At 42.1% G+C, this 72,089-nt stretch overlaps 1 protein-coding gene and 1 long non-coding RNA gene across 3 annotated transcripts; one reads left to right on the forward strand and one right to left on the reverse strand.

Moving 5' to 3' along the window:
• Positions 1 to 15,902: 15,902 nt before the first annotated feature.
• Positions 15,903 to 48,900, reverse strand: LOC110536959 (trimeric intracellular cation channel type B). Of its 2 annotated transcripts, none has more exons than XM_021622642.2 (6): positions 48,454 to 48,900; positions 33,001 to 33,157; positions 24,703 to 24,908; positions 20,938 to 21,025; positions 17,706 to 17,823; positions 15,903 to 16,991 (listed from the first exon to the last, which is right to left on the reverse strand). In XM_021622642.2, the coding sequence occupies exons 1-6, from the start codon at positions 48,575 to 48,577 to the stop codon at positions 16,701 to 16,703; spliced, it is 984 nt and encodes a 327-aa protein (XP_021478317.2). In that variant the 5' UTR covers positions 48,578 to 48,900; the 3' UTR covers positions 15,903 to 16,700. The 2 variants fall into 2 exon arrangements, with proteins under 2 accessions (XP_021478317.2, XP_021478318.2); XM_021622643.2 differs by having other exon boundaries at positions 24,703 to 24,887; positions 48,454 to 48,898.
• LOC118937623 lies at positions 33,045 to 48,458 on the forward strand. Its single transcript, XR_005034859.1, has 3 exons — positions 33,045 to 33,180; positions 47,506 to 47,606; positions 47,695 to 48,458. It is a non-coding gene; the product is annotated as an uncharacterized LOC118937623 (long non-coding RNA).
• Positions 48,901 to 72,089: the final 23,189 nt, after the last annotated feature.

A 72,089-nucleotide genomic window follows, 5' to 3' on the forward strand; every position in this document is an offset into this window, starting at 1 on the left:
AATGTTCAAATTGTTCTATCTCATCTTGTTCCCATTGTTCTATCTCATCTCGTTCCCATTGATCTATCTCATCTTGTTCCCATTGTTCCCATTGTTCTATCTCATCTTGTTCAAATTGTTCTATCTCATCTTGTTCCCATTGTTCTATCTCATCTCGTTCCCATTGATCTATCTGATCTTGTTCCCATTGTTCCCATTGTTGTATCTCTTAATGTTCAAATTGTTCTATCTCATCTTGTTCCCATTGTTCTATCTCATCTCGTTCCCATTGTTCTATCTCATCTTGTTCCCATTGTTCTATCTCATCTTGTTGCCATTGTTCTATCTCATCTTGTTCCCATTGTTGTATCTCTTAATGTTCAAATAGTTCTATCTCATCTTGTTCCCATTGTTCTATCTCATCTTCTTCCCATTGTTGTATCTCTTAATGTTCAAATTGTTCTATCTCATCTTGTTCCCATTGTTCTATCTCTTAATGTTTAAATTGTTCTATCTCATCTTGTTCCCATTGTTCTATCTCTTAATGTTCAAATTGTTCTATCTCATCTTGTTCCCATTGTTCTATCTCATCTCGTTCCCATTGATCTATCTCATCTTGTTCCCATTGTTCTATCTCATCTCGTTCCCATTGATCTATCTGATCTTGTTCCCATTGTTCCCATTGTTGTATCTCTTAATGTTCAAATTGTTCTATCTCATCTTGTTCCCATTGTTCTATCTCATCTCGTTCCCATTGTTCTATCTCATCTTGTTCCCATTGTTCTATCTCATCTTGTTGCCATTGTTCTATCTCATCTTGTTCCCATTGTTGTATCTCTTAATGTTCAAATAGTTCTATCTCATCTTGTTCCCATTGTTCTAGCTCATCTTGTTCCCATTGTTCTATCTCATCTTGTTCCCGTTGTTCTATCTCACCTTGTTCCCATTGTTCCCATTGTTCTATCTCATCTTGTTCCTATTGTTCTATCTCATCTTCTTCCCATTGTTGTATCTCTTAATGTTCAAATTGTTCTATCTCATCTTGTTCCCATTGTTGTATCTCTTAATGTTCAAATTGTTCTATCTCATCTCGTTCCCATTGTTCTAGCTCATCTTGTTCCCATTGTTCTATATCATCGTGTTCCCATTATTCTATCTCATCTTGTTCCCATTGTTGTATCTCTTAATGTTCAAATTGTTCCATCTCATCTTGTTCCCATTGTTGTATCTCTTAATGTTCAAATTGTTCTATCTCATCTTGTTCCCATTGTTCTATCTCATCTTGTTCCCATTGTTCTATCTCATCTTGTTCCCATTGTTCTATCTCTTAATGTTCAAATTGTTCTATCTCATCTTGTTCCCATTGTTCTATCTCATCTTGTTCCCATTGTTCTATCTCATCTTGTTCCCATTGTTCTATCTCATCTTGTTCCCATTGTTGTATCTCTTAATGTTCAAATTGTTCTATCTCATCTTGTTCCCATTGTTCTAGCTCATCTTGTTCCCATTGTTGTATCTCTTAATGTTCAAATTGTTCTATCTCATCTTGTTCCCATTGTTCTATCTCTTAATGTTCAAATTGTTATATCTCATCTTGTTCCCATTGTTGTATCTTTTAATGTTCAAATTGTTCTATCTCATCTTGTTCCCATTGTTCTATCTCATCTCGTTCCCATTGATCTATCTCATCTTGTTCCCATTGTTCCCATTGTTCTATCTCATCTTGTTCAAATTGTTCTATCTCATCTTGTTCCCATTGTTCTATCTCATCTCGTTCCCATTGATCTATCTGATCTTGTTCCCATTGTTCCCATTGTTGTATCTCTTAATGTTCAAATTGTTCTATCTCATCTTGTTCCCATTGTTCTATCTCATCTCGTTCCCATTGTTCTATCTCATCTTGTTCCCATTGTTCTATCTCATCTTGTTGCCATTGTTCTATCTCATCTTGTTCCCATTGTTGTATCTCTTAATGTTCAAATAGTTCTATCTCATCTTGTTCCCATTGTTCTATCTCATCTTCTTCCCATTGTTGTATCTCTTAATGTTCAAATTGTTCTATCTCATCTTGTTCCCATTGTTCTATCTCTTAATGTTTAAATTGTTCTATCTCATCTTGTTCCCATTGTTCTATCTCTTAATGTTCAAAATGTTCTATCTCATCTTGTTCCCATTGTTCTAGCTCATCTTGTTCCCATTGTTCTATATCATCGTGTTCCCATTATTCTATCTCATCTTGTTCCCATTGTTGTATCTCTTAATGTTCAAATTGTTCTATCTCATCTTGTTCCCATTGTTCTATCTCATCTTGTTCCCATTGTTCTATCTCATCTTGTTCCCATTGTTCTATCTCATCTTGTTCCCATTGTTGTATCTCTTAATGTTCAAATTGTTCTATCTCATCTTGTTCCCATTGTTCTATCTCATCTTGTTCCCATTGTTCTATCTCATCTTGTTCCCGTTGTTCCATCTCACCTTGTTCCCATTGTTCCCATTGTTCTATCTCATCTTGTTCCCATTGATCTATCTCATCTTGTTCCCATTGTTGTATCTCTTAATGTTCAAATTGTTCTATCTCATCTTGTTCCCATTGTTGTATCTTTTAATGTTCAAATTGTTCTATCTCATCTTGTTCCCATTGTTCTATCTCATCTTGTTCCCATTGTTCTATCTCTACTTGTTCCCATTGTTCTATCTCATCTTGTTCCCATTGTTCTATCTCATCTTGTTCCCATTGTTGTATCTCTTAATGTTGAAATTGTTCTATCTCATCTTGTTCCCATTGTTCTATCTCTTAATGTTCAAATTGTTCTATCTCATCTTGTTCCCATTGTTCCCATTGTTCTGTCTCATCTTATTCCCATTGTTGTGTCTCTTAATGTTCAAATTGTTCTATCTCATCTTGTTCCTATTGTTGTATATCTTAATGTTCAAATAGTTTTATCTCATCTTGTTCCCGTTGTTCTATCTCATCTTGTTCCCATTGTTCCATCTCATCTTGTTCCCATTGTTCTATCTCATATTGTTCCCATGGTTCCCATTGTTATATCTCATCTTGTTCCCATTGTTGTTTTTCGTATTGTTCCCATTGTTGTTTAACTCATTGTTCCTATTTTTGTATATCGTATTGTTCCCATTGTTCCCAGTGTTCTATATACTTGTGTTTCCATTTTTCTATCTCCTCTATTGATCCCATTGTTCCCATTGTTGTATATCTCAGTGTTCCCATTGTTGTTTAACTCATTGTTCCCAGTGTTGTATATTTTAGTGTTCCCCTTGTTCTATCTCATATTGTTCCTGGTGTTCTATATCATTTTGTTTCCATTGTTATATCTCCCATTGTTGTATATCACAGTGTTCCCATTGTTCCCATTGTTCTATCTCCCATTGTTCCCATTGTTCTATCTCATCTTGTTCCCATTGTTCTAGCTCATCTTGTTCCCATTGTTCTATCTCATCTTGTTCCCGTTGTTCCCATTGTTCTATCTCATCTTGTTCCCATTGTTCTAGCTCATCTTGTTCCCATTCTTCTATCTCTCATCATTCCCATAGTTGCTTCAGAAGCTCATTTGACTCACTATATCATGGTCCCATAGCCAAATTGAGTTGTCTCATCATATATTACATTGATAGTTTCAAAATCAAGTACAATGTCACTGTGGAGATATCTAGCACTGATAATAAAACCACTGAGGATCGAGCCTGATTATTCTCAATAGGTTGGTTTTCTATGAGCAGCAAAATTGTGTGTGAGGCTCTTTTCTCAACATTAGACAAAGGCAGTGTATTACACATGTAAGATAATAGACTAGAAGACGCACAGCATGGTGCATCAAAACCAGCCAGCTGCTGTCCGTTGTGCTGCAGACAGACACATTGTGATTGTCCAAACATGGAGTGGACATCTGTGGCTCTTCCAGTGGTAGGAGGAGACTCTTCCAGAATATTGATCTACATTTAAACACCACAAACACACTCACTCACTCACACACACACACACACACACACACACACACACACACACACACACACACACACACACACACACACACACACACACACACACACACACACACACACACACAAACAAACATGCACTCACACACACACTCACACATACACACAAACTGTCCTGCCCCTGCCAGTCAAAGGAAGTTCAAATGAGCTTTCTAATTTCTGGGTGTTAGTAGTCTGTCTCCAGCTCCAGCCTCAGCCTTGTATCTGGGTGTTAGTAGTCTGTCTCCAGCTCCAGCCTCAGCCTTGTTTCACTGTGTATAGTGAAGGTGAGCTCTTTCACCTTTCCCTCTCCGTCACTTTTCATGTAAAGGCATTGTTTTAAATTGAATTAGTCTGGATGTATTGCTGTAATACTGATAAGATATCCGTGCTGGTAATCTCCTCTTGGATTAATGTCTTCTTCTCTTCATCATCTGCTGCGACTGCTCCTTCTGCACATACGTCTGGAATACTAATGACACACTCCTGTCCCTCCATCAGAGAGAGAGAGAGAGAGAGAATTAGGCCAATATCCACTAATAATAAAAACTAAAAAAATAGCAATTAAGTTTTGGAAACGTTTGAAACCTCTCATATCATTACCAAGTCCTGCAATGCCAAGAGCTGAGCAAAGAAAAGAGTCCCCTCATCCAGCTGGTCCTGGGGCTGAGTTCACAAACCTGTTCTACTGAAGCTTCAGGACCAGAACATCCAATCAATCAGAATAAAACAAATTACAACACAATCAAAACAAAACTACAGTCGTGGCCAAAAGTTTGGAGAATGACACAAATATTAATTTTCACAAAGTCTGCTGCCTCAGTTTGTATGATGGCAATTTGCATAAACTCCAAAATGTTATGAAGAGTGATCAGATGAATTGCAATTAATTGCAAAGTCCCTCTTTGCCATGCAAATTAATTGAATCCCAAAAAACATTTCCACTGCATTTCAGCCCTGCCACAAAAGGACTAGCTGACATCATGTCAGTGATTCTCTCATTAGCACAGGTGTGAGTGTTGACGAGGACAAGGCTGGAGATCACTCTGTCATGCTGATTGAGTTTGAATAACAGACTGGAAGCTTCAAAAGGAGGGTGGTGCTTGGAATCATTGTTCTTTCTGTCAACCATGGTTACCTGCAAGGAAACACGTGCTGTCATCATTGCTTTGCACAAAAAGGGCTTCACAGGCAAGGATATTGCTGCCAGTAAGATTGCACCTATCGGATCATCAAGAACTTCAAGGAGAGCGGTTCAATTGTTGTGAAGAAGGCTTCAGGGCACCCAAGAAAGTCCAGCAAGCGCCAGGACCGTCTCCTAAAGTTGATTCAGCTGCGGGATCGGGGCACCACCAGTGCAGAGCTTGCTCAGGAATGGCAGCAGGCAGGTGTGACTGCATCTGCACGCACAGTGAAGCGAAGACTTTTGGAGGATGACCTGGTGTCAAGAAGGGCAGCAAAGAAGACACTTCTCTCCAGAAAAAACATCAGGGACAGACTGATATTCTGAAAAAGGTACAGCGATTGGACTGCTGAGGACTGGGGTAAAGTCATTTTCTCTGATGAATCTCCTTTCTGATTGTTTGGGGCATCCGGGCAAAAAGCTTATCCGGAGAAGTCAAGGTGAGCGTTACCATTAGTCCTGTGTCATGCCAACGGTAAAGCATCCTGAGACCATTCATGTGTGGGGTTGCTTCTCTGCCAGTGGGCTGCTTCTCTCAGAGTGGGCTCACTCACAATTTTGCCTGAGAACACAGCCATGAATAAAGAATGGTACCAACACATCCTCCGAGAGCAACTTCTCCCAACCATCCAGGAAAAGTTTGGTGAAGAACAAATCCTTTTCCAGCATGATGGAGCAATTCTGACAAACTCCAAGCATTGATTATGCAAGACCATATTAGAGAAACATATTTCCTTCAAATTACTCAGATCCACAAATAATTTGAAAACAAACCCAATTTTGATAAACTCCCATATCTATTGGGTGAAATTCCACAGTGTGCCATCACAGCAGCAAGATTTATGACCTGTTGCCACGAGAAAAAAGGGCAACCGTTGAAGAGCAAACACCATTGTAGATAAAAACCCATATTCATGTTAATTTATTTGAAATGTCTTTATTCTTTTTAAACTTTGGTGAGTGTAATGTTTACTGTTCATTTTTATTGTTTATTTTACTTTTGTTTATTATCTTGTTCACTTGCTTTGGAATTGTCAACATATGTTTCCCATGCCAATAAAGTCCTTTGAATTGAATTGAATTGAATTGAGAGAGAGAGAGAGAGAGAGAGAGCGAGAGAGAGAGAGAGAGAGAGAGACGGGTGGGACACGCCCACCTCCTGGACCCTGTCACCTGCTTTGCATACAGGAGGGGCACAGAGGAGGGAGGGGGAGGGTCGAAGGGATGGAGGGGACACTGTGATATATGGGTCCCCCAGGGGGAGAAAGAAGGGGAGAAAGAAAGCAAGAGAAATAGAGAGAGAGAAGAGTGATAGGAGGGACAGACAGACAGACAGACCGGCAGACAGACAGACAGACAGACAGACAGACAGACCATAATCCTACTGTAATTTCGGAGGAGCAGCATAGAGCCACAGACAGACAGACAGACAGACAGACAGACAGACAGACAGACCATAATCCCACTGTAATTTTGGAGGAGCAGCATAGAGCCACAGACAGACAGACAGACCATAATCCCACTGTAATTTCGGGGAGCAGCATAGAGCCACAGACAGCATCTACATACTGTAGGCAATACTGCACTGTGCTATGAACAAAGTGTCCTTATGACATTATGTTGAATGTTTCCTTCATGATTCTGCTGCTCACATAAGGTACAGTCTGTCTACTATAATGGCTTTGTAAGACTTGATGAAAAGGACCCAGAATGAGAGGAGTGTCACACTAGAGAAGAACAGCCATCTGCTCACCTCAAATAAAAGAGGGGGGGGTCAGAGGCACATGATCATGATCCTTCCGTTCCATGTGTGTGCTCTTTTATCATAGTATAAAGGAGACCTTATTAAAAGAGACTGATACCTTCAACTGACAAAATAAACCAAGCTGAGAGGAACTAGTCTACAGACTACAAGAAGGTCCAAAACATTGAGTTAGTTCATGGATGTTTGGTCCATGGATACTGCTGCTCCAGTGAACCTCAATCTAAACTATGTATCTGTCTGATCATAACAAAAAGAGATGATAGATTGTTTCATCACATCAAGGAAGCCTTCACCTGACTAGATAAACCAAGATGAGAGGAACTACAGATTCTTCTTCCATCGCCAAGATGAGAGGAACTACAGATTCACCTTCCATCGCCAAGATGAGAGGAACTACAGATTCTTCTTCCATCGCCAAGATGAGAGGAACTACAGATTCACCTTCCATCGCCAAGATGAGAGGAACTACAGATTCACCTTCCATCACCAAGATGAGAGGAACTACAGATTCTTCTTCCATCGCCAAGATGAGAGGAACTACAGATTCTTCTTCCATCGCCAAGATGAGAGGAACTACAGATTCTTCTTCCATCACCAAGATGAGAGGAACTACAGATTCACCTTCCATCACCAAGATGAGAGGAACTACAGATTCACCTTCCAACACCAAGATAAGAGGAACTACAGATTCACCTTCCATCACCAAGATGAGAGGAACTACAGATTCACCTTCCATCACCAAGATGAGAGGAACTACAGATTCACCTTCCATAGCCAAGATGAGAGGAACTACAGATTCTTCTTCCATCACCAAGATAAGAGGAACTACAGATTCACCTTCCAACACCAAGATGAGAGGAACTACAGATTCACCTTCCATCACCAAGATGAGAGGAACTACAGATTCACCTTCCAACACCAAGATGAGAGGAACTACAGATTCACCTTCCAACACCAAGATGAGAGGAACTACAGATTCACCTTCCAACACCAAGATGAGAGGAACTACAGATTCACCTTCCAACACCAAGATGAGAGGAACTACAGATTCACCTTCCATAGCCAAGATGAGAGGAACTACAGATTCTTCTTCCATCACCAAGATAAGAGGAACTACAGATTCACCTTCCATAGCCAAGATGAGAGGAACTACAGATTCTTCTTCCATCGCCAAGATGAGAGGAACTACAGATTCTTCTTCCATCACCAAGATAAGAGGAACTACAGATTCACCTTCCATAGCCAAGATGAGAGGAACTACAGATTCTTCTTCCATAGCCAAGATGAGAGGAACTACAGATTCTTCTTCCATCACCAAGATAAGAGGAACTACAGATTCACCTTCCAACACCAAGATGAGAGGAACTACAGATTCACCTTCCATAGCCAAGATGAGAGGAACTACAGATTCACCTTCCAACACCAAGATAAGAGGAACTACAGATTCACCTTCCAACACCAAGATGAGAGGAACTACAGATTCACCTTCCAACACCAAGATGAGAGGAACTACGTATAGAACCACAGTTTAAAAGAAGCTCCAAAACACCTGTTAGAAACAGTTGGGAACATTAGTGAGTTAGGTTCATGGATACTGCTACTCCTTTGACCCTCAAATTGAATTGCAGAACAAGAGAACATTTTGTATTTGGTTCAGTTGGTACTTGCTTTCTCCTCAGTCTAAAGAGCGAGTACCAAGCCAGCTCCATTTTTGACATTCTCTTTGCAGCTGTTCCTACTATACAAGTCAGATCTTGAATAGCCTGGGCTCAGAGCTCAGACAGCGGGTTGCTTTGGCATTCAGTTCAGGTCGCTCTATCTCGCTCTCTCTCTATATATCTCTCCCTTTCTCTATCACGCTTCCTTTCTCTATCTCTCTCCCTTTCTTTCTCTCTCTCCCTATCTGAAAAGAGGCAGTGTGCATCACTGCTGCTCTGTCATGATGGCCTGACGTGACACCATTGCGCTGAAAGCCTTGAACCCCCCCCCCCCCTCTCTCTCTCCCCCCCCCCCTCTCCCCCCCCCCCCCCCCCCCCCCCCCTCTCTCTCTCTCTCTCTCTCTCTCCCCCCCCCTCTCTCTCTCTCTCTGTCTGGCTCATGGTCACGCTCTCTCGTTAGTACAAATCTGACTAGAGCTTGGCAACATCAACCATGTTGGTGCTTTCTGCTCCTTTCGAGCCAAACAGAAGATGTATTAAAAGATGGAAATATCTCTCTCTTCCCAGCTAACAATTCTAGGGAGAGAGAACGTTTTAGTAATGTTCCCCTAGTGTTTCAGTGTCCAGTTTTTCATTAGTTAGGGGAACATTCTATGTCAGCAAAAACCTTCTTTGCAGGTTTTGGTGTTAAAGTTAGGAGAACATTCCCTTCATGTCAAGCAGAACTTATCTAGATCGTGGTTACAATGTTCTCAGAATATACAACATTAATGTTCTAGATGCGTTTTATGGGATGTTGCAAGAACGTTCATGTGTCCAGATTTCTGAGGGTTAGGAGAATATTCCATCAACGTCCCACCAAGCATACACAGGACATGGTTGCCATGTTCTCAGAACAGAAGATACAGTGAGCTCCAAAAGTATTGGGGGCAGTGACACATTTGTTGTTTTGGTTCTGGACTCCAGCACTTTGGATTTGAAGTGATGACAGCTTTAATTTGAGGGTATTTTCATCCATAACCGGTGAACAGTTTAGAAATTACAGAACTTTTTGTGCATACTGTAGTCCCCCCCATTTTAGGGAGCAAAAGTATTGGAACAAATTTTATTTTATTTTAATTTCATCTTTATTTAACTAGGCAAGTCAGTTAAGAACAAATTCTTATTTTCAATGACGGCCTAGGAACAGTATGTTTATTCAAGTTGTCAAAAGCTTAATATTTGGTCCCATATTCTTAGCACGTAATGACTACATCAGGCGTGCGACTTTACAAACTTGTTGGATGCATTTGCTGTTTGTTTCAGATTATTTTGTGCCCAACAGAAATGAATGGGTGTTCATTTATTGTGTCATTTTGAAGTCACTTTTTTAAATTTCAAATAAGAACACTTCTACATTAATGTGCATGCTACCATGAATACAGATAGTCCTGAATAAATCGTGAATAATGATGAGTTACAGACGCATAAATATCATACCTCCCCAAAAATGCTAACCTCCTGTTACCTGTTATTGTATTATTGAAAGGTTAGCATGTCTTATTAAGGGTATGATATTTGTGTTACATCTGTAACTTTCTCACTCATCATTATTCACGATTCATTCAGGATTATCCATAATCATGGTAGCATCCACATTGATGTAGAAATGTTTAGAAACATATTCTATTCTTATTTACAATTAAAAAATTATTGCAAAATGACACAATGCATGTTTACTTTTGGAGCTCACCGTATTAATGTTCTAGACAGGTTTCATGAGAACGTTGGAAGAACAGTCCTGTGTATCAGTCGTCAGCCTGATGGTCCCAAAGAAGCATTCTCCCCCAAAAAACAACGATTGTTTCATCATTACCCTTTGTTACTGTGGCCAATCCCATCAAGGATCTGATTGGTCAATCACTGATCCATTCAAAGCTCTTTGTTTGTTGGCAAGATTAGGGACACTCACACCCAAACAAACAATGCTTTTAAACATACAGGGTTTCCAATTTATTTGACACGCAATTACATTACACGTGTTCTTTAATACAGTCATTATTATTCAACATGTCCTCACCTGGGATTTGAACTCCCAATTTCTTGGTTCTCAGCATTCTGATCCTTTTGCTACAACACCATGTCTGTGCCAGTTAGCAGTTAATTTGACTATTCTCTCATCATTGATTTGATTGACTTATTTCAACGATTTAAGGGCTTTCTGTACAGTTGTCTAATGTTGATGGGGCATATGAACCTGTTTTAATGTTACTCCTGAATCACTATGACCAGTAATGGTTGTTCTTGAGCGTACCTTTTAACAGAGCTGAAGTTACTGCAAAGTGCATTCCCCTTATTGTTTACACCTATCCAGTTGTTTCAGATCTACACAAGTGCTTATGGAGGGGGGGTTAGGGTTCACGTCTGGACACTGGCCTAATAAGCACATGCCCTAGGGATATCTCTTATTGCAACAGTGGTTTTTGGGTGTTCGTCGCTGGTGACCTGAGTTTGAGTCACGTTATTTTCTCACATTCTTAGCAAAACATGTTAATGTCATTATTTGGCAACAGTTACAACACCCCTAAATTATATTTTAAAGGGGAGCTGCACCCGCTGATTTAGCCTCATTTTTTGGGCTTGCTCCTGAAGAAATTCTGGTGGCCATGACAGAAGCCAAACCTGAGTTGGGTTGGGGGTGTGGTTTGATGTGGGTGTTTCTTAGGTGTGTCCTTGCCACCACCAAGACACACTCATCTGTCAGAAACTTGCTCCCCCCCCCCTCCCCCTCTTACAGGGTAATAGAAGAATGCAATTGCTGAATTTATGTAGATATTCTAAACTGCACTTTGAAGTAGATTTCAGATCTGTTGAAAGGCACACTCAAGAACAACTATTTTACTGATCATAGTGATTCAGTAACATTAAAACAAGGTAAAATGCCCCACCAACATTAGATCACTAAAATTGCTTGAATAAGTCAATGAAATCAATGATGAGAAAATAGTCATACTAATTGTTAATTGACACAGACATGGTGATGTAGCAAAAAACATTAGAATGCCATGAACCAAGAGGTTGTGAGTTCAAATCCAAGGTGAGGACATGCTGAATCGTAAGTACTTTTTTAAAACGAACATGCATAATGTAATCATGTATGTCAAAGTGTGTCAAATGTGTAAGTTGAAAACAGCGTATGTTAAAAACACTGCGTATGTGTGTCTTTAAACTTGACAACAGACAAAGAGCTGTGAATGGATCAGATCAGTAGTTCACCAATCAGTGCCTTGATGGGCTCGGCAACAGTAGCAAGGCAGGATTTGTAATGAAACCATTTTGGGGGGGGGGGGGGTACAATGATTTCTGATACACATAAATGTTCCTGCAACGTCCCCATGGAACGTGTCTAGAACATGAATATTTTACATTCTGAGAACATGACAACCATGTTCTGTGTGTGATTGGTGGGAAGTTGATGCAATATTCTCCTAACCCTCAGAAAACTGGACAAAGAAATGTTATTTTCAGTGTTCCAATGAAACGTGTCTAGAACATAAATATTGGATATTCTGTCAACCACGTTCTCTGTAAGTTCTGTCTGACATTGAGGGAATGTTCTACTATCTTTAACAACATACTAAATAGGTTCTCAGGATGTTTTTTTTGTTAACATACATAGAATGTTCCCCTAACTAACGGAAAACTGAACACTCAAACATCCGGGAAACATTATAAAAACGTTCTCTCTCCCTAGAATTGTTAGCTGGGAAGCCTGTCACTTTCCACTGTAAGGCCAGAGGATAGTCAGACGACTATCAATCACACAACTGAAGGAACACACCACCAACACCATACAAGAGTGTTTGCTTGCAGGGGCAGTGAGAAACACAAGATGGACCATACATTTGTAATCCAAATCTTGGATGTCATATGTTGTAGTGTAGCTAATGTCCTTTACTTTTGAAAAAAAAGCAACCACCTTAGATCAAGGTTGAATAAAGACATGGAGGATGTGTGTTCTGTATTGGTGTGTGTTCGGTATTGGTGTGTGTTCGGTATTGGTGTGTGTTCGGTATTGGTGTGTGTTCGGTATTGGTGTGTGTTCGGTATTGGTGTGAGTGTTCAGTATTGGTGTGTGTTCGGTATTGGTGTGTGTTCGGTGTGTGTTCGGTATTGGTGTGTGTTCGGTATTGGTGTGTGTTCGGTATTGGTGTGGGTGAGGTATTGGTGTGTGTGAGGTATTGGTGTTGGTGTGTGTGAGGTATTGGTGTGTGTTCGGTATTGGTTTGGGTGAGGTATTGGTGTGTGTGAGGTACTTTAAAAAAACATTTATTTTTATTTTTGTTGTGGGTGAGGTATTGGTGTTTGTTCGGTATTGGTGTGTGTTCGGTATTGGTGTGTGTTCGGTATTGGTGTGGGTGAGGTATTTGTGTGTGTTCGGTATTGGTGTGAGTGTTCGGTATTAGTGTGGGTGAGGTATTGGTGTGTGTTCGGTACTTTAAAAAAACATGTATTTTTATTTTTGTTGTGGGTGATGTATTGGTGTGTGTGAGGTATTGGTGTGGGTGAGGTATTGGTGTGTATTCGGTATTGGTGTGTGTTCGGTATTGGTGTGGGTGAGTTATTGGTGTGTGTTCGGTATTGGTGTGTGTTCGGTATTGGTGTGTGTTCGGTATTGGTGTGTGTTAGGTATTGGTGTGAGTGTTCGGTATTGGTGTGTGTTCGGTATCGGTGTGTGTTCGGTATTGGTGTGTGTTCGGTATTGGTGTGTGTTCGGTATTGGTTTGTGTTCGGTATTGGTGTGTGTTCGGTATTGGTGTGTGTTCGGTATTGGTGTGAGTGTTCAGTATTGGTGTGTGTTCGGTATCGGTGTGTGTTCGGTATTGGTGTGTGTTCGGTATTGGTGTGTGTTCGGTATTGGTGTGTGTTCGGTATTGGTTTGAGTGTTCGGTATTGGTGTGTGTTCGGTATCGGTGTGTGTTCGGTATTGGTGTGTGTGGAGAAGGATGAACACAGGGTCTTTATCTGCGTCTGGCTGCACGGCTGGTCGCTGGTCGTTGGTGGGAAGTGTGTGTGTGTAAGTGTGTGTGTGTGTGTGTGTGTGTGTGTGTGTGTGTGTGTGTGTGTGTGAGGAGGAAGTGTGTGTGTGTGTAAGTGTGTGTGCACGTCCATACATGTGTGTCCGTGTATGTGCACTTTCATGCGTGTGTGTGTCTGCCTGCCGTGTGTGTGTGTGTGTGACTGAGGTCTCTTTGTTTGGTTTTGATGGACTCTGCTCGCCTTTGTTAGGGACGTGCCACTCTGTGGCTGTGCTGTGGACAGCTACCATTCCCTCTGAGGGAGAGGAGCCCCCAGCTGGCCAGCCCACCAGCACCGTCCTCTCCTCCCGTCCCGGCCAATAGCTGCCTCTCTCCTCTCCTCCTCCAGCCAGACAAGGAGGGACGCCCCATGCCCCCCGGTGGAAGACACCTGTACATGCACCCCTTTCTACCGTGATGATGAAATACCAAGTGGTGGGGGTGATAGTGTGCCTCTCCAGTCTGAGGGTGCATCTCAAGCACTTTATTCCCTAAATAGTGCACTGCTTTTGACCAGAGCTCCAGGGAATGCACTCTGCTGACTGTCTGTTACAGTTGGTTGGGATTTAAATGAGAATCATTCCGTGTGGATTTCCAACTGACATCAGAGGGCAAATCGGTCCAGGTGGAAGGGATTAAAACACATTAGAATCTCCCTGCAACCAGCATTCTGTTGGTATGGTAACTAGCGTGCCCATTTGTCAAGCAACAGCGCTGTTGTGTATGCCTGGTGCTTTGGGATGTGATGTCATCATGGGTGGTGATATTGTCTTAAATGGAATTTCCAGCATTTGAATAATAGAGTGTTCATGGTTGACTTTAACTGGTTAAAGTCAGAGTCCTCTGGGCACTGGTCAAAAGCAGGGGCCATTTGGAACACAGACCCACTATTTAACTGAGCAGCCATTCCAGCCTAATCTCCTCTCTCCTTTCCATTTGACACAGAGAGACAACCAGACAGTCCCAATGCATAGCATGCCATGCCCTTGGCTTATTCTGGGACCCCTGCCCAGGCCTGTCGGGCCATGCCACGGTCGTTGTGTACCGGGGGGGGGGGGGGGGGGGGGGGGGGGGCTAGGCTGGGAGCAGAGCTGTTCCTCACCTGCATTATTCTATAGTGTAGAGAGAGAGAGAGAGAGAGAGAGAGAGAGAGAGATAGAGAGAAAGAGAGAGAGAGAATCCCTGCCTGTAAATGTTACTTTAAACTTCCCAGGGCTCAGAGTTCACCCTGAGACTCAGTACACACACAATAGGTAGATGGTACTCTAATTAACATGCGGAGGTGGTGGCACCTCTGTGGACTTTGATCATTACAGATGGACAGATATCTTCTACAACACTCATTTACTTCTAGTCTTTGAGCACTACCTCTGTTCTTAATTTGTATTCCTGTGGGACTCTTTTCCAAACTCTCTAAGGGTAATCTTGTGAATTTGAAGGGATTTCAGGATTTTATTTTCCTACGCTGCTTAAAGTGGATGAAGTATCAATCACATTCTGATGCTACAATGATGCAATGTTTCACTCTTTTTTCATCTTAAAGGAAGAAAGGTTACGTCTGTGAGCTCCCGTTGGTTTCTGTTCTAAATCAGAGACAACATTAGGGCAATTACAAGCCATAGATAGAGACACAGATAAGGGCAGCACATTGCACAAAATTACATAATTCAAAGAATTGCACCTCTCTTCCAATTAAATGTAAAGCAGACTGAGATATTGATGTATTTCTTCAGCTAAATCTGACCTTTCCTTTGCCTTGTTAAATGTGTCTTGCCCTGGACATGACCACAGCTAACAATAACAACAGCTATAGAACCTTGCCAATGATCAGAATATCATGGAGGAAATACGTGAATATTATCAAATACATTCATAAGAAACTGACTCCACAGAGCATGTAGGCTGTGTATCTGAAAATATGATTCATTTAACTAGGCAAGACAGTTAATCATTTGTTCTTATTTACATTGACGGCCTACCCCGGCCAAAGCCAAACGACGCTTGGCCAATTGTGCGCCACCCTATGGGACTCTGAATCACAGCCAGATGTGATACAGTCTGGATTTGAACCAGGGACTGTAGTGACACCTCTTGCACTGAGATGCAGTACCTTAGACCACTGCTCCACTCGGGAGATACATTACTTGTATGAACTAAAAGTTGATTAACTAAAAAGGTTATAAACTAAAAGGTTTATCACACAGATGTTTACAAATGTCCAAGTTTTTGTATTTCGGTTGTGATAAGAACGACAACAAGTCAGATTAAAGTGCATGTGAACATTTACTTTTCAATAGAATTTAAAGTATTCACAAAAGAGGCAGTGTTTGCAGCAAAGTGCAGCAAAAAGCATTCCATTTAGAAATTCCTGCATTCAAGTGCATTTTCTTAAGCATAAATATAATAGAAGACCTGAGTAATAATTGTATAAATTGTCATGTAAAATCTTAAAACATTTCATAGTAGGAAATGTGCGGGTACATAAAACAGAATATATTATTATTAATATACAGATAAATAGTGGCTGATCAGCATCAGGGACACTATTTTTCACCAAAACTCCGTAGAAAACAGGATGCATCATCGCAGAATTATAAAGCTACGTTACTGTATAATATATTAAAATCAGCACATATTCTATTGCTCATTCTAGAGTGAGACAGACAGACCCAATTCGCTTCCTACTCCTCCCGCTCGCCCATAACTGTTCCATATTTGAAGATCTGAAGGTTCTGGATAGGTATACGATGAACATAAGCAGTGTAGTGGTGAAGCTTCTACCATATTGCTTCCACCTTACAGATCTACAAACATCAAAGGGTTAGGACAAAAAAAGGCGTGGTAGCAAATTGGGACCTATCACAGGATGACAGTGCCACAGGACACAGAGAATAGATTGTCCTAGCCAGGATAAGAAGGGCCGTACAGAATATAAATATAATTTATAGAATGGACAGCCCCATTAAGTGCACCCATGGCTTTACCAGTGAAATTGCAGTGTGCTAAACAACTGTCCGTTCTATAGATTATATTTCTATACAGTACAATGCAGTATAAGGGCTCTAGTCACTCTTCTTGCAGCTCTCTGTCTCAGTGCTCTCCGACTGCACTTTGGCGTTCTTTGGTGAGCCCTTTCCCCTGTTGTGTGCTGCAGTCTTGGACGAGGACCCTGGGGCCTTGGAGGTCTCAGGGACCGCTGCTCTATTTAAACTCTCACCGGGGCCCTTCTTCACTACAGAGGTCTTGGTCTCAGAGGTGAAGGATGGCGATGGCCCGGCAAAGAACGTGCGGTGCACAACAGACTCGATGGGAGCGAAGGGCGAAGAGGAGGAGCCGGTCAGCGTCATACTTGTCTGGGGGGGAAAAGGAATAGATGGAAGGATTTAAAGAGATGGAGAGACAGGATGGAGTGATGAGAATGACTACAACAGTGACTAATAAAGAAGTAGACAAGATTTATCCTATGATTTATCAGATTAAATGTAACTTTAATGAGTTGATGGGAGAACTCTAATCGAACAGTTGGGCGAGTTCTGAGAACCTGTGATTGGATTTGCAAGATGTCAAGAGCAGGAGACATCACTCATTGTGAGAGGATTGAGGAGGAATGATGCAACGAGAAGAAAATGATGCAAAATTCTCCTGCTAGAGGCAATACAAGACTAAAGTTGAGTCATAACTAAATATAAGTATAAGATAGGTCATTCAAATAACATGGACTGGATGTTGTGAGACAGTCAACATGGAGAAAGAATGTTTTTGGATTGCCATAAACTTTATGTATTGGGAGGATTCCCAGAACAAGATTGAAGCCATTTCTGGACTAAAAAGTAGTTGAGATTCTCCATTGAGCATGCTTTTTGGTCCAGGTGTAGGCTTTATCTATCTTGATCCCAGATCTGATTGTGCCACAATGACCATAGGAGTTGGCTATATAGCACAAACAGATCTGGGACTACGCTTGATCTGGGTCCAGGAAACTGGTCCTATGTATTTGTAGAGACCCTGCCCTGTGAGTGTTAGGGTTGAGGGATAGGGCTAGGGTTAGGATCAGGTTAGTGACTGACTTTGTTGACAACAGTGAAGACGGTGTACAGCAGCATGAGGTGGTGCTTCTGGATGGCCAGGTACTGGGTCTGCTGCAGGGCGAACAGCACTGCTCCTATCAGGGTGATCTTAGTAGGGCTGCACACAGTCAGAGGTCAGTCAGGTCAGTAACTTCATCATTATGGCTATGAACAGATCTCTCTCTCTTTTTTCATTGATTTTATTTCACCTTTATTTAACCAGGTAGGCCAGTTGAGAACAAGTTCTCATTTACAACTGCGACCTGGCCAAGATAAAGCAAAGCAGTGCGACAAAAACAACACAGAGTTACACATGGAGTAAAACAAACATACAGTCAATAACACAATAGAAAAATCTATATACAGTGTGTGCAAAATAAATAAGGAGGTAAGGCAATAAATAGGCCAATAGTGGCAAAGTAATTACAATTTAGCAATTTACACTGGAGTGATAGATGTACAGATGAGGATGTGCAAGTAGAAATACTGGTGTGCAAAAGAGCAGAAAAACAAAAACAAAATATGGGGATGTGGTAGGTAGTTGGAAGGAGCTAATTACAGATGGGCTGTGTACAGCTGCAGTGATCGGTAAGCTGCTCTGACAGCTGACGCTTAAAGTTAGTGAGGGAGATATAAGTCTCCAACTTCAGCGATTTTTGCCATTCGTTCCAGTCATTGGCAGCAGAAGGAAGTGGAAGGAAAGGCGGCCAAAGCAGGTGTTGGCTTTGGGGATGACCAGTGAAATAGGTGCTACAGGTGGGTTTTGCTATGGAGACCAGTGAGCTGAGATATTTACCTAGCAAAGACTTATAGATGACCTGGAGCCAGTGGGTTTGGTGACATATATGTAGCGAGGACCAGCCAACGAAAGCATACAGGTCGCAGTGGTGGGCAGTATATGGGGCTTTGGTGACAAAACGGATGGCACTGTGATAGACTGCATCCAATTTGCTGAGTAGAGTGTTGGAGGCTATTTTGTAAATGACATTGCCGAAGTCGAGGATCGGTAGGATGGTCAGTTTTACGAGGGTATGTTTGGCAGCATGAGTGAAGGAGGCTTTGTTGCGAAATAGGAAGCCGATTCTAGATTTAACTTTGGATGCTTCTCCAGGTTCATTTCTCTGTAGGTAATGGCTTTGTTATGGAAGGTTTGGGAATCGCTTCCTTTTAGGTGGTTGTAGAATTAAACGGCTCTTTTCTAGATTTTGATAATTAGCGGATGTCGGCCTAATTCTTCTTTGCATGCATTCTTTGGTGGGTAACTGATTCAAGTATTTTTTGCCAGATCCTAATTGGTATGTCAAATTTTATGTTCCTTTGAATGGCATAGAAGGCCCTTCTTGCCTTGTCTACTTAGCTCATTTACAGCTTTGTGGATGTTACCTGTGGCGCTGATGTTTAGGCCAAGGTATATATAGTTGTTTGTGTGCTCTAGGGCAATGGTGTCTTACTGAGAGTAACTGTCAGGCCCAGGTCTGACAGAAGATCTAGGTGTTGCAGTAGGCCCTCCTTGGTTGTGGACAAGAAGGGTCTCTCTCTCTCTCTCTCTCTCATATGAGAATAAAGACGTGCATTATCATTCATCACAGCGGTTTTAGAGGTCAACGTCTACATACTCAGCCAGCCAGTAACCGATGTGTCACTCAGTGAATCTCCAATTACATAATTTGGTTTCTGTGTACAACATTACACAGACCTAGCCTGGTCTCAGATCAGTTTGTGCTGTAAAGCCTACATCAGAGGTATCAAACTCATTCCACCGGGGGGGTTGAGTGTCTGCAGGTTTTTCTTTTTTTCTTTAAATTAAGACCTAGACAACCAGGTAAAGGTTCCTTAGTAATTAATTACCTTAATTTATCAATCAAGTACAAGGGTGGAGCGAAAACCCGCAGACACTCGACCCTCCATGGAATGAGTTTGACACGTCATTGTAGCAACAGTCATCAAAATTGTCAATTGGTCTTTTTGAACAATTGTAATAAACGCAACAGTTGGACAATGGATGAAGATACTCCAAACCTTCTAACAAATAATGAGTCGAGGGTTTTGTTCGAATTCAGATATTCAATTTATTGTCAAATGTATTATTATTATTTTTTTATCTTAGATTGCAGTCATATATACATTTTGTAATGTTATGAGGTATTTTGTGTTAAAATAAAGAAAATTATATGTGCTTCATTTGCATAAACACCCCGGTGTATTTGCATATTTGCATACATTAACGTAAAGGGGTGGGGCGTGGCTGAAACCACCAAAACCTTGCTCTATCTAGGGGCCTAGGCCTACATGCAATCACCTGTGCTGTATAGACTGCGTCATGAATTACTGTTGTTGTCACGTTCTGCTGCATAATTCAACAAGGTGTGTCAACAGCTGGATGCCCTCAGATTAAAAATCAACATGCTTGGCTCTAGATTACACCTATCAACATGTATACAGACTTTCCAATGTTTGCGAGATCAGACATAACATCACTACAATCTGAATGTTCATTTTCGGGAAGTAGCTTTCATTTCAAGGCATTTCATTGGTAATCATTTCAAGTATATTGAATTATTACTTTTTTCAAATCCACAAAAAATAACACCCATAAAAATAAAGTTATCTTTCTTCTCATGTAAGTGTTGAGATGATGCGTTAAATCCCGACTAAGCTTTATCGTTCTTATAGAGGCAACGGATTCCATTGAGTCCATTTCAGCCATTACTGGGATGTGTTTGACAGGTCATTACAAATCTTTACGTGGTCGTAAAGTTAACGGGGAAAAAAACGACAGAAGTATGAAAGAGTAGCAGGAGTAAAATGAATGCAATGAATCCAGCGAGATTTAAATGACAAGTGGATTTTGCACAGGAAATAGATGGCTGAAAAAAGACAGATCCTCAGGAGGGCGGGTCATGCACGTTGCTAGTCATTGTCATGCCGAACATAGGAGTTAGCTATAAACAATACAAACAGACGTGGGACCAGACTAACACAGACACTCAACACATTATTCTATCCTACTTCTAACTGATCCTACAGTACGAGGCCTCAGAGAGGAGGGGACATACTAACTGATCCTACAGTACGAGGCCTCAGAGAGGAGGGGACATACTAACTGATCCTACAATACGAGGCCTCAGAGAGGAGGGGACATACTAACTGATCCTATAGTTCAAGCCCTGGGAGAGCAGGGGAATTACTAACTGATCCTACAGTACGAGCTCTGGGAGAGGAGGAGACTTACTAGGTCATCTTGAGAAGCTCATTGGTTTCTGGCTTCCAGACTCCTCTGACCAGCTGTTCAAAATTACTGATCAGACCTCCTCCAGCACCTGAAGAGAAAGAGATACGAGCCTGCGTCATTGTCCTGGACTGGTAGAACATCTTTATAGACCCGTTTGTGCTGTCTGGCTCCTATGGTCTGTTTGGCATAAAAAGGAGTTTACTAGAAAGCACAAACAGATCTGCAACCAGGCTAGTAGCTGAATAGCCTTAATGTCTAATAACAACTCAACAAAGTCAAATCAGAAAGCTCTATTTCTTTGTGATGTGTAAGGGCTGCTTGCTATTCAAAGCACAGGTCTGAACAGCGAAACTATAATCTTCAGGATCACAATTAGTGTCAATGCAACCTCATGTTATTTAGAAGCATTCGTACGGACCAAAAGGTCAGGACTAATAACCACAATAGTAATGAGTTTCATTTCCATTACATTCCTGAAACTTGTCTTGTTGATTACCAACAGCCCCCCCCCCCAAAAAAAATGGATTTATAACCAATTTATATTGAATGTGTGAGAGAGAGTTTATATATCTGCGTGTGTGTACTAGATCTGGCCATATCTTTCACATGCTTGTACACGCACAGTGCTACTGGTGATGTAGTGGTAAAAAATAACAATAGGTGGGTAAACTCTGACTGTTGGTCGCAGTGAAAGAGGTAACGCTGCCTATACTTTCAATGCATTTTCCTGCAAAACGTGGGTAAACTGTATATACTTGTGTTTACTCTGAACTACACCACTGTGTAGTGGTTCCCTAGCATAGTGCATGGTGGCCAGAGGTTCACAGAATCAAATCAAATTGTATTTGTCACTTGCGCAACAACAGGTATAGGTAGACAACAGATGTAGGTAGACCTTACAGTGAAATGCTTACTTACAAGCCCTTAATCTGTATGGTTCTGTGTATTGCATTCATAACGCATACACAAAAGTATTTGGACACCTGCTTGTCGAACATCTCATTCCAAAATCATGTTGGGCGATTAGGTCTGGTCCGCAGTCGGCGTTACAATTCATCCCAAAAATGTTCGTGGGGTTGAGGTCAGGGCTCTGTGCAGGCCAGTCAAGTTCTTCACACCGATATTGACAAACCATTTCTGTATGGACTTCGCATTGTGCACTGGGGCATTATTATACTGAAACAGGAAAGGGCCTTCCCCAAACTGTTGGTAGCAAAGTTGGAAGCACAGAATCGCCTAGAATGTCATTGTATGCTTTAGAGTTAAGATTTCCCTTCACTGGAACTAAGGGACCTAGCTCGAACCATGAAAAACAGCCCCAGACCGTTATTCCTTCTCCACCAAACTTTACGGTTGACACTATACATTCGGGCAGGTTGTGCATCCCACCAAACTCAGATTCCTCCGTCGAACTGCCTGATGGTGAAGCGTGATTCATCACATCTCCAGAGTCCAATGGCAGCTAGCGTTACACCACTCCAGCCGACACTTGGCATTGCGCATGGTGAACAAAGGGTTGTGTGCAGCTGCTCGGCCATGGAAACCCATTTCATGAAGCTACCGACGAACAGCTCTTGTGCTGACGTTGCTTCCAGAGGCAGTTTGGAACTCGATAGTGAGTGATGCAACCAAGAACAGACAATTTTTATTCGCTACGCACTTCAGCACTCTGTGGTCTCATTCTGTGAGCTCGTGTGGCCTACCACTTAGAGGCTGAGCCGTTGCTGCTCCTAGACGTTTCCACTTCACAATAACAGCACTTACAGTTGACCGGGGCAGATCTAACAAGGCAGAAATTTGACGAACGGTGCCACATTGAAAGTCACTGAAAGTCCATTCTACTGCCAATTTTTGTCTATAAAGATTCCATGACTGTGTGCTCGATTTTATTCACCTGTCAGCAACGGGTGTGGCTGAAATAGCCTAATCCAATAACTTGAATGGGTGTCCACATACTTTTGGCCATGTCATGTACTTGTCAGTAGACAATAAACAAAGATACTTACCTTAAAAACAAATTATACTATACCATGAAGAGAGACTTGTCTGTGTATATATATATATATATATATATACACAGACAAGTCTCTCTTCATGGTATAGTATAATGCAGTATTCGGCCCCCTTGAACTTTGCGACCTTTTGCCACATTTCAGGCTTCAAACATAAAGATATAAAACTGTATTTTTTTGTGAAGAATCAACAACAAGTGGGACACAATCATGAAGTGGAACGACATTTATTGGATATTTCAAACTTTTTTAACAAATCAAAAACTGAAAAATTGGGCGTGCAAAATTATTCAGCCCCCTTAAGTTAATACTTTGTAGCGCCACCTTTTGCTGCGATTACAGCTGTAAGTCGCTTGGGGTATGTCTCTATCAGTTTTGCACATCGAGAGACTGAAATGTTTTCCCATTCCTCCTTGCAAAACAGCTCGAGCTCAGTGAGGTTGGATGGAGAGCATTTGTGAACAGCAGTTTTCAGTTCTTTCCACAGATTCTCGATTGGATTCAGGTCTGGACTTTGACTTGGCCATTCTAACACCTGGATATGTTTATTTTTGAACCCTTCCATTGTAGATTTTGCTTTATGTTTTGGATCATTGTCTTGTTGGAAGACAAATCTCCATCCCAGTCTCAGGTCTTTTGCAGACTCCATCAGGTTTTCTTCCAGAATGGTCCTGTATTTGGCTCCATCCATCCATCTTCCCATCAATTTTAACCATCTTCCCTGTCCCTCCTGAGGAAAAGCAGGCCCAAACCATGATGCTGCCACCACCATGTTTGACAGTGGGGATGGTGTGTTCAGCTGTGTTGCTTTTACGCCAAACATAACGTTTTGCATTGTTGCCAAAAAGTTCCAATTTTGGTTTCATCTGACCAGAGCACCTTCTTCCACATGTTTGGTGTGTCTCCCAGGTGGCTTGTGGCAAACTTTAAACGACACTTTTTATGGATATCTTTAAGAAATGGCTTTCTTCTTGCCACTCTTCCATAAAGGCCAGATTTGTGCAATATACGACTGATTGATGTCCTATGGACAGAGTCTCCCACCTCAGCTGTAGATCTCTGCAGTTCATCCAGAGTGATCATGGGCCTCTTGGCTGCATCTCTGATCAGTCTTCTCCTTGTATGAGCTGAAAGTTTAGAGGGACGGCCAGGTCTTGGTAGATTTGCAGTGGTCTGATACTCCTTCCATTTCAATATTATCGCTTGCACAGTGCTCCTTGGGATGTTTAAAGCTTGGGAAATCTTTTTGTATCCAAATCCGGCTTTAAACTTCTTCACAACAGTATCTCGGACCTGCCTGGTGTGTTCCTTGTTCTTCATGATGCTCTGTGCGCTTTTAACGGACCTCTGAGACTATCACAGTGCAGGTGCATTTATACGGAGACTTGATTACACACAGGTGGATTGTATTTATCATCATTAGTCATTTAGGTCAACATTGGATCATTCAGAGATCCTCACTGAACTTCTGGAGAGAGTTTGCTGCACTGAAAGTAAAGGGGCTGAATAATTTTGCACGCCCAATTTTTCAGTTTTTGATTTGTTAAAAAAGTGGGAAATATCCAATAAATGTCATTCCACTTCATGATTGTGTCCCACTTGTTGTTAAATCTTCACAAAAAAATACAGTTTTATATCTTTATGTTTGAAGCCTGAAATGTGGCAAAAGGTCGCAAAGTTCAAGGGGACCGAATACTTTCGCAAGGCACTGTATATATATGTACAGTATATATTAAAAAAGTGATATTCCTACCTTTAGCCCATCCTATAGCGATCATCACCAGCAGTCCATCCTTGTACTTGCTGTGTGCCTCAGCCACGCCCCCCAGGACTTTCCATGTGCGGGTCACCTCCTTCATGCCCGTCAGCACCAGACGCACAGGGAAGAGGGCAGTACAGGAGTACACCATGTCCTGAGGGCAGTAGAACACCAGGTACCTAGAATATAAGACACATAGACTTCATTTCCCCCCCCCCAATGTTGTTATGAATATCACGATCAACAACAGAATAAACCAATTTTGAATTACATTCATTCTAATGACATTTCTCAACACCTAATGTCAAGCAAATTACACTCACTGGAGTATCTGACATAGGCTTTGAAAAATCTGGCTACCAGTCAATAGGCTACCAGCCAATAGGCTACCAGTCAATAGACTACATAGGCTACCAGTCAATAGACTACCAGTCAATAGGCTACCAGTCAACAGGCTACCAGTCAATAGGCTACCAGTGCGGCAAGTGGTGCTGGCTGCTGGTAAGCTTTCTTGACTTAATACATTTTTGCCAACACATGGCTAACCTTTGTTTACCAGCTAAACAGCTGCTCTTAATGAACATGCCTATAAACTTGAAAGGTAACTCCTATGTTAGAGTTTATCCTTCCTCTTCCAATTATGCTGAACAAAAATATAAACGCAACAGGTAAAGTGTTGGTACTATGTTTCATGAGCTGAAATAAAAATAATTCTGACAAAAAGCTTATTTCTCTCAAATGTATTTATTTAACTAGGCAAGTCAGTTAAGAACTAATTCTTATTTTCAATGACAGCCTAGGAACAGTGGGTTAACTGCCTTGTTCAGGGGCAGAACGACAGATTTTTGCCTTGGCAGCTCAGGGATTCAATCTAGTAACCTTTCGGTTATTGGCCCAATGCTCTAACCACTAGGCTACCTGTTTGTAATATAATCAATCCCCCTGACAGATATGGCATATCAAGAAGCTGATTAAACACCATGATCATTACACCGGTGCACCGTCTGCTGGGGATAATAAAAGGCCACTTTAAAATGTGCTGTTGTGTCACACAACACCACAGATGTCTCTAGTTGAGGGAGCGTGCGATTTGCATGCTGACTGCAGGAATGTCCACCAGAGCTGTTGCCAGAGAATTGAATGTTTATTTCTCTGCCACGCCAGGACCTCCACATCCGGCTTCTTCACCTGTGGGACCCCTGCCCAGTCATGTGAAATCCATAGATTAGGGCCTAATTAATGTATTTATATTGACTGATTTCCTTATATGAACTGTAACTCGGTAAAATCTTTGAAATTGTTGCATGTTGCGTTTATATTTTTGAGGATGTAAAAACAATGAAGTAATATCTACTGTCTCTATTTATTTGAAAATGTTGATGACTTCCCCTTGCCATTATCATTCCCCTGATGATAAGACAAGACATGTGACGAGCGTTTTTCTAACATATGATGTGACCCCCTTGGTCGCCGGGCGGGGGGGGGTTGCCGGGCGGGGGTCGCCGGGCGGGGGGGTTGCCGGGCGGGTGGAGGTCGCCGGGCGGGGGTCGCCGGGCAAGAATATACAGTCAGGAAGTAGTAAACTGAATAAATACAATATTCACGTCCCACTGGAGAACAAATCGATCCTTGCAATGCCTGACAAATACTGCACAGTTGACAAAGTTATAAAAAAAAAAAAAGCAAACACTGATGATTCTGTTTTGGGTTTTCTATGATGTGCATTGCCTGGCTTGAGCTTGTGTGTTGATATGATACAGTGATTCATCGTCTCAGGCTGGAGCATGGCTAATGGCTGAATAACTGGCTTATTGTCCATTCCTCTGTGTGGTCATTTACCCGCTCATTTGTATATTCTGTCACACTAGCGCATAGTCACAATCATCCAATGTGGATGCTATCTAAATCAGAGGAGGTTGGTGGGAGGAGCTATAGGAGGACAGGCTTATTGTAATGGCTAGAATGGAATGGTTTCAAACACATCAAACAAATGGATGCCACATGTTTGACTCCATTCCATTAATTCCATTCCAGCCATTACAATGAGCCCGTCCTCAAATAGCTCTACCCACCAGCCTCCACTGATCAAAACATCCCTAATATGGCTACTACTTAGTTGTATTTTAGTAGGGATCCCCATTAGCTGCTCTCAAGGCAGAAGCCACTCTTCCATTTTACTTATACAGTATAATGCAAAAGGTAAACAGAACCTGACAAACAAAGGTTCTTAAATATCCATATCTAATTGAAATATTACACAATCTATGTGTAAATTTAATATTGGATTGAGACAAAATAAACAAACAATCTAGTTCAACAGTCAGTAAGCTACTCTATAAAAAAATACTGGCAGAAACTCAAACAGGAAGTATCCGTGCTAAGGTCTGTTCAACGTTGGTCTGACCAATCGGAATGCATGCTTCAAGATCGTTTTGATCACGCGTACTGGGATATGTTCCGGGTTGCCTCTGAGAATAACATTGACGTATACACAGACACGGTGACTGAGTTTATCAGGAAGTGTATAGGGGATGTTGTTCCCACTGTGACTTTTTAAAACCTAACAAAACCAAGAAATGTGGATAGAGGTGATAGAGCAACGACCCTGGAATAAAAAACATAATGTGTAGGGTAGAGTGAGGGTTGGTTTTACAAGTTTACTCGCTCTGGATTGTCAGTACTACACGTGTTCTTGGCTGTTGTGCCGTGGTTGTGTCGGAATCGATTGTGAGTTGAACTTGAGTATGCCTTCCCATAAGGGAGACCCCGGGGTTGGCTTGCGGTCGGCTCTGGCACAGCCATGGCACGACACAACAGGATATAATGTGATGCCTAAGACAAATTCTGACTTGCAGTCATTAGCGGCTGTTTGAATCGATGTTCCTTTTTTTTGTCAGAATACAACAGGTTATAATGAGGACTACATGAAATATGTCTTGCATGTAATGGACCTTTTTTCTTTTTAAAGGGACTGGTCTTGTGATATATTTAGGTTGTTTTCTCTTCTGTTTTTCATATATTTACTTTTTTTTAATGAACAATTGCATCCAATGAACTGAGCAGCCTGGGCTGACATGCTTATAGCTTTGCTAGAACTTTCAAATATGAGCAGGCATGTATAAGATTGTGCTGTTATTATCTATATTGCTATGATCTATTATTGTTTTATTTTTTTTGTTACTATTTTTCCATGTTATTTGTTTAGTTCTCTTAGGCATTCTCATAGACAATTATGTTATTATGGGACTGCCCATATTTCCCTCTGGCCAATGCAAATTGGCGGCCAAGTGTATGCCTTAGGACGCAAAGGTGCGTCATAAGTCAGGGAGATGATCTGATGGTCTTAGTGACAACAGACCTAGATATGGGGGGAGGTTTTAGTGGGTGGAATATTAGGACAATTGGATGTTTACCAAGTTGCAGCTACAGTATGCTTAACAGTGCACATTATTATGGTACAGCTATATGGACACTTAATCATCGTGGCGCTTTTTAATGGTAAGTTTACAAACATTGGTTGTGGTAAGTATAATTGACACTTGGGTATCGTTATGGTAAGTGGGGAAATAAGTATTGCAAGTTATAATTGTAATGGCTTAGCAGATCATAAAAAAAGAAGATCCATTTTTACATGGCATTCAGTATAATACTCATCACTAAAACAAAAGCAGTGTAGGTCAGAAGAGATGAGACTAATAAAGGAAATTGAGGAAGTAAAACCACAGGTAGATGGAAATGGAAACTGTACTATAGAGGCACAAGATAGGTTAGAGGAAAAACGCAAAGAAACTCAGGGACTTATTCAACAACCATCAAGTGTAATGTATTCCAAAAATAAAGTGAATTGGATGGACAATGGGGGAAAAAATTCACAACATTTTCCTTGAATCTTCAACACGGAAATTCTACCAAAAATAATTTACAGAAACGTTACAAAATGATGGAGTTATCCATGATTCACCAAATTATATTTTGAAAGAGGAAGCTAAATATTTTAATATTTATATATTTATATATTCTTTTCAGTCTCCTCCATCTCCACTGATTGATGTTAACTGTAAGGATGTATTTCCTAATAATAATAATAATAATAATAATGTAAAAATTAACACATTTACAGAAAGACTGGTGTGAAGGTCAACTTACAGATGAGGAACTTTGAGGCAATCAAATCTTTTCAGTCTGGAAAAACACCAGGGCTTGACGGTATACCAGTAGAGGCACAGTTGAAGTCAGAAGTTTACATAAACATAGGTTAGAGTCATTAAAACTCGTTTTTCAACCACTACACAAATTTCTGTTAACAAACTATAGTTTTGGCAAGTCGGTTAGGACATCTACTTTGTGCACGACACAAATCATTTTTCCAACAATTGTTTACAGACAGATTTTTTCACTTATAATTCACTGTATCACAATTCCAGTGGGTCAGAAGTTTACATACACTATGTTTACTGTGCCATTAAACAGCTTGAAAAATTCCAGAAAAGGATGTCATGGCTTTAGAAGCTTCTGATAGGCTAATTGACATCATTTGAGTCAATTTGAGGTGTACCTGTGGATGTATTTCAAGGCCAATCTTCAAACTCAAAGCCTCTTTGCTTGACATCATGGGGAAATCAAAAGAAATCAGCCAAGACCTCAGAAAAGGCTACCCACAACATTTGACCCAAGTTAAACAATTTAAAGGCAATGCTACCAAATACTAATTGAGTGTATGTAAACTTCTGACACACTGAGAATGTGAAAACTGAAATAAAACTGAAATAAATCATTCTCTCTACTATTATTCTGACATTTCACATTCTTAAAATAAAGTGGTGATCCTAACTGACCAAAGACAGGGAATTTTTACTAGGATTATATGTAAGGAATTGTGAAAAACTGAGTTTAAATGTATTTGGCCAAGGTGTAATGTAAACTTCCAACTTCAACTCTATGTAAATGTGATATTTCAGTTTATTTAAAAAAATGTATTAGCAAAACCTTTTGGTTTGTCATTATGGGGTAATGTGTGTAGATTGATGAGGTGGGGGGGGGGGGGATTGTTTTAATCAATTTTAGAACAAGACTGGAACCTAACAAAATGTGGGAAAAGTAAGGGGGGCTGAATATTTTCCAAAGACACTTTATATACTGAACTCTAGTCAATGCCATCCCATTCAACTATTGCTCTATATATACTATTCTATCCTACTTATTCTACAGATATACCTACTCATTCAAGGGTTTTTCTTTAGTTTTACTACTTTATACATTGTAGAATAATAGTGAAGACATCAAAACTATGAAATAACACATATGGAGTCATATAGGAACCAAAAAAAGTGTTAAACAAATCTAAATATATTTTATATTTGAGATTCTTAACATAACCACCATTTGCCTTGATGACAGCTTTGCACACTCTTGGTATTCTCTCAACCAGCTTCACCTGCAATGCTTTTTCAAACAGTCTTGAAGGAGTTCCCACATATGTTGAGCACTTGTTGGCTGCTTTTCCTTCACTCTGCGGTCCGACTCATCCCAAACCATCTCAATTGGGTTGAGGTCAGGTGATTGTGGAGACCAGGTCATCTGATGCAGCACTCATCACTCTCCTTCTTGGTCAAATATCCCTTACACAGCCTGGAGGTGTGTTGGGCCATTGTCCTGTTGAAAAACAAATGATAGTCCCACTAAGCCCAAACCAGATGGGATAGCGTATCGCTGCAGAATTCTGTGGTAGCCATGCTGGTTAAATGTGCCTTGAATTCTAAATAAATCACATACAGTGTCACCAGCAAAGCATCCCCAGACCATAACACCATCTCCTCCATGCTTTACGGTGGGAAATACACATGCAGAGATCCTCCGTTCACCCGCACCACGTCTCACAAAGACACGGCGGTTGGAACCAAAAATCTCCAATTTGGACTCCTGACCAAAGGACATATTTCTCCCGGTCTAATGTCCATTGCTCATGTTTCTTGGCCCAAGCAAGTCTCTTCTTCTTATTAGTGTCCTTAAGTCATTGTTTCTTTGCTGCAATTTGACCATGAAGGCCTGATTCACACAGTCTCCTCTGAACAGTTGATGTTGAGATGTGTCTATTACTTGAACTCAGTGAAGCATTTATCTGGGCTGCAATTTCTGAGGCTGGTAACTCTAATGAACTTATCCTCTGCAGCAGAGGTAACTGGGTCTTCCTTTCCTGTGGCAGTCCTCATGAGAGTCAGTTTAATCATAGTGCTTGATAGTTTTTGTGACTGCACTTGAAGAAACTTTCAAAGTTCTTGAAATTTTCCGGATTGACTGACCTTCATGTCTTAATGTAATAAATGGACTGTTGTTTCTCTTTGCTTATTTGAGCTGTTCTTGCCATAATATGAATTTGGTCTTTTACCAAATAGGGCTATCTTCTGTGTACCACCCCTACCTTGTCACAACACAACTGATTTGCTCAAACGCATTAAGAAAGAAAGAAATTACACAAATTCACTTTTAAGAAGGCACCCGTTAAAATAAATGCATTCCAGGTGACAACCTCATGAAGCTGGCTGAGAGAACGCCAAGAGTGTGCAAAGCTGTCATAAAGGCAAACGGTGGCTATTTGAAGAATCTCAAATATAAAATATACTTTGATTTGTTTAACACTTTGTTTACTATATGATTACATGTGTTATTTCACAGTTTTGATGTCTTCACTATTATTCTACAATGGTAAAAAAAAAAAGTAAAATAAAGAAAAAACCTTTAATGAGTAGGTGTTCTAAAACTTTTGACCAGTAGTGTATACTAAATATTCTACCCACATACTGTTCATAATCCTTTATATATATATATATATATATATATATATATATATATATATATATATATATATATATATATATATATGTACATATTTATTTATTTATTTTCTGGACCCCCGACATTGGTCATCCTAATATTTATATATTTCTTAATTCCATTATTTTACTTTTAGATCTGTGTGTATTGTTGTGAATTGTTAGATATTACTGCCCTGCTGGAGCTAGGAACACAAGCATTTCACTACACCTACAATAACATCTGCTAAACATGTGTATGTGACCATTAGCTTTTGATTTGAAATTCATGTTGGCTTTCAGCCCAGCAGAGGGCACTAAAACGCTATGGTATTGAAGAGGAAGCATGGTGGATGTTTTTTAATCAAGGAGCTCAATGGATCCTCTATTTTTCAGTCACACACCAGTTGCTCTGATACATCCCCCCATCCCCCAATATTTTTTTCCAAAAATAGCATTTCTCTATCAGCTGTTTACTGCTGTGCTATAGTGTATCCGGAATGTGGGAGCCTCATCACTGGTGTAAGGGTGGCAGGTAACCTAGTGGTTAGAGCATTGGGCCAGTAACCGAAAGGTAAAAATCTGTCATTCTGCCCCCTGAACAAGGCAGTTAACCCACTGTTCCTGGGCCGTCATTGTAAATAAGAATTTGTTGTTAACTGACTTGCCATAAAAAGTACTTAAGTAAAAGTACTACTTATGTAGTTTTTTGGGGGTATCTGTACTTTAATATTTATATTTTTTCCAACTTTTACTTTACTACATTTCATAAAGAAATAAGGTACTTTTAACTCCACACATTTTTCCTGACACCCAAATGTAAAATGTATATTTTGATAGGAACATGGTCCAATTCACGCATTTATGAATAGAACATCCCTGGTCATCCTCTGCCTCTGATCTGGTGCTCACATAACACAAATGCTTTGTTTGTAACTTAGAGTGTTGGAGTGTGCCCCTGGCTATCTGTACAAAAAATAATAATAACATTGAATTGTGCCGTCTGGTTTGCTTAATGAAAGGCATTTTGATACTTAAGTATATTTAAAACCAAATGCTTTCAGACTTTTACTCAAGGAGTATTTTACTTGGTGACTTTCACTTTTACTTGAGTCATTTTCTATCTTTACTTTTATTCAAGTATGACAATTGAGTACTTTTTCCACCACTGAGCCTCATAGGGAATCTACTGGTTTTCAGGGTCCACAGACAGTATTCTACTGGTCAAATATCTTTACCATATGTTATCCTGTGAACTCTCCCTCTCTTCTTCCCCACTCCTCCCTCCCTCCTCTCTCTCTCTCCCTCCCCCCTCCAGATGACAGAGGCCATGAGGACGTTAGTGCTGTTGGACAGAAGGGCTATCGGGACCTCAGCCTCTTTCTCTCCCAGTCTTCCTCTCTCCCCCTTCTTCCACCCCTTCCTCTCTCTCCCTCCCTCCCTCCCTCCCCCTCTCTCTCTCTCTCCTCTCCACTCCACTCACCAGATCACTGAGGCCATGAGGACGTTGATGCTGTTGGACAGAGGGGCTATGGGGGCCTCAGCCATCATGAGGCCAGAGAGAATTCCCCCTCCGAAGCAGTAGAGCATAGAACTGAACCAGCAGGCAAACGGGCTCCTCCTCGCCACCTCCAGGGCTCCTGTAACCCAGTCACCAGCAGAGGTTAGTGTAGTTCATCTAAAACTAAAGTCAAATAACAAAAAAAGTACAACATAACATCAAACACCATGTGAAGGATGATGAGAGACACTGGAGGTGCTCTGACCGTAATCTATTAGCAGAGACTTCCATCATCATTCTCCTAATCATCATCGTCATCATCATACATGTTGAAGTCATCAGCTATTGATAGACTTTCTCTCTCATCAACATCCTAACCTTATTTTGGAACAATGTGACAGCTGCTGACCTGATGTAAAAGGCTGCAATGGGTCTCTGTAAAGCCCTTTGTGACAACTGCTGATGTAAAAAAAAAAAAGAGATCTATAAAATACATTTGATTGATTGATTAATTAGAACAAGTCTACAATTATATAGAACAAGAAGTGTATAGTGTGTTCTTGTTTAATGCTCTCTTCTTGTCAGTTCTAGAAATGTGTTGCTGTAAAACTGCAGAGGAGCTAAAGCCCAGCAGAGCAATATGTTCATAGTGAGAGGAGAGATTACAGTGGAGGAGTTTCACATTATAGGAGCGTCACAGTTTGAGGAAGGTCCTTTCATACTTCCAGGGCTGTTAAACATTCATGAACAGTTTGAGGAAGGTCCTTTCAGACTTCCAGGGACAGTAGATATACAATTGAGAACAGGTCATGCCCAGAGACACGATATGTGCTCATCTCGCCTACACACCATTTTCTATGGATATGAGATTCCGTTTAGAGCTCAAAAGTTGATTGTTGATTAGTGCTGGTATCTGCTCGTGTCTGTACTGTCTCCCCATATGCAAAGCCTTTCAGGATTGTGACTATGGACACTGCCTCAAAGAAATACATTCTAGATACTACTTGATCCTGGATCCTAGTTTAAGACTTTTGAGTATTAGGGACAGACACTGGTAGCGGGGTCACTCAGGTCAGCCAAAAGGTCATTAAACCACAAACTGTGTGGCAAGCAAGCTAATAAACCCCACCTACTATGACTAACACATTTTACGGTCAATTAAAAATAAGGCTAAATATAGTATGCTCACATGGTGATGTTGTACTGGTCAAGAATAGGATCCAGTTTCTACTATCTCAAAGCGCTTCAAAATAAAAGGAAAACAAGCAATACATCATGAGCCTAGCTATAGCTAGCTGGTGCACAGCATCAGGTTCCCAACAACTTCATCTGTACTTGACTACTTGATCTTGTATTTGACTAGTCCATCATGTGAGCATAGGAGGTACACGCCAGCTGATGCCCTTTTAAGAGCCAAATACAGCACTATGAATCTGGCCCTTCTTAGTCTTCATTTTCCAGTAATCTACTTCCTGGTCTTGTGTACAAGGTTATCCCAACTCTAGCCAAGTCCTGTAGAGTCAGGCTGGTTAATCTGAAGGATTAAAGACTCCTGGAGAGGCAGGCGGGGAAACCTCCTGTCCTAAACACAAGCATAACCATGTAGCAATGTAGTTTACAGTTCTAACTATGTAGCCATGTAGTTTACAGTTCTAACTATGTAGCCATGTAGTTTACAGTTCTAACTATGTAGCCATGTAGTTTACAGTTCTAACTATGTAGCCATGTAGTTTACAGTTCTAACTAGGAAGCCATGTAGTTTACAGTTCTAACTATGAAGCCATGTAGTTTACAGTTCTAACTATGAAGCCATGTAGTTTACAGTTCTAACTATGAAGCCATGTAGTTTACAGTTCTAACTATGAAGCCATGTAGTTTACAGTTCTAACTATGTAGCCATGTAGTTTACAGTTCTAACTATGAAGCCATGTAGTTTACAGTTCTAACTATGAAGCCATGTAGTTTACAGTTCTAACTATGAAGCCATGTAGTTTACAGTTCTAACTATGTAGCCATGTAGTTTACAGTTCTAACTATGTAGCCATGTAGTTTACAGTTCTAACTATGAAGCCATGTAGTTTACAGTTCTAACTATGAAGCCATGTAGTTTACAGTTCTAACTATGAAGCCATGTAGTTTACAGTTCTAACTATGTAGCCATGTAGTTTACAGTTCTAACTATGTAGCCATGTAGTTTACAGTTCTAACTATGTAGCCATGTAGTAGCCATGTAGTTTACAGTTCTAACTATGTAGCCATGTAGTTTACAGTTCTAACTATGTAGCCATGTAGTAGCCATGTAGTTTACAGTTCTAACTATGTAGCCATGTAGTAGCCATGTAGTTTACAGTTCTAACTATGTAGCCATGTAGTAGCCATGTAGTTTACAGTTCTAACTATGTAGCCATGTAGTTTACAGTTCTAACTATGTAGCCATGTAGTTTACAGTTCTAACTATGTAGCCATGTAGTTTACAGTTCTAACTATGTAGCCATGTAGTTTACAGTTCTAACTATGAAGCCATGTAGTTTACAGTTCTAACTATGAAGCCATGTAGTTTACAGTTCTAACTATGAAGCCATGTAGTTTACAGTTCTAACTATGAAGCCATGTAGTTTACAGTTCTAACTATGAAGCCATGTAGTTTACAGTTCTAACTATGTAGCCATGTAGTTTACAGTTCTAACTATGAAGCCATGTAGTTTACAGTTCTAACTATGAAGCCATGTAGTTTACAGTTCTAACTATGAAGCCATGTCGTTTACAGTTCTAACTATGTAGCCATGTAGTTTACAGTTCTAGCTATGAAACCATGTAGTTTACAGTTCTAACTATGAAGCCATGTAGTTTACAGTTCTAACTATGTAGCCATGTAGTTTACAGTTCTAACTATGAAGCCATGTAGTTTACAGTTCTAACTATGAAGCCATGTAGTAGCCATGTAGTTTACAGTTCTAACTATGTAGCCATGTAGTTTACAGTTCTAACTATGTAGCCATGTAGTTTACAGTTCTAACTATGTAGCCATGTAGTAGCCATGTAGTTTACAGTTCTAACTATGTAGCCATGTAGTTTACAGTTCTAACTATGTAGCCATGTAGTAGCCATGTAGTTTACAGTTCTAACTATGTAGCCATGTAGTAGCCATGTAGTTTACAGTTCTAACTATGTAGCCATGTAGTAGCCATGTAGTTTACAGTTCTAACTATGTAGCCATGTAGTTTACAGTTCTAACTATGTAGCCATGTAGTTTACAGTTCTAACTATGTAGCCATGTAGTTTACAGTTCTAACTATGTAGCCATGTAGTTTACAGTTCTAACTATGAAGCCATGTAGTTTACAGTTCTAACTATGAAGCCATGTAGTTTACAGTTCTAACTATGAAGCCATGTAGTTTACAGTTCTAACTATGAAGCCATGTAGTTTACAGTTCTAACTATGAAGCCATGTAGTTTACAGTTCTAACTATGTAGCCATGTAGTTTACAGTTCTAACTATGAAGCCATGTAGTTTACAGTTCTAACTATGAAGCCATGTAGTTTACAGTTCTAACTATGAAGCCATGTAGTTTACAGTTCTAACTATGTAGCCATGTAGTTTACAGTTCTAGCTATGAAACCATGTAGTTTACAGTTCTAACTATGAAGCCATGTAGTTTACAGTTCTAACTATGTAGCCATGTAGTTTACAGTTCTAACTATGAAGCCATGTAGTTTACAGTTCTAACTATGAAGCCATGTAGTAGCCATGTAGTTTACAGTTCTAACTATGTAGCCATGTAGTAGCCATGTCGTTTACAGTTCTAACTATGTAGCCATGTAGTAGCCATGTAGTTTACAGTTCTAACTATGAAGCCATGTAGTAGCCATGTAGTTTACAGTTCTAACTATGTAGCCATGTAGTTTACAGTTCTAACTATGTAGCCATGTAGTTTACAGTTCTAACTATGTAGCCATGTAGTTTACAGTTCTAACTATGTAGCCATGTAGTTTACAGTTCTAACTATGAAGCCATGTAGTTTACAGTTCTAACTATGTAGCCATGTAGTTTACAGTTCTAACTATGTAGCCATGTAGTTTACAGTTCTAACTATGTAGCCATGTAGTAGCCATGTAGTTTACAGTTCTAACTATGTAGCCATGTAGTTTACAGTTCTAACTATGTAGCCATGTAGTAGCCATGTAGTTTACAGTTCTAACTATGTAGCCATGTAGTAGCCATGTAGTTTACAGTTCTAACTATGTAGCCATGTAGTTTACAGTTCTAACTATGTAGCCATGTAGTTTACAGTTCTAACTATGTAGCCATGTAGTTTACAGTTCTAACTATGAAGCCATGTAGTTTACAGTTCTAACTATGAAGCCATGTAGTTTACAGTTCTAACTATGAAGCCATGTAGTTTACAGTTCTAACTATGAAGCCATGTAGTTTACAGTTCTAACTATGAAGCCATGTAGTTTACAGTTCTAACTATGAAGCCATGTAGTTTACAGTTCTAACTATGAAGCCATGTAGTTTACAGTTCTAACTATGTAGCCATGTAGTTTACAGTTCTAACTATGAAGCCATGTAGTTTACAGTTCTAACTATGAAGCCATGTAGTTTACAGTTCTAACTATGAAGCCATGTAGTTTACCGTTCTAACTATGTAGCCATGTAGTTTACAGTTCTAGCTATGAAACCATGTAGTTTACAGTTCTAACTATGAAGCCATGTAGTTTACAGTTCTAACTATGTAGCCATGTAGTTTACAGTTCTAACTATGAAGCCATGTAGTTTACAGTTCTAACTATGAAGCCATGTAGTAGCCATGTAGTTTACAGTTCTAACTATGTAGCCATGTAGTTTACAGTTCTAACTATGAAGCCATGTAGTAGCCATGTAGTTTACAGTTCTAACTATGTAGCCATGTAGTTTACAGTTCTAACTATGTAGCCATGTAGTTTACAGTTCTAACTATGTAGCCATGTAGTTTACAGTTCTAACTATGAAGCCATGTAGTTTACAGTTCTAACTATGAAGCCATGTAGTAGCCATGTAGTTTACAGTTCTAACTATGTAGCCATGTAGTTTACAGTTCTAACTATGAAGCCATGTAGTATACAGTTCTAACTATGAAGCCATGTAGTAGCCATGTAGTTTACAGTTCTAACTATGTAGCCATGTAGTTTACAGTTCTAACTATGAAGCCATGTAGTTTACAGTTGTAACTATGAACCCATGTAGTTTACAGTTCTATCTCCTGACCACAACTACTGAAGGGCCCTTTCTAATACTGCAGACATCGCAGAGTAGACCTACACTTAATTATTTATATTTGTTTCAATAACTCAACAGCAACAAGGTCAAGAATGTTGTGTTGTGTAAAATACATGTAGGTCTGGTTTCTGAGCTTTAACTATGATGAATCATTAGTTATAAAAGAGACATGAGGGGTGGAGTCATAATGAGGCTTGGGAGGGGCTGAGTGCAGGGAAAACGATCACACGTGGCAGTACTGATAAGGGGAGGAACCGTTTAAGGCTCATATCATTCAGCTTCCTGCCTAGCAATAATGATGCAATGTGTTGCGATAACGAGGAGACTCCATCCAAAGTGGGGTATGTATACTACCACGGGATGAATAAACTTGGTTTAAAGCATTCATAGTGTCCGTTGAGTTTGTACTCTGAGAATTAGAACCTAGCACCAGTAACGAACTGGTTTAGATGTTTTGTACTTAAAATGGAACATTAGAAATGAGAAAATTAGAACAGGATTAGAAACGGAAAGAGAGAAAGATGGAACACATGCAGATCTCCTGGGATGATGAGTGGTCTGGAGTTGGCAGAGTCAATGTTACCGCCTGACCAAACTCCAACAAAACAGCCAGCATCAACAGGTTTAACAGGAGAAACTAACAGCATTGGAACATTCACTATCACTGGGCATCTCACACACTCTTGTTTAATATCATCAAACATCACATCACAGATGAGTGATTACCCAGGTACACGGATATAACACACACACACACACAATCACACACACACACACACACACACACACACACACACACACACACACACACACGCACAAAGGTTCTTCACAACTACAACTCGCAGGCGTCGCTGTACCAACAACCAGCATTTGCACAACCATTGAATAGCTGATTAAATCACATTTTGTGCATCACTGTTCACTACAGATGGACAGCCAGCTTTGCACAGCAGTAGCCATCTGAACACACAGGTACGTCAGAACTGACAGCCTCCATGGTCGCCAGCATTTGGCATTGGAGCATAGTAACTGAAATAGTGGTTATAGTACCTCAACACCACAACAACGTCACTAATCAAAATAACTGCAATCATCATGCAAATCATCAATTGAAAGCAGGTTGTAGTCAAATGACGGCAGGTTATTAACAGCCTTAATAACCTCTTAATAAGCTTAAGAAACAGTTACAGTGGGGCAAAAAAGTATTTAGTCAACCACCAATTGTGCAAGTTCTCCCACTTAAAAAGATGAGAGAGGACTGTAATTTTCATCATAGGTACACTTCAACTATGACAGACAAAATGAGAAAAGAAAATCCAGAAAATCACATTGTAGGATTTTTAATGAATTTATTTGCAAATTATGGTGAAAAATAAGTATTTGGTCAATAACAAAAGTTTATCTCAATACTTTGTTATATACCCTTTGTTGGCAATGACAGAAGTCAAACGTTTTCTGTAAGTCTTCACAAGGTTTTCACACACTGTTGCTGGTATTTTGGCCCATTCCTTCATGCAGATCTCCTCTAGAGCAGTGATGTTTTGGGGCTGTTGCTGGGCAACATGGACTTTCAACTCCCTCCAAAGATTTTCTATGGGGTTGAGATCTGGAGACTAGGCCACTCCAGGACCTTGAAATGCTTCTTACGAAGCCACTCCTTCATTGCCCGGGCGGTGTGTTTGGGATCATTGTCATGCTGAAAGACCCAGCCACGTTTCATCTTCAATGCCCTTGCTGATGGAAGGAGGTTTTCAATCAAAATCTCACAATATATGGCCCCATTCATTCTTTCCTTTACACGGATCAGTCGTCCTGGTCCCTTTACAGAAAAACATCCCCAAAGCATGATGTTTCCACCCCCATGCTTCACAGTAGGTATGGTGTTCTTCGGATGCAACTCAGCATTCTTTGTCCTCCAAACACGACGAGTTGAGTTTTTACCAAAAAGTTATATTTTGGTTTCATCTGACCATATGACATTCTCCCAATCTTCTTCTGGATCATCCAAATGCTCTCTAGCAAACTTCAGACAGGCCTGGACATGTACTGGCTTAAGCAGGGGGACACGTCTGGCACTGCAGGATTTGAATCCCTGGCGGCGTAGTGTGTTACTGATGGTAGGCTTTGTTACTTTGGTCCCAGCTCTCTGCAGGTCATTCACTAGGTCCCCCCGTGTGGTTCTGGGATTTTTGCTCACCGTTCTTGTGATCATTTTGACCCCACGGGGTGAGATCTTGCGTGGAGCCCCAGATCGAGGGAGATTATCAGTGGTCTTGTATGTCTTCCATTTCCTAATAATTGCTCCCACAGTTGATTTCTTCAAACCAAGCTGCTTACCTATTGCAGATTCAGTCTTCCCAGCCTGGTGCAGGTCTACAATTTTGTTTCTGGTGTCCTTTGACAGCTCTTTGGTCTTGGCCATAGTGGAGTTTGGAGTGTGACTGTTTGAGGTTGTGGACAGGTGTCTTTTATACTGATAACAAGTTCAAACAGGTGCCATTAATACAGGTAACGAGTGGAGGACAGAGGAGCCTCTTAAAGAAGAAGTTACAGGTCTGTGAGAGCCAGAAATCTTGCTTGTTTGTAGGTGACCAAATACTTATTTTCCACCATAATTTGCAAATAAATTCATTAAAAATCCTACAATGTGATTTTCTGGATTTTCTTCTCTCGTTTTGTCTGTCATAGTTGAAGTGTACCTATGATGAAAATTACAGGCCTCTCTCATCTTTTTAAGTGGGAGAACTTGCACAATTGGTGGCTGACTAAATACTTTTTTGCCCCACTGTATATAATAGTGGTCGCAGGATTAGAAGAGGAGAAAAGCCATGGCTCCGTCTCCATAACACAGACGCAACAAAGCTTAAATATAGCCTGGTCCCAGATCTGTTTGTGCTCTCTTGCCAACTCCTCATGCAAACAGTTGTCAAGTCCACACGAACAGATCTGGGACCGGGCTAGGTAAAATAAAGGTTATAAAAAAATAAGCATGGAGCGGTATCCATGCATGCATCAGATCCGGGACAAAGCCTTCTGGGAAAAAGACTTGTCGACAGTGGATCCCTGAAGCTGGATTTACTCAGAGAAATGCAATATATACAGAGTGTATGGCTCGGTCTTAACTATAGCAGTAGTACTGTAGTAGAAGTACTGTTGTAGTAGTACTGTTGTGGTTCTGTAGTAGTAGTAGTTCTGTAGTACTGTAGTAGTACAGTAGTAGTAGTACAGTAGTAGTAGTACAGTAGTAGTACTACTGTAGCAGTGCTGTAGCAGTAGTAGTGTAGCAGTAGTACTGTTGTAGTAGTACTGTAGCAGTAGTAGTGTAGCAGTAGTACTGTAGCAGTAGTACTGTAGCAGTAGTACTGTTGTAGTAGTACTGTAGCAGTAGTACTGTAGCAGTAGTACTGTAGCAGTAGTACTAGTAGTACTGTAGCAGTAGTACTAGTAGTACTGTAGCAGTAGTACTGTTGTAGTAGTACTGTAGCAGTAGTACTGTAGCAGTAGTACTAGTAGTACTGTAGTAGTACAGTAGCAGGGGGTTGGGATGGTTACAATAATGACTGGTGAAATAGTAACATACCTGTCTACTGGGACACATAACCTGCAACATCAGCAAAGGCACAACATTAATGACTATGTACATTATTTAGTACCTAGCTACGCAAGTAAGTAAAAACAATTCATTTAATGCTTTTTCACTCTTTAAATGCTACTGTAGCCGTTATTAAAATATGTATAGATAACTAATGACATTTTCTTGGGATCTTATCAACAACTTTGAAACTGATATTTACAGACTATCATTTACAGCAGGCCTAGTCCCTAGTGGGTTCAGAAAGCAGAACTAAACAAGAGGTTTTGTCAACCAACGCTTTTAGTTCCACTGCATACAGCTTGAGTACATTTGTAATTAGTGAAGCTTGTGCTTTGTCTATTATCCTGGTCCCACATCAGTTTGTGCTGTCTTTCCAAAGGTCCCAACAGCTTGCAAGAGGCATAAGCAGATTTGGGACCAGGCTCATTTGGAAAAACAGCAAAAGCAGACCTGGGACCAGGCTAATTGTCTATGCCTTGGTACAGAGAAGCCATTAAGAATGGGTGAATGCTATGCTGCCAGCTAGCGACCATTATTCATTGAGTGGGTTGTTGCTACTCTGCATGTAGAAGAGGTTGCTTGTCAGTACAGAAAATCCCTGACGAGTAAAGGGAACTTAGAGAGTGAGTCCAAGAGATGTTTGTGTTTCAAGAGTCCCATGAAGAGCCTCAAATATTTCATCTACACTATGTCATGGAAACTACTGAATGTCCCTTTTTGTGAATTACAGTATTTTCCCAGTGGATAATGTGAGGGAAAATGAAGTAGTTATCTGCTTTGTTTACTATATCTGCATGAATATTGACTCTCTAATTCAGAGGGGTTGGGTTAAATACGGAAGACACATTTCAGTTGAATGCATTCAGTTGTACAACTGACTAGGTATCACCCTTTCCCTCTTACAATAGTAAGAGATTTTCATAACTACCAATGCTGTCCTTCTGAGAAAGGATGGTTCCCCTGCAGCTGGTCCCTGCCTACCGGTCCCTGCCTACCTACCGGTCCCTGTCTACCGGTCCCTGCCTACCGGTCCCTGTCTACCGGTCTCTGCCTACCAGTCCCTGCCTACCGGTCCCTGCCTACCTACCGGTCCCTGTCTACCGGTCTCTGCCTACCAGTCCCTGCCTACCGGTCCCTGCCTACCTACCGGTCCCTGTCTACCGGTCCCTGCCTACCGGTCCCTGTCTACCGGTCCCTGCCTACCGGTCCCTGCCTACCGGTCCCTGCCTACCGGCCCCTGCCTACCGGCCCCTGTCTACCGGTCTCTGCCTACCGGTCTCTGCCTACCGGTCTCTGCCTACCGGTCTCTGTCTACTGGTCTATGTCTACTGGTCTATGTCTACTGGTCTATGTCTACTGGTCCCTGTCTACCGGTCCCTGTCTACTGGTCTCTGCCTACCGGTCCCTCGCTACTGGTCTATGCCTACTGGTCTATGTCTACTGGTCTATGTCTACTGGTCTATGTCTACTGGTCTCTGCCTACTGGTCTCTGCCTACTGGTCTCTGCCTACTGGTCTCTGCCTACTGGTCTCTGTCTACTGGTCCCTGTCTACTGGTCCCTGTCTACTGGTCTCTGTCTACTGGTCTCTGCCTACTGGTCTCTGCCTACTGGTCTCTGTCTACTGGTCTCTGTCTACTGGTCTCGGTCTACTGGTCTCATGGTGTGACTCCAACTAGAGATAACTTGAGGAATAGAACAGACCTGTTATTGTTTCTAATCATCTTTGCTTCCGAGAAACTTGGTGTGTGGCCAAAGACAAAAAAGCCTTTGAGAGTGACCGCAGCTGTTCTTTTTTATCTTTCAAGGGCATAACTGTGTTGAGATATGAAGAGAACAGAGCCTGGCTTGAGAAAAGGGAGTAACGGAACTGGCGTTATCACTTGTTTTAGCGCTATGATTTCACACACCTGATAGTTTATGATGCCCTGATCTACCGGGGAGGGGTGGAACCAGCCATGATTAAGCATTTTTAGGTCTACTATATAAGACTTCTGCATTTTCGGTGTTGTTGAGCTCTCGGACCAGCTTCATTGTTGCAATTTTTATTAATACAAATTATTGTTTGAAGAAATGACAGTCTTTCTCACTTGTTAGAATTTCCACAACAATATACAGTACTGAGAGAGATAGGCAGTGTTTACACTGTGAAGGTTTGGTGAGCACTTTACTTCTGCATTCTGACATGTACTGTAGGTAAATTGTTATGAATGACACAATGAATGCTTGCTGGAATCCAATCTCCCACTGGGAACTCACTTAGACACAGAGTCCCAAACACCAGCAGAGTGAGACACAGAATCCCAAACACCAGCAGAGTGAGACACAGAATCCCAAACACCAGCAGAGTGAGACACAGAATCCCAAACACCAGCAGAGTGAGACACAGAGTCCCAAACACCAGCAGAGTGAGATACAGAGTCCCAAACACCAGCAGAGTGTGACACAGAATCCCAAACACCAGCAGAGTGAGACACAGAGTCCCAAACACCAGCAAAGTGAGACATAGTCCCAAACACCAGCAGAGTGAGACACAGAATCCCAAACACCAGCAGAGTGAGACACAGAGTCCCAAACACCAGCAGAGTGAGACACAGAGTCCCAAACACCAGCAGAGTGAGACACAGAGTCCCAAACACCAGCAGAGTGAGACACAGAATCCCAAAACCAGCAGAGTGAGACACAGAATCCCAAACACCAGCAGAGTGAGACACAGAATCCCAAACACCAGCAGAGTGAGACACAGAATCCCAAACACCAGCAGAGTGAGACACAGAATCCCAAACACCAGCAGAGTGAGACACAGAATCCCAAACACCAGCAGAGTGAGACACAGAATCCCAAACACCAGCAGAGTGAGACACAGAATCCCAAACACCAGCAGAGTGAGACACAGAATCCCAAACACCAGCAGAGTGAGACACAGAATCCCAAACACCAGCAGAGTGAGACACAGAATCCCAAACACCAGCAGAGTGAGACACAGAATCCCAGACACCAGCAGAGTGAGACACAGAATCCCAAACACCAGCAGAGTGAGACACAGAGTCCCAAACACCAGCAGAGTGAGACACAGAGTCCCAAACACCAGCAGAGTGAGACACAGAATCCCAAACACCAGCCGAGTGAGACACAGAATCCCAAACACCAGCAGAGTGAGACACAGAGTCCCAAACACCAGCAGAGTGAGACACACTGTAGGAACAGCTTGTTTAGTTGACAGTATAGAAGGCACTGCACACCAGAGGAGGCTGGTGGGAGGACGTATAGGGCAATAGGCTCATTGTAATGGCTATAATAGAAAGAAATGGAATTGAATCCAACATGTTGTTTACATGTGTTGGATGTGTTATGTACCATTCCATTATTCCATTCCAGTCATTACAATGAGCCTGTCCTACTATAGCACCTCCCACCAGCCTCCTCTGATGTACACTATCTCTAAGCAGACTGTGTAGGTCACACCATGACCAGCAGGACTCAAGATACCTTGTGGTAATCAGCTTGATTTGCATTCAGAGGACATTTACAAGTCAAATCTTACCTGTGGGTAGAGTGGAGAAAATATCTAATGCAATGACAAACTGAACACACCTCTGAGCTCTACCTGCACTTCAGGTGTTATCCCTGGGACTTATAGCCTGTTCCCATATCTGTTTTTTGCTGTCTTGTCACATTCAATAACAACGACCACATAGGAGTTGGCTATACAGCACAAACAGATCTGGAACCAGGCTAGAAGAGATGGCCCCAGTCTGTGATCATTTCAAATGCTCTCCAAACAGAAGGGACCGAATGTAGTGTAACCTGTCTCACTGTCTTTCTGTAGTTCCGGTCTACAGAGTACATTCATTACGTTGCAAACAGCACCTTGTTTCTATAGAGGCCTGTTCATAAAACACTTTTATGGGTCTTTAGATGTCATCCTGAGGAAACAGTCTTATATCACATAGTCCATTAGAGTTTGGGAGAGACTGGGGAGAGTCTCTCTCTCTCTGCTCTCTGCTCTCTCTCTCTCTCTGCTCTCTGCTCTCTCTCTCTCTCTCTGCTCTCTCTCTCTCTGCTCTCTGCTCTCTCTCTCTGTTCTCTCTCTCTCTGCTCTCTCTCTCTGCTCTCTCTCTCTGCTCTCTCTCTCTCTCTCTCTCTGCTCTCTCTCTGCTCTCTGCTCTCTCTCTGCTCTCTCTCTCTCTCTCTGCTCTCTCTCTCTCTCTCTGCTCTCTCTGCTCTCTCTGCTCTGAGCATCCTGCTAGAGGATGGAACACTTGTTATTAGGTTACAGATTGTACTGTGAACAATGTCTTATAACTAATGTTATGTTTTCCATGTTAGACCTCACTCAGTGTAGTTTGGACAGTGCTTGAGATAACTCATCTTTATAAAGACAAGTAAAAGTGTCCCTGTGAAAAATAATTATAATCTTACTATTTATAAGTCTGTAATAAACAGTAAAGGGCAAACTAATGTTCAGTAGCGCTTTTCGTTGAGCCTCTAGTCTAAAATGTGCCAGCTACTATAAGGAAAAATGTAAAGTCCAAGTGTTTTGTGGGAATCATGACTAGATCCAGCACTGTCTAAAAATAGAGAGCAGCTCCGGTGTTCTAATAAGCACCGGTGTTCTAATAAGCTCCGGTGTTCTAATAAGCACCGGAGTTCTAATAAGCTCTGGCTCCGGTGTTCTAATAAGCACCGGTGTTCTAATAAGCTCTGGTGTTCTAATAAGCTCCTGTGTTCTAATAAGCACCGGTGTTCTAATAAGCACCAGTGTTCTAATAAGCTCCTGTGTTCTAATAAGCACCGGTGTTCTAATAAGCTCCGGCTCCAGTGTTCTAATGTTTTAAGTTCTACAATCTATCTCTGATATGGCTCTAGACTCCATTATTATCGTTTGGCTTGATGTGTTGTAGAATCCATGAAAATGAAGGCCACAAACATATCGTGTTACACACACACATAAAGACAAGTTAAATAAAGGTGGAATAAGAAATAAAAATAAATAAAAAAACAAACACACACACCCAGACGAGGGGTGACATGAAGACCCTCGGTGTGTGTTGGATGACCGTGTGATATTTTGGGATGGTTTGACAGCCAAGGGAAACTGCACCAGGCCAACCCTTCCATTACTCAATCCCTCAATCACTCCCAGAGAGCCTGTGGGAGACAGAGCCTATATCCCCAGTGCTACCCTATTCCTTATATGGTGCACTACCTTTGACCCATAGGGCTCCAGTCAAAATAGTGCACTACTGTATATAGGGAATAAGGTGCCATTTAAGACACAACCATAGCCTATTTGAGTACAGGCTGATGTATTGACACTAGGCCAGAGGGAATGAGATGCCACACAAGTAAGTTGAAGCCACACTGCTCTAAAATAGACTGCTGTTACACTGTGGTCGCCAGGGACAACAATGGGAGGTTTGATCCAGACCTGAGCCCAAACACTATTTCAAATCATCTCAAATACTTTATCTGGGCTTGATTGAACTTGCCTACTGCAATGGAACCAATAGAAAATTGCAAAAGTTCAAACCTGGCCTATCTGGCACTCCAATGAGACTAGAGTAAATACTAAAAGTGTTTGAATCATTTCAAATAGTACTTGAACCCATGTGTTGTTTGTTTGGAGAACAGGTCCATGTTGAGGCAGTAAAAGTCCACCTGTCTTCAGACTGAGCCACGACCAGAGTTACATATAAACATAACAGATGTGGAATAGTGTCAGGCAACTCAAGGTACAGTAGCCCGGCTCCTACTAGAATTACACATGCTGTGTTATAATCCACTTCTGTTATCATTTATTTGGGCCATGTGTTTCCTCAGTGAGTCTTGAGGCAACCTTGATGCCAGAAAAATAACCAGAAAGGAGGACTATTCCATTATTGATGGGCCTCGCCTCCCATCCCTGGCAATGAGTATCACAAGGAATATAATAAGTCTGTAAAGCTTTGGCAGTACAGTCTGGATCTGTGGTGTGATGAGTCTAACCACCCTGATACAGCACAGGGTGGTGTGTGTGTGTGTGTGTGTGTAAAGATCACTGGGACAACACATGTATTTTGTTTACAAATATGTACTTCAAAAGTTATTTTTAAATACATCAAGAATGCAAAAGTGGTGAGACTTGTGATTCGTTTTAACTGGGCAAATAGGTCAACCATAAGCGGACTAAAGCATAAATGTTACTCTTAAAAATGAGGCATCTCAAAATATCCGTGCAGCAATAATCCATTGCATAATTTTAGTATGCCATCCAGTTGTGGGGATTTAGAAAATGAAAACATGATAGTAAACGATCTCAATATCAACGTGGCCAAATAGGGAGAATTGTGTGGAACGTTCTCTAAAGTTTCATGTTCTTTCAAACACGCTAATTTAGTGGGTAGAGGCTGAAGTCTGTCTCTGGGGTGAGCAAAAAGTGTAGCCTGGCCTAACATTCAAAAAATTGCCATTAAAATATGAGAAGTAAAGAACCAAACCATTCAATAGGCTGGTATATTAGGCTATATGAAAAAAAGTTTGAACAATTGTAATGAGCTGGACCTGTCCAACACAACCCGTTGTTGAATGTCCTTTGCTTACCTGGCTGTTCTCGTAGAGCCATCACTGACACAGTATAGTGCGCCGTGTCAAAGTATGGAAACATGGACAGACCAGCTAGTCCATGGGACAGTTCGTCCAAATTCAAAACCCTAAACAAATCCATATTTCTGTTACTGTGGAACCCTTCACTTGGAGTGTTCCCTATGTCTAATCCTCGAGGTGTCAATACGCGGCAGACGTCCAACTTCAAGCATCAAAGCAGTCAGTTTGGTTTCTCCCGGGTATGTCCCAGTCTGTTTTGTCTTCCGACCAAAACAGCTGGATCTGACGAGAGCGCAAAAAAAAAGCAGCCAACAGCTGGTTAGCGGACTTCTGGGATCTCCGCTGGTCGCTCAGCAACGGCTCCCTATGGGCACCGGATTGGAAATACAAGGACGCGGAATTCCTGCTACTTCGGTCCGCCATTGCTATGATGTGGCAGCTCGAGCAAGCCGAGCTCTCTGATTGGGAAATAGTGGGAGGATTAGCCAATCAGAGGTGTGTGTGTCTAGAGTAGTAATGCTACAGGTATAGGACCATTTACAGTCAGAGGACAGGTTCTCGCGCGTGGACACACGCGCATAGGCAGAGAGTTCATTATTTAGATATATATTATTATTTATATATATATATTATTATAGATATATTATTTAGATCATGGTAATTACCTGAGCAGAAGGGTACAGTTATGCACATGTTATTATCGTTGCGACCGTTTACATGGTAATTACATAGGCAGACCTACTGCTGTATATACAGGTGGAAGATGTTAATTTGATCACTCTTTTGTTGCTGAGAATCTTCCTGCAGATGAGCTTCGTGATTTACATAAATTCACAAAAAAATCCACACTCACACACGGTTATATTAAGAGTATTGCACTTTTAATGCAATTTGTGTAGGCTACCTACTGTAGGCTACTTGCCAAAAATAAAGAGGGGATGCATGTTTTTATGGGGAGGCTTAGTTTGATGGACAAGAACATACTTTGATCCAGTTTGGGGTTCAACGGACACAACGAACCTACATAATTTTGCCACCAGAGGGCAGCATTGTATAATTATGCTTTCTCTGTTCGTCAGCAATTGGAAATGCATGTGGAAAGCTCCTGCCCAGTACCCAGTGATTTGTAATGCGCAGTAAAGGCCAGTCGATGGAGACAACAGATCAGATACTTGGTGACATTGGTGTTGACTTTATTTGACCAGAAACCTGATAAGTAGGCAGGTTAATGTGATTTTCAATGTTTTCTTGGACAGTACCAGTCAAACGTTTGGACACACCTACTCATTAAAGTTTTTTTCTTTATTTTTTTTTACCATTTTCTACATTGTAGAATAATAGTGAAGACATCAAAACTATGAAATAACACATAACACCAAAAAAGTGTTAAACAAATCAAAATATATTTTATATTTGTGATTCTTCAAAGTAGCCACCCTTTGCCTTGATGACAGCAATTGTTGCCTAAAGTGAAATAGAAATACATTTAGTTTCACAATGGATTATAGGTCTATGAGAAGCTCATACCAGACATGGTGGAAAGTCCCTTTGTGAGTGATGACACAGCACCGAAACTGTGAAGGATGTATTTTAATGCCTTGAGGTAGTCCAGAGTACGTGCACAGTAGGAGTGGGAGAGAGTACAGTTTAGACAGGTGATGAGGTAAATGCATCCTATAGCAGTGGAACAATTACAGAAGCAGGTTACTGTGACAACAACCATGTTTATGCCTGTGAGAGAAGACTGAAAACAAAAGACTTGAGTTGGCACGCTAAGGTAATACCTACCCTAGGCTTTAATACCTACCCCTGTCGCTCAGTCCCCAAGACTCTGATCTTGGGGCACTTTGGCATTTTCCCCACTAATATTTTGATTTGTACCTAGCGGAAACCTCACCCCGGAGTGAATTATTCAAATTATTCAATGATCACCTCTAAGTCTGGGCAACAGCTCAGGACTGTGTGTGTGTCTATATCCCTTCCTGATGGACACCACATAATGACAGTGCTGGATTTTGTAAACTCTCTCTCTCTCTCTCTCTCTCTCTCTCTCTCTCTCTTTCTCTATTTCTCTCTCTCTCTCTCTCTCTCTCTCTCTCTCTCTCTCTCTCTCTCTCTCTCTCTTTCTCTATTTCTCTCTCTCTCTCTCTCTGTCTCTCTCTCTCTCTCTGTCTCTCTCTCTCTCTCTCTCTCTCTCTCTCTCTCTCTCTCTCTCTCTCTGTCTCTCTCGCAATGTCAATTTAAGGGGCTTTATTGGCATGGGAAACATATGTTTACATTGTCAAAACAAGTGAAATAGATAATAAAGAAAAGTGAAATAAACAATAAAAAATGAACAGTAAACATTACACTCACAAAAGTTCCAAAAGAATAAAGACATTTCAAACTTCATATTGTCTATATACAGTGTTGTAATGATGTGCAAATAGTTAAAGTACAAAAGGGAAAATAAATAAACATAAATATGGGTTGTATTTACAATGGTGTTTGTTTTTCACTGGTTGCCATTTTCTTGTGGCAACAGGTCACAAATCTTGCTGCTGTGATGGCACACTGGTATTTCACCCGATAGATATGGGAGTTTATCAAATTTGGATTTGTTTTCAAATTCTTTGTGGATCTGTGTAATCTGAGGGAAATATGTGTCTCTAATATGGTCATACGTTTGGCAGGAGGTTAGGAAGCCTGTCTTCTCTTGAGAGCCAGATCTGCCTTCAGTGGATATTCTCAATAGGGTCCCTGGTTCGCGCCCGGGTATGGGTGAGGGGACGGTCTAAAGTTATACTGTTACATTGATGCTGTTGACCAGGATCACTGGTTGCTGCAGAAAAGGAGGAGGTCAAAAGGGGGGTGAGTGTAAGGGATGTGAAACGGCTAGCTAGTTAGCGGAGGTGCGAGCTAAATAGCATTTCAATCGGTGACATCACTTGCTCTGAGACCTGAAGTAGTGGTTCCCCTTGCTCTGCAAGGGCCGTGGCTTTTGTGGAGCGATGGGTAACGATGCTTTGTGGGTGACTGTTGTTGATGTGTGCAGAGGGTCCCTGGTTCGCTTCCGGGTATGGGCGAGGGGACGGTTTAAAGTAACACTGTTACACTCACTGAGTCTACATAGTCAAATATTTCCTTCATTTTGGGTCAGTCACAGTGGTTAGGTGCCATTGTGTACTCTCTGTTTAGGGCCAAATAGCATTCTGGTTTGGTCTGTTTTTTGAAGAAAGAGTTTCAAATGAATGAATGGATGAATGAAGTGTCAGTCATTAACCTCAGCTTCCTATGGAAAGTGGGACAAAACAGTCAATTTATGGTAACTATAGTGACAAGACATTCCTAAACATACACAAAAGCCACTCACACACTCCTGAATCCTGAGTGACTGTTTTCCTCTGGACGTTTGTTATATTAGCTGGATTGACCTCCATGAGCAGCAGCTGTGCCTCTTCCATCTTCCCATTCTCTTTTCCTGTCTGAGTCAGGTCTGGTGATTCAGTGGTTGATCCCTCCACTCCGGCAACCCCCTGCCCTGCTTAAGAGTTACAATAGAGCCGATATCATCACCTCTGTGTGTTTATCACTCACTGAATGGCCTGGCCCTCACCAAACACACACACACGCACACCCAGAAACGTGCGCACACACTCACACACAAAGGTTGGGTCCGGGCCAATCATTGGTCGAAGCCTGCTGTGTCCCCCAGAGCAGTGTTTGGCTGGGTAGTGGCCCTACCACGTCACGGCTGGTCCAGATGAGTAATGCCTGTGTAGAACAGGCAGGCAGGGGAGACAGAGGGCTATAAATCGCACATACAGGGAACCTCCATGCTCCTCGATCCATAGCCCTGCTCTCTCTCCGCATATATTTATCTGCCTATCTCTTTCTCTCTTTCCCTATCCCTCTCCCACTCTTTCTCTCTCTTTCCCTCTCTTTCCCTCTCTTTCCCTCTCTTTCTCTCTCTTTCCCTCTCTTTCCCTCTCTTTCCCTCTCTTTCCCTCTCTTTCCCTCTCTCTCTCTCTCTCTCTCTCTCTCTCTCTCTCTCTCTCTCTCTCTCTCTCTCTCTCTCTCTCTCTCTCTCTCTCTCTCTCTCTCTCTCTCTCTCTCTCTCTCTCTCTGTCTCTCTCTCTCTCTCTCTCTCTCTCTCTCTCTCTCTCTCTCTCTCTCACCCTCTCTCTTTTGACCAGGGCCCATAGGGTCCACAGAGGTCTGGTCAAATAGGGTGCCAGTTGGGATGCAGCCTATGTGGTGGGTCAGGAAATGCCTTGTCATGCTGCTGCCTGCAGGATGTTGTTTCCACTCTGGATCACTAGCTCACATGGGGTACTGCGCCATTTGTCTGTGTGTGTGTTTGTGTGTGTTTGTACAGCTCTCAATATTTCAGAAATATGTCTGTAAGAGCCTTTCTTGCAGCCTCAGAGATGCCGCTTTCTCTGCCCAGTCCTAGAGATGGTTTCAAATCAAATGTTATTCATCACATGCTTTGACAGGTGTAGACTAACAGTAAAAATCTTATATACGGGCCCTTCCCAACAATGAAGAGAGAAAGAAAATAGAGAAATAACATAAAAGTTAAACACGTAACAATACAAGTTTTTAGTAAATACACAATGAGTAATGAATGATACACGGGGTACAAAATAATTGAGGTAGATATGTACAGTGCCTTTGGGAAGTATTCAGACCCCTTGACATTTTCCACACTTTTTTACGTTACAGCCTTATTCTAAAATTGATTAAATGACATTAGTTCCTCATGAATCTACACACAATACCCCATAATGACAGAGCAAAAACAGTTTTTTAGAAATGTTCCCTAATTTATTTATTTAAAAAAATATATGTAAAATGGTTTTCATCAAGGATCTCTCTGTACTTTGCTCTGTTAATCTTTGCCTCAATCCTGACTAGTCTCCCTGCTCCCTGCTGCTGAAAAACATCCACACAACATGATGCTGCCACCACCATGCTCCAGACGTGACGCTTGGCATTCAGGCCAAAGAGTTAAATCTTGGTTTTCTCAGACCAGAGAATCTTGTTTCTCATGGTCTGAGAGTCTTTAGGTGCCTTTTGGCAAACTCCATGACCTTCAATGCTGCAGAAATGTTTTGGTACCCTTTCCCAGATCTGTGCCTCGACACAATCCTGTCTCGGAGCTCTGCAGACAATTCCTTCGACCTCATGGCTTGGTTTTTGCTCTGACATGCACTGTCAAATGTGGGACCTTATATAGACAGGTGTGTGCCTTTCCAAATCATGTCCAATCAATAACATGTACCAAAAGTGGACTACAATCAAGTTGTAGAAACATCTCAAGGATAATCAATGGAAATGCACCTGAGCTCAACTTGTTTTATATTTTTTGTGTTTTTGTATTAAATCGGAACGATATTCGGCACAATATTCAACCAAAATCTATGTTCTGTCATTTGAGTTTTTGGGGGGGTTGTGTTTTAAATTAAGCTCAAAAATGCACCTGAGCTCAATTTCGAGTCTCATAGCAAAGGGTCTGAATACTTGTGTAAATAAGGTACTTCTGTTTTTTATATTTACTAGATTAGCAAAAGATTCTTTAAACCTGTTTTCGCTTTGTCATTATGGGGTATTGTGTCATTATTGTGTCATTATGGGGTATTGTGTCATTATTGTGTCATTATGGGGTATTGTGTCATTATTGTGTCATTATGGGGTATTGTGTCATTATTGTGTCATTATGGGGTATTGTGTCATTATTGTGTCATTATGGGGTATTGTGTCATTATTGTGTCATTATGGGGTATTGTGTCATTATTGTGTCATTATGGGGTATTGTGTCATTATTGTGTCATTATGGGGTTTTGCTAAGGAAAATGTTTTATTTAATCAATTTTAAAATAAGTCTGTAATGTGACAACATACAGGCACTGTACATACATGCACTGTACATACAGGCACTGTACATACAGGTGTAACTAGGAATAAAGTGACAGATAGTTAACAGTAGCAGCAGCGTCAAAAGGGTCAACGCAGATAGTTAAATAATTAACCAAATAGCTACCCAGACCAACTATTTAGCGGTCTTATGGCTTGGGGGTAGAAGCTGTTCAGGGTCCTGTTGGTTCTAGACTTGGTGCATCTGTGCCTCTTGCCGTGCAGTAGCTGAGAGAACAGTCTATGACTTGGGTGGCTGGAGCCTTTGACAATTATTAGGGCCTTCCTTTGACACCGCCTGGTAAAGAGCTCATGGATGGCAGGGAGCACAGCACCAGCGATGTACTGGGCTATACGTGCTACTCTCTGTAGCACCTTGCGGTCAAGCAGTTGCCATTCCAAGCAGTGATGCAGCTGGTCAAGATGCTCCCAATGGTGCAGCTGTAGAACTTTTTGAGGATCTGAGGGCCGATGCCAAATAGTTTCAGCCTTCTGGTGGGAAAGAGGCATTGCCGTGCCCTCTTTGATTTATTTTTTGATTTATTAGGATCCCCTTTAGCCAACGCCAATGGCAACAGCTAGTCTTACTGGGATCCGATACATAACAAATAATACAGTACAGACAAAATAATTTACAATTTACATACTGAACATTTAAAGACATTAACATGTAGTGTGTGTGTGCATCTATCAGTTACACATAAACACAACAAGTAGGTCACATGGGGGAGAGATGTTGTGCCGTGAGGTGTTTGCTGTTCACGTGCGCTATATGAGATGGACGGGAGTTCCATGCACTCATGGCTTAGTATAATACGGTACGTTTCCTGGATTAACAACAAGCTAAGCTGTGTTTTGCTATATTGCACTTGTGATTTCATGAAAATGTTATATTTTTAGCGCTCTGCAATTCAGCGGATGTTGACGAAAATTATCCCGCTAAAGGGATGGGTGCGCCAAGAAGTTTTTAAGGACAACAAAGTCAAGGTATTGGAGTGGCCATCACAAAGCCCTGACCTCAATCCTATAAAAAATGTGTGGGCAAAACTGAAAAAGCATGTGTGAGCAAGGAGTCCTACAAACCTGACTCAGTTACACCAGCTCTGTCAGAAGGAATGGGACAAAATTCACCCAACTTATTGTGGGAAGCTTGTGGAAGGCTACCTAAAATGTTTGACCCAAGTTAAACAATTTAAAGGCAATGCTACCAAATACTAATTGTAAGCCTCTGACCCACTGGGAATGGGATGAAAGAAATAAAGCTGCAATAAATCATTCTCTCTACTATTATTCTGACATTTCACATTCTTAAAATAAAGTGGTGATCTTAACTGACCTGAGACAGGGATTTTTTACTATGATTAAATGTCAGGAATTGTGAAAACTTGTGTTTAAATGTATTTGGCTATGGTGTATGTAAACCTTCGACCTCAACTGTACCTAGTTTCCTGAAACAAGTCACATTTTATTATTTAAAAAATCATATTTTTCCCCCCTCCTGAATCTGAGCTTGTCTAAAGGCTGTGGTGGGTTTTCTCACAGTGTGGATATCATATGACATTTTGTGAAACGCTGACATTGAGAAGTCTATGATGACAGTATAGCTCCCACCACCATAATCTTCCTGAAATGTCATTTTGGTTGCTTTATATTTCTGACACAAATGTAAACGTCAATGTCAGAGAGAGAGGAGCTATCTTAGTGCTACGAGGTGCCCCTTTAGGACACAGTCACGCTAGGCTGCAAATGGTGACTCATATACACATTGTCATACAGTCTCTCTCTGACACATACACATAGTCATACAGTCTCTCTCTGACACATACACATAGTCATACAGTCTCTCTCTGCCCACTAATCCGTAGAAAGAGCAGGGGTGGAAGGAGCCTCGACATATCTGAGGCCTGAGACCAGTGTCATTTTGGTGGTTTCAGACCAAGTATGACAACCCATGGAAGAGGTTATACTGGTGGCATATTCCCCATTCAGTCTGTGAATAGCACATTGTCACGCTGCTTAAACAGGGGTATGCCGTGGACCCATACAAAGACCCCATGGTCTGCCTGTTAAATCCATCAGCTTGCTACCCCTAATGATAAAGAGATTGAGAGTAATAGGCTACCCTGGTATGCCGAAGATGACTGTGGACACACACGCGCGCACGCGCACGCACACCCACACACACACACACACACACACACACACACACACACACACACACACACACACACACACACACACACACAGCTGATTAATCCCTGTTCTTTTCAAACGTTTTATCTCATCTGGTGAACTTTAATTGTATGAAATCAAGACAATTGGTTTCAATCAGACGGTGGCGTCGAGCCAACAGTTCCATTTAGGGCCCTTCCTGTCCTGCTCTTCCTGCCTGGCCCTTCCTGCCCGGCCCTTCCTGCCTGGCCCTTCCTGCCTGGCCCTTCCTGCCTTGCCCTTCCTGCCTTGCCCTTCCTGCCTGGCCCTTCCTGCCTGGCCCTTCCTGCCTGGCCCTTCCTGCCTGGCCCTTCCTGCCTGGCCCTTCCTGCCCTGCCCTTCCTGTCTGGCCCTTCCTGCCTGGCCCTTCCTGCCCTTCCCTTCCTGCCTGGCCCTTGCTGCCCGGCCCTTCCTGCCCTTCCCTTCCTGCCTGGCCCTTGCTGCCCTGCCCTTCCTGCCTGGCCCTTCCTGCCCTGCCCTTCCTGCCTTGCCCTTCCTGTCTGGCCCTTCCTGCCTGGCCCTTCCCTTATGAGTCTGCACTGCAGAATACTTTGTGGAGAGAGAGAGTTAGTACATCCTGCTACTGTCCTGACTGAGAGCGTGGTGGGTTACAGTGGGTTTGAGGGGTTACAGTAGGTTACAGTGGGTTACAGTGTGTTACAGTGGGTTAGAGGGGTTACATTGGGTTAGAGGGGGTTACAGTGGGTTAGAGGGGTTACAGTGGGTTACAGTGTGTTACAGTGGGTTAGAGGGGTTACAGTGGGTTACAGTGGGTTACAGTGGGTTACAGTGGATTAGAGTGGGTTACAGTGGGTTACAGTGGGTTACAGTGGTTACAGTGGGTTACAGTGGGTTACATTGGGTTAGAGTGGGTTACTGTGGGCTACATTGGGTTACAGTGGGTTACAGTAGGTTACAGTGGGTTACAGTGGATTAGAGGGGTTACAGTGGGTTAGAGTGGGTTAGAGTGGGTTACAGTGGGTTAGAGTGGATTAGAGGGGTTACAGTGAGTTACAGTGGGTTACAGTGGGTTACAGTGGTTTACAGTGGGTTACAGTGGGTTACAGTGGGTTACAGTGGTTTAGAGGGGTTAAAATGGGTTAGAGTGAGTTACAGTGGGTTACAGTGGGTTACAGTGGGTTACAGTGGTTTAGAGGGGTTAAAATGGGTTAGAGTGAGTTACAGTGGTTTACAGTGGGTTTTTATTTATTTATTTATTTTACCTTTATTTAACCAGGTAGGCAAGTTGAGAACAAGTTCTCATTTACAATTGCGACCTGGCCAAGATAAAGCAAAGCAGTTCGACAGATACAACAACACAGAGTTACACATGGAGTAAAACAAACATACAGTCAATAATAAAGTATAAACAAGTCTATATACAATGTGAGCAAATGAGGTGAGAAGGGAGGTAAAGGCAAAAAAAGGCCTTGGTGGCAAGGTAAATACAATATAGCAAGTAAAACACTGGAATGGTAGTTTTGCAATGGAAGAATGTGCAAAGTAGAAATAAAAATAATGGGGTGCAAAGGAGCAAAATAAATAAATAAATTAAATACAGTTGGGAAAGAGGTAGTTGATAGGGCTAAATTATATGTGGGCTATGTACAGGTGCAGTAATATGTGAGCTGCTCTGACAGTTGGTGCTTAAAGCTAGTGAGGGAGATAAGTGTTTCCAGTTTCAGAGATTTTTGTAGTTCGTTCCAGTCATTGGCAGCAGAGAACTGGAAAGAGAGGCGGCCAAAGAAAGAATTGGTTTTGGGGGTGACTAGAGAGATATACCTGCTGGAGCGTGTGCTACAGGTGGGAGATGCTATGGTGACCAGCGAGCTGAGATAAGGGGGGACTTTACCTAGCAGGGTCTTGTAGATGACATGGAGCCAGTGGGTTTGGCGACGAGTATGAAGCGAGGGCCAGCCAACGAGAGCGTACAGGTCGCAATGGTGGGTAGTGTATGGGGCTTTGGTGACAAAACGGATTGCACTGTGATAGACTGCATCCAGTTTGTTGAGTAGGGTATTGGAGGCTATTTTGTAAATTACATCGCCAAAGTCGAGGATTGGTAGGATGGTCAGTTTTACAAGGGTATGTTTGGCAGCATGAGTGAAGGATGCTTTGTTGCGAAATAGGAAGCCAATTCTAGATTTAACTTTGGATTGGAGATGTTTGATATGGGTCTGGAAGGAGAGTTTACAGTCTAACCAGACACCTAAGTATTTGTAGTTGTCCACGTATTCTAAGTCAGAGCCGTCCAGAGTAGTGATGTTGGACAGGCGGGTAGGTGCAGGTAGTGATCGGTTGAAGAGCATGCATTTAGTTTTACTTGTATTTAAGAGCAGTTGGAGGCCACGGAAGGAGAGTTGTATGGCATTGAAGCTTGCCTGGAGGGTTGTTAACACAGTGTCCAAAGAAGGGCCGGAAGTATACAGAATGGTGTCGTCTGCGTAGAGGTGGATCAGAGACTCACCAGCAGCAAGAGCGACCTCATTGATGTATACAGAGAAGAGAGTCGGTCCAAGAATTGAACCCTGTGGCACCCCCATAGAGACTGCCAGAGGTCCGGACAACAGACCCTCAGATTTGACACACTGAACTCTATCAGAGAAGTAGTTGGTGAACCAGGCGAGGCAATCATTTGAGAAACCAAGGCTGTTGAGTCTGCCGATGAGGATGTGGTGATTGACAGAGTCGAAAGCCTTGGCCAGATCAATGAATACGGCTGCACAGTAATGTTTCTTATCGATGGCGGTTAAGATATCGTTTAGGACCTTGAGCGTGGCTGAGGTGCACCCATGACCAGCTCTGAAACCAGATTGCATAGCAGAGAAGGTATGGTGAGATTCAAAATGGTCGGTAATCTGTTTGTTGACTTGGCTTTCGAAGACCTTAGAAAGGCATGGTAGGATAGATATAGGTCTGTAGCAGTTTGGGTCAAGAGTGTCCCCCCCTTTGAAGAGGGGGATGACCGCAGCTGCTTTCCAATCTTTGGGAATCTCAGACGACACGAAAGAGAGGTTGAACAGGCTAGTAATAGGGGTGGCAACAATTTCGGCAGATAATTTTAGAAAGAAAGGGTCCAGATTGTCTAGCCCGGCTGATTTGTAGGGGTCCAGATTTTGCAGCTCTTTCAGAACATCAGCTGAATGGATTTGGGAGAAGGAGAAATGGGGAAGGCTTGGGCGAGTTGCTGTTGGGGGTGCAGTGCTGTTGACAGGGGTAGGAGTAGCCAGGTGGAAAGCATGGCCAGCAGTAGAAAAATGCTTATTGAAATTTTCAATTATGGTGGATTTATCAGTGGTGACAGTGTTTCCTATCTTCAGTGCAGTGGGCAGCTGGGAGGAGGTGTTCTTATTCTCCATGGACTTTACAGTGTCCCAGAACTTTTTTGAGTTAGTGTTGCAAGAAGCAAATTTCTGCTTGAAAAAGCTAGCCTTGGCTTTTCTAACTGCCTGTGTATAATGGTTTCTAGCTTCCCTGAACAGCTGCATATCACGGGGGCTGTTCGATGCTAATGCAGAACGCCATAGGACGTTTTTGTGTTGATTAAGGGCAGTCAGGTCTGGGGAGAACCAAGGGCTATATCTGTTCATGGTTCTAAATTTCTTGAATGGGGCATGTTTATTTAAGATGGTTAGGAAGGCATTTAAAAAAAATATCCAGGCATCCTCTACTGACGGGATGAGGTCAATATCCTTCCAGGATACCCCGGCCAGGTCGATTAGAAAGGCCTGCTCGCTGAAGTGTTTCAGGGAGCGTTTTACAGTGATGAGAGGAGGTCGTTTGACCGCTGACCCATTACGGATGCAGGCAATGAGGCAGTGATCGCTGAGATCTTGGTTGAAGACAGCAGAGGTGTATTTAGAGGGGAAGTTGGTTAGGATGATATCTATGAGGGTGCCCGTGTTTAAGGCTTTGGGGAGGTACCTGGTAGGTTCATTGATAATTTGTGTGAGATTGAGGGCATCAAGTTTAGATTGTAGGATGGCTGGGGTGTTAAGCATGTTCCAGTTTAGGTCGCCTAGCAGCACGAGCTCTGAAGATAGATGGGGGGCAATCAGTTCACATATGGTGTCCAGAGCACAGCTGGGGGCAGAGGGTGGTCTATAGCAGGCGGCAACGGTGAGAGACTTGTTTTTAGAAAGGTGGATTTTTAAAAGTAGAAGTTCAAATTGTTTGGGTACAGACCTGGATAGTAGGACAGAACTCTGCAGGCTATCTTTGCAGTAAATTGCAACACCGCCCCCTTTGGCAGTTCTATCTTGTCTGAAAATGTTGTAGTTTGGAATTAAAATGTCTGAATTTTTGGTGGTCTTCCTAAGCCAGGATTCAGACACAGCTAGAACATCCGGGTTGGCAGAGTGTGCTAAAGCAGTGAATAGAACAAACTTAGGGAGGAGGCTTCTAATGTTAACATGCATGAAACCAAGGCTATTACGGTTACAGAAGTCGTCAAAAGAGAGCGCCTGGGGAATAGGAGTGGAGCTAGGCACTGCAGGGCCTGGATTCACCTCTACATCGCCAGAGGAACATAGGAGGAGTAGAATAAGGGTGCGACTAAAAGCAATAAGAATTGGTCGTCTAGAACGTCTGGAACAGAGAGTAAAAGGAGGTTTCTGGGGGCGATAAAATAGCATCAAGGTATAATGTACAGACAAAGGTAAGGTAGGATGTGAATACAGTGGAGGTAAACCTAGGTATTGAGTGATGAAGAGAGAGATATTGTCTCTAGAAACATCATTGAAACCAGGAGATGTCATTGCATGTGTGGGTGGTGGAACTAATAGGTTGGATAAGGTATAGTGAGCAGGACTAGAGGCTCTACAGTGAAATAAGCCAATAAACACTAACCAGAACAGCAATGGACAAGACATATTGACATTAAGGAGAGGCATGCTTAGTCGAGTGATCAAAAGGGTCCAGTGAGTGGAGAGGTTGGTTTAGGGTCACGGCGATTTAGACAGCTAGCCAAGCCAACCGGTAGCAAGCTAGCATAGGATGGAGTCTGTTGTTAGCCACCTCTTGCGTTCGGTCAGTAGATTAGTGGGGTTCCGTGTGGTAGAGGGGATTAATCCAAATCACACAACAACAAAAATAAGAACAATAGATATAGTTATAGAGGCCTGAGAAGAAAACATAATAATTCAAATAAATAAATTGTCCGATTGTCTATTCAGATAGCAGCCGGAAAGACAGCTAACGGTTAGCGGGCCGCAGATGGGCGTTCCGGTAACGTCGCGACAGAGGAGCCAGCCGGATCTCCTTCAGGTAGATAACGTCGGCAGTCCGGATTGTGAAGGCCCGGTGGGGCTCCGCGTAGGCAGTGAAACGGTCCGGATAGGTGACTGCAGCCCAGGAGTGAATGATGGAACTCAGGCGTGATTGACGGAGCTGGCTAGCACCGGAACAATCGATGTTTGCTCCGGAATCGACGAAAGCCGACTGTCACACGGATAGCAGCTAGCTAGCTGTGAGATCCGGGTATGAATGTCCAGAGAGCAGTTGAAATCCAGGGACATGGAGAGAAAAATTGGTCCGGTATGTTCCGTTCCGAGCCGCGCTGCGCCGTACAAAACTGGCGATAGATTTTCGATAGATTTTCGAACTAAAGGACAGCCGATGACCACAAACCGTGGTTAGCTTCTGATTAGCTTCTGGGCTAGCTCCTGGCTAGCTTCTGGCTAGTTTCTGGCCAGCCTCCTGGAGTTTCTGGCTAGCTTCCTGAAGGATTGCAGATCTGAGGTAAATAATACTTTTTTATAAATATAAATTGGTGAGGCTGGTTGCAGGAGAGTGTTTAGAAGATGAGTTGATGGAAAATAAAAATAAAATGTATGTGAAAAAAGTTGTAAATATATATATATACAGGACACGACAAGACGAGGACAAAAGACGTCTGAACTGCTATGCGATCTTGGAGAACAGGGTTACAGTGGGTTACAGTGGTTTAGAGGGGTTAAAATGGGTTAGAGTGAGTTACAGTGGGTTACAGTGGGTTACAGTGGGTTACAGTGGGTTACAGTGGGTTACAGTGGTTTAGAGGGGTTAAAATGGGTTAGAGTGAGTTACAGTGGTTTACAGTGGTTTACAGTGGGTTACAGTGGTTTAGAGGGGTTAAAATGGGTTAGAGTGAGTTACAGTGGGTTAGAGTGAGTTACATTGGGTTGATTGGGTTAGAGGGGGTTGCAGTGGGTTAGAGGGGATGTGTAGGTCACTCTATGACTCAGCATTGTTCCTTCACAGGAATGTCAGACCGTCAATGTCGATTATGTGACCTCGCCACAGTCCTTCCATGCATGTATCACACCACCCACCCCACCACCCCTCGGGCTCCGCACATCCGTCTCACTCTCTCTGTGATGACTCTCTCCTCCACTGCCTCACACACTCTGACCAAACCATACAGCGACACATGGAACACTGCAGCTGACGTCAGATCAGGCCCTGCCTTAGTAACACCGTTATTTAACCAGAAAGTCCACAATCAAAAAGGGATTACGTACAACTTGATAGCTGAGCTCCAATACACAGCACCAACAACCATCCTTGAAATGTCTTTGAAATTGCAATGGAACATTTTTCAATTGCTGTAAAATGAAGGGGAATAACATGATAGATAGATAGATAGATAGATAGATAGATAGATAGATAGATAGATAGATAGATAGATAGATAGATAGATAGATAGATAGATAGATAGATAGATAGATAGATAGATAGATAGATAGATAGATAGACAGATCCAAAATACCCCACCAACAACTATCCTTATATTCTGGAAAAAGCCATTACATTCAACGGTTCTAGGATGTGGGAAAGATCTAGCTGGTGTGATTGTTGTTGTGATGTTGGCAGGAGATGTTTCCTTCTCCGGATGTGGCGGCTGTTTTCCGAGCGGAACAGAGAAAGCTGGGAATGCTGCTGAGGGTTCCTGTATGTCGCCAAGGCTGCTGGGGGATTGTTGGCTTCAACCTTACTCTTTTGCACTCGCTTCCTCTGTCCCTGTCTTCGTCTCGCTCTCTCTTTGGCTCTTTCTCCCTCCTCTCTTTCTTTCCGTCAAGCTCTCTCGATCTCTCTCTTTTTCTCTCTTTTCCTCTCTCTCTCTCTTTTCCTCTCTCTCTCTCTCTCTCTCTCTCTCTTTCTCTCTCTCTCTCTCTCTCTCTTTTCCTCTCTCTCTCTCTCTCTCTCTCTCTCTCTCTTTTCCTCTCTCTCTCTTTTCCTCTCTCTCTCTCATTTTGTCTTCCTCTCTCTCCTTTCTCACTCTTTCTCACACACACTCAGCCTCTCTATCCATCTCTGGTCTGACAGAATCCACAGGCATTAAATTAACGTTTTTTCGGTAGCATTGATGTTCCCAACCTAAAAACATCAATAGCCCAACACAAAATCTAGGAGCACCAGAAGATATATATTTTTTTATTGATTGAGCTATAGCATAGTGGGCCTATATAAATTCTAGCTGCTTTTGAAGCACATGTTGTGCTCTGTTAAACTAATTATAAAAAACAAACATTTTGATATAAAAATTGTGTAAAAGCACTACCTATTGAGATGTAATACATAGAAAATTCTACACTGTCTCATGTTGTGAGTGATAACATGCAAGAGATCAGTCATTCATTCATTCATTGTGATGATCATTGATATTCTAAAGAAGCTATCCCTTTCCTTTTCTTTCTGTACCTCCAAACTGAGGAGGCAGGAAGCCTAGTGGTTAGAGTGTTAGACTTGTAACCGAAAGGTTGCAAGATCAAATCTCTGAGCTGACAAGGTAAAAAGCTGTTGTTCTGCCCCTGAACAAGGCAGTTAACCCACTATTCCTAGGCTGTCATTGAAAATAAGAATATGTTCTTAACTGACTTGCCTAGTTAAACAAAAACTAACTTCTTGGTCCACCATCCACTGTGGCAGGTAGATGAAAAAATATACCAGCCACTCAGAATTATAGGCCAATGCATTTATTAGCCATAATAACACCTAAAACCACACAAAAAAATGTATCAGTTTTGTTTTTCCAGGTTTCAATTTTCACTCTCAAAATCACACTATTTGAATAGAAAAACAAGTCAATTGGATTGAATTAATCTGCACTATATTTTTTTCTATAGGGCACTCGGAAACAACTGCACAGTGAAAGCCTATCAGTACAACAATTATTATCTGGGTGATTTGTTTCCTGGTTGCACTGGCGCACAGCAAAATATCTAGGAGCATATGGTCACTCCTGGGAAGAGTCTCCAGATCAGGGTGTAGTCTTTTCTGATGCAGGCAGACCACACCACAGGGGAGAGGTGGAGGGCTGTTTTGAGGGCAATCTCCTAATCCCTGCCAGGCGAACTGCCTCCCAGTTAGACCAGCTTAATGACACCAACACCCGGAGGCCTGGAGGTGACTGGTCCATTATAACTGGAGTATCGGGTGGCGGTGAAACTACTACTCGGCGTTAAAGACCTTCAACGAACCACTACTGTCTGTCTCCACTCTTTGTGATGGTAGCCATCCCGTTAGGTCTGACAATGGCATGTGAATACAGCAGGGGTCGAATGTCCTCTCGTCACTACGTCACATACTGTATGCCATTCGATCATTGTGGTCATGTATGTGACGTCGTATAAAACCATTGATCTCAAGAATGGTTTTTGTCAGAAAGACTATCACAACAAGCACATGGTGGGAGCTGCCATCTCCTTAATTAAGTCAGAAGGCCTCAAGCACCCCCTCCCCTGTCCTTCCTTTCCCTTCATTACCATGGAGATAAACCAGAAACTCCTCTTTGGACTTGAGGAGCTGATGGAGTTAAAGGAAGAGGAGAGGGGGATGGGGGAGGAGGTGCAAAGTTTAAGCACACTGAAGCTTCTTTGCCCTTTAACTTGTAGGTTGTTAAAAAAAGGTGAGCCATAATATCCCCCACACCACACGCCCTCAGGGACAGACAGGGGGCGTCGACCATCCCGTTCCCCTCACTGACTGAGCACCTGGTTCCCATGTGAGTAGATGATTAACCCTTACTTTACTAGGTAAATTGACTGAGAACACATTCTCTTTTACAGCAAAGACACTTGGTATAGTTGCAAGGGAGAGGGAGTAAATGAACCAATTGAAAGTTGTCTGTCAGTGATTTATCTGTCTACCCCCTGTTTGTTTGTTTTATCCACTGGTATTGGTGGAAGACTTTATCGGCTTGGTATTAGCCATCATTTGGTTTGGACCAATCACCTGATGGTATACCCCCATTGGCTTTGAATAAGCTTTATGTCCCTCTGTTGGTGTATGTAGTTGGTTTTGTGGCTGGATGTGTACCAACTGTGGCACTGGTAGACTGTTGTGAAGTAAACTCAAGGTGAAGTCTGTCTTGTTTGATGTTGTTTGCTGTTATGCATCTGTTATTATGTTTGATTTCTATGATTTTAAATAGATAGGCTTCTATGGGAAGTTATAAAGATGTTTTATATCTCATAGATTTGATGTGAAATGCATCAGATTTAATACATGTTTACATACAACCGTTGATTTGGTTTTAGACTTAAAGCCATACAATCCCAAACACTGTTGTCTTTACCCTCCCAAAATATTTAATTAAACGAGGGGCCCTGCAATGGATTTTAATTTATGAATTCCTCTAGAAGAAAACCCAGGATTTGCAGTGCTTGTACAGGGTTGAAAGGATCAGATTGGAAGAAATTGCTTTGAGAATCAGATAAACCCTGTCTTTGTGAATGTGTTTCTTTGAAACTCCCTGGGCCTCCAGGCTACACAGAGGAGAGGCACTGTTGGAGCTAGAAAAGTCAGCATTTTGCTGCACCTGCGATAACATCTGCAAAATATGTGTACGCGACCAATAGAATTGAATTTAATTTGACTAAAGTCCCTGGGCCTCCAGGCTACACAGTGGAGAGGAAATACCAAAGTCCCCGGGCCTCCAGGCTACACAGTGGAGAGGAAATACCAAAGTCCCCAGGCCTCCAGGCTACAGAGTGGAGAGGAAATACCAAAGTCCCCAGGCCTCCAGGCTACAGAGTGGAGAGGAAATACCAAAGTCCCCGGGCCTCCAGGCTACAGAGTGGAGAGGCAAAACCAAAGTCCCCGGGCCTCCAGGCTACAGAGTGGAGAGGCAATACAAAAGTCCCCGAGCCTCCAGGCTACAGAGTGGAGAGGCAAAACCAAAGTCCCCGGGCCTCCAGGCTACAGAGTGGAGAGGCAATACCAAAGTCCCCGGGCCTCCAGGCTACAGAGTGGAGAGGCAATACCAAAGTCCCGGGGTGCCACGTGGGGAATAGGGTGCCACGTAGGGAATAGGGTGCCATGTAGGGAATAGGGTGCCACGTAGGGATTAGGGTGCCACGTAGGGAATAGGGTGCCATGTAGGGAATAGGGTGCCACGTAGGGATTAGGGTGCCACGTAGGGAATAGGGTGCCACGTAGGGAATAGGGTGCCACGTAGGGATTAGGGTGCCACGTAGGGAATAGGGTGCCATGTAGGGAATAGGGTGCCATGTAGGGATTAGGGTGCCACGTAGGGAATAGGGGGTACGCGCAATGCCGTCGGGGGTAAGCCAAATAAAAATATGATTCACATATATATTTTACATGCAAAAGTACTATCTCACAACTCAATGGAACCTTAACTCTTGTGGAGACATTTAGAAACTAAACATGCCAATTTGAAAAATAAGCCACGGGAGTTTTTAGAGAGAGAATTAAGACGACTTTCGAGTTGTAAGACGTGTAAAAGCAACAGATACCATTAATAAGAAGGGTCTAGAAGCGTCTTATATGGTGAGCTACCGAGTGGCTAGGACAGGCAAGCCCCATACTATTGTAGAGGACTTAATTCTTCCTGCTGCCTCGGATATGGCTGGGAGAAAAGGCCCCAAAAACAATACTGTTTCACGGCACATCAGTGACATGGCAGGAGATGTTTTGAAACAATTACTGCTTTGCATACAAAGCCAGTGAATTATATGTGTTACAGCTGGATGAGTCAACAGACGTGGCGGGCCTGGCACAGCTCCTGGTATATGTCTGTTATGTTTATGGGGGGTCAATTAAGGAAGACTTCCTCTTCTGGCAACCAGGATAACAGGAGAGGATATTTTTTAAGTACTGGACAGCTTTGTGACATTAAATGGACTTTGGTGGTCAATATGTGTTGTCTGTACTGATGTACTGATGGCGCAAAGCCATGACAGGGAGACATAGGGGAGTGGTAACGCGCGTGCAAGCAGTTGCTCCCTACACCACAGCCTGACAGCTTGAAAGATGTTTTGGACACTACAGTAAAAATGGTTACCTTTGTTAAAGCAAGGCCTTCGACCTTCGTCTCTCCCGAGCCCGTACGGGAGTTGTAGCGATGAGACAAGATAGTAACTACTAACTATTGGATACCACGAAAAGGGGGTAATAACATAAAGAGCAAAATGATTGATTATTATTATATTATTATTTGTGTTCTGGTCCTATAAGAGTGACTAAAAACTCACACTCATTCTTATGTTTAATAAATGTATCATATAGTGTGTGTGTGTGTGTGTGGTAGGCTTACAATGACGGGGAAAAAAATACATTTGAGAGTGTGCTGACTCTGGTGCTAGAGGGGGTACGCAGCTGGAGGTTTAAGGGGTGCGGGACTATAAACAGTTTGGAACCACACTACCCTAGGGTATAGGGTGCCATTTAGACCAAAGTCTCTCTAAGGGTTGTGTTTCCGCTATCTCTTTCTCTCTCCTTTTCCCTTCATTCACTCTCTTTCAGTTCTTCTTTCAGGGACTGTTTTGGACCCCAGTCCCATGTACGCTTCCTTTAGCACTCCTCTCTTTACCCCAGCTTTGCAAAGAGGAAGTGGACCAAAGGTCAATTGAACCATCCAAATCCACTAGGAGCTTGCCAGAAATGTTACCCACTGTCTTGGTCAGGTCTATGCTGAGGGAATTTTCCCAGACCTTAACCACAAAAGTGAAAGAGAAGGAGAGGGTGGTGGGAAAAACTAGTTTTTTTGTGTCTTGAATGAAAAGACTTGGTCATTCACTGTTGAAAACCAACCAGGGTTAACTAATGCATATCTGGCATCCTATAGGTCACAGTGGAAGGAGCAACTGAATGTATTTGTCAGTCTGAGAAATGCCTCAAGGTGTTGACTTGAATTAATTCACGTGAATGTCTATTGCAATATAAATAGACATCATACATTTAATTGATTCAATAGCATAAAGACATTCTATTCTAAATTCCTAATCATTCCTCACATGATTTCCCTGCTGCTTCTACTGGTGGTCTTGATAAAGACAGGAGAACAAATAAAACAGAGAAAGAACTAGCACTTGACCTCTCAATCATGTGATGTGATGATCATTAGTGAGTTCAATATACTGACTTGAGCTGCGTTGTGTCCTGCTGTTTAGGAATGTTGATCTTGAAAATTGTGTTTGAGGATAATTGGTCCTGATTACAGTCTTTCACCGACAGTCAGTTCAGTGATGGGGAGCATTGAGAGTCAATTCAATGATGGGGAGCACTGAGAGTCAATTCAATGATGGGGAACACTGAGAGTCAATTCAATGATGGGGAGCACTGAGAGTCAGTTCAATGATGCGGAACACTGAGAGTCAGTTCAATGATGGGGAACACTGAGAGTCAGTTCAATGATGGGGAACACTGAGAGTCAGTTCAATGATGGGGAACACTGAGAACACACAAAGAGACACTTATTGAGTTTTCACACCCACCCACACTCACTCACTCACAAACACACGCACACAAGCGCATGCATGAACAAACACACACACACACACACACATAATAGCTCCACACACACATACAGTATGTACGTACACACATGCACGCTTACACAGACACACACACACCTGTGTGAGAAACTGGTGAAGCGCTTGTGTCCTGACATGTCTGGGCCTGTCTGTAGGGGAGTATATAGTATGGACAGAGAGAGTGAGCTCCTCATGGTCATGTGGTAAGACCTGAGGCTTCAGGCCCATCACATCAGCAGCCCTGGAATGTTCAGGGGAGACGAGCAGTCAAGTAAACAGTTTTGTAACTGCGGTCACACCACCACGGCCTTGTGTACAGGACAGGTATGTGTTGGGGCAGATAAGGCATGTGGTTTGGGTGCATGTGAGAGAGAGAGAAAGAGAGAGAGAGTGGATATCTCTACAAATCTTTTTTTCATCTTGTCAAATAGATCCAAACGTCCATTCATTCCAATCAGTGAAATAAAACACCAAGTTAGATATATAGCAGACTAGAGGCTCTTGGGACTACGCTATCTGTTTCTGCTCTGCTGCCACTCTAGATAGGGGATTCTCCACTCCCTCCCTCACTCAAACACATCCATCACCCAGACCTAGGTTCAATTAGTATTTGTTTTCTTGCAAATATTTTAGTTGAGCTTGATTGAGCCGTTATAACACGATAAACGAACTGAATAGTCTCAAAAGTGCTAACCAACGCCCATTGTCACTCCCTGGCAGGGCCAATCAAACTGCTCAAAGTATTCGAGAGAAAACCAACACTATTTGAACCCAGGTCTGCATGGCTTAGATATCATTATTAGACTGTACCCCCTCTCCGTCTGCTCCTTCCTTAGTCCCCAATCCTGCTCCTTCTCTGCTATATCAAAGAAAAGCTCCTATATCCTAGGTGAAACTGGAATGCTGGATACTAGGCCAAGACAGGACCTGGGAGACGGGTAGAGGAGCAACCCCAGCAGCTGACAGGGTGCAGAGCAGGAGGTGGAGGGCTGGGGACTGGGTCTGATTTATGATCTGCAGGTGGCTGGCTGGGGCTGCAACGGACAGGGATGTCGATGGCAGAACAAATGGGCCACTTAGTCTATTTAACTACTCAGCCTGTATTTAACTACTCAGCCTGTATTTAACTACCACTCAGCCTGTATTTAACTACTCAGCCTGTATTTAACTACCACTCAGCCTGTATTTAACTACTCAGCCTGGATTTAACTACTACTCAGCCTGTATTTAACTACTCAGCCTGTATTTAACAACCACTCAGCCTGTATTTAACTACTCAGCCTGTATTTAACTACTCAGCCTGTATTTAACTACTACTCAGCCTGTATTTAACAACTACTCAGCCTGTATTTAACAACTACTCAGCCTGTATTTAACAACAACTCAGCCTGTATTTAACTACTCAGCCTGTATTTAACTACTACTCAGCCTGTATTTAACAACTACTCAGCCTGTATTTAACAACTACTCAGCCTGTATTTAACAACAACTCAGCCTGTATTTAACTACTACTCAGCCTGTATTTAACTACTCACTCAGCCTGTATTTAACTACTACTCAGCCTGTATTTAACAACTACTCAGCCTGTATTTAACAACAACTCAGCCTGTATTTAACTACTCACTCAGCCTGTATTTAATTACTCAGCCTGTGTTTAACTTCTCGGCCTGCATTTAGCTACTCCTTAGCCTGCACCGTAAAGTCACTAAGAAATTGAGATACATGCTTCATAATCTGTGCTGACCGTATTACCTGGCTTGTGCTTAGGCTACTCTCCTCACTACCAAACCCATGAACTGGATTGGATTGGAGTAAAGGAGTTCCGTGAAATGTTCCCATACTCACTAAAGGGACATTTCATTCATCTGCAGTGCTGCACAGTTACTTCCTGCTCAATTTCTGGAAGGAAATACATCAGGCCATGATTCTTGAAATAAAACTGTCTCTCTTACTGACCAAAGTTGATCTCTTACTGACCAAAGTTGATCTCTTACTGACCAGAGTTGATCTCTTAGTGACCTGAGTTGATCTCTTACTGACCAAAGTTGATCTCTTACTGACCAGAGTTGATCTCTTACTGACCAGAGTTGATCTCTTTATTGACCAGAGTTGATCTCTTACTGACCAAAGTTGATCTCTTACTGTCCAGAGTTGATCTCTTACTGACCAGAGTTGATCTCTTACTGCCCAGAGTTGATCTCTTACTGACCTGAGTTGATCTATTACTGCCCAGAGTTGATCTCTTACTGACCTGAGTTGATCTCTTACTGACCAGAGTTGATCTCTTACTGACCTGAGTTGATCTCTTACTGACCAGAGTTGATCTCTTAGTGACCTGAGTTGATCTCTTACTGACCAGAGTTGATCTCTTACTGACCTGAGTTGATCTCTTACTGCCCAGAGTTGATCTCTTACTGACCTGAGTTGATCTCTTACTGACCAGAGTTGATCTCTTACTGACCAGAGTTGATCTCTTACTGACCAGAGTTGATCTCTTACTGACCTGAGTTGATCTCTTACTGACCTGAGTTTATCAGCGTTGCTAAGAGAAATGCAACCCAGCCCTGCTGCTCAGAACCTAAGCCACATCATTTTGTTCCCGTTAGGAACAAAGAACCTGGTTCATATTCATTGCAGCACAACATAACAAAACTTTTTGCAACGGATAATAAAAACAAGAGTTTCTCATTGGACAAGTTCAGTCCATTCCTGTTCTAATCCATTTTCTTCCATTTGGTGCCTAATGAACACCACCTGGGGGCAATG

Source organism: Oncorhynchus mykiss, chromosome 12, assembly GCF_013265735.2.
Source record: "Oncorhynchus mykiss isolate Arlee chromosome 12, USDA_OmykA_1.1, whole genome shotgun sequence".
Taxonomy (NCBI): Eukaryota; Metazoa; Chordata; class Actinopteri; order Salmoniformes; family Salmonidae; genus Oncorhynchus; species Oncorhynchus mykiss.

Excerpts from the sequence above, each read along its gene's own strand:
- LOC110536959 (XM_021622642.2), bottom strand. The coding sequence starts at position 48,577 with ATGGATTTGTTTAGGGTTTTGAATTTGGACGAACTGTCCCATGGACTA. Across the intron at positions 33,158-48,453 it reads GGCTCTACGAGAACAGCCAG|GAGCCCTGGAGGTGGCGAGG; the intron begins GTAAGCAAAGGA and ends ACTGGGTTACAG. Across the intron at positions 16,992-17,705 it reads TCTTCACTGTTGTCAACAAA|ACAAGTATGACGCTGACCGG; the intron begins GTCAGTCACTAA and ends TTTCCCCCCCAG.